The sequence below is a fragment of the Ictidomys tridecemlineatus genome, chromosome 9 (assembly GCF_052094955.1).
Source record: "Ictidomys tridecemlineatus isolate mIctTri1 chromosome 9, mIctTri1.hap1, whole genome shotgun sequence".
Taxonomy (NCBI): domain Eukaryota; kingdom Metazoa; phylum Chordata; class Mammalia; order Rodentia; family Sciuridae; genus Ictidomys; species Ictidomys tridecemlineatus.
Genome location: NC_135485.1, coordinates 103,777,122 through 103,849,210, shown reverse-complemented (window position 1 = coordinate 103,849,210; position 72,089 = coordinate 103,777,122). Strand labels below are relative to the sequence as shown.

The 72,089-nt window shown below is 34.9% G+C and overlaps 1 protein-coding gene and 1 pseudogene across 1 annotated transcript; both read right to left on the bottom strand.

Annotated features, from left to right (window-relative positions):
* Positions 1 to 14,440: 14,440 nt before the first annotated feature.
* Eif4e (eukaryotic translation initiation factor 4E) lies at positions 14,441 to 50,956 on the bottom strand. The gene is made up of 7 exons (XM_005325763.5): positions 50,798 to 50,956; positions 26,641 to 26,747; positions 21,645 to 21,740; positions 19,181 to 19,244; positions 18,373 to 18,486; positions 17,064 to 17,203; positions 14,441 to 14,801 (listed from the first exon to the last, which is right to left on the bottom strand). Exons 1-7 carry the CDS (start codon positions 50,813 to 50,815, stop codon positions 14,687 to 14,689), a joined length of 654 nt encoding a protein of 217 aa, XP_005325820.1. The 5' UTR covers positions 50,816 to 50,956; the 3' UTR covers positions 14,441 to 14,686.
* Positions 41,578 to 42,198, bottom strand: LOC106144902 (small ribosomal subunit protein uS8 pseudogene; annotated as a pseudogene).
* Positions 50,957 to 72,089: the final 21,133 nt, after the last annotated feature.

Sequence of the window (72,089 nt, the reverse complement as noted above, 5' to 3'; positions counted from 1 at the left end):
GAAGACACGATTTGGAGTCAACATAAAAAAAAAAAAGATATTGTGTCCACCTAAAACTAAAAAATAAAATTTAAAACAAAAAAGTAGACAGTACAAATTTACTTCCCTCCCCTTCCCAAAATCATAATGAAATAAAAATTAAAAGGAATAAGGACTTCTGATGTGAAACATCTGGGAATAAATCAGCATCTTTCTTTTTCTCCTCTGGAAACCAGACAAAACTATTGGGGAACAAGGATTTAACCCCATGATCTTTCTCAATGAAATATGAGAAAAGTATAAATCAGCCCAAAACATAGGTAGGTAAGTACAGATGCTCCTTAACTTACAATGGAATTGCCCTAATAAATTCATGATGAATTGAAAATATCTTAAGTGTTGAATATCTTACATACACACAGAGATGGGTGTTTTGTAGACATGATAGGATTCAAAAAACAAAACACAATATGCAAGACCCTGGCAACACAGTAACTGTAAATGATTAGTTGTTCACCTTACTGATCATTTGGCTGAGCTGAAGCTGTGGCTCACCCTGGTGCCCCATGTTGCAACAGAGTATCTTACTGTGTATCCCTGGTCCAGGACAAGATCCACATGGTTTCTATGGAATGAGTATCACTTTTGCCCCACGTTAAATTTAAAAAATCACAAGTTGAACCATTGTAGATTGGGGACTGTCTGTACTGCCAAAAGCACCTGAGATCATGCAGAAAAAAATGAAGAGACAATCCAGTGGCAAATGTCAGACAGCACCAACAAAAATATGTTTGCATTCTAAAATGCATGTGCAAGAATGAAGGTGAGCAGGGTACAAAGTACAAAGCTTAGACACCATCAGGAAGGTCTAACACCACAAATATTGAGAAATACAAGAAAAGCATACCTTGTGATTCAATAAATAATATTTTTAAATGGGCATATTAAGAATACTATCAGAAATAAAATGGAAAAGCAGCAAAACTTATCAATAGATGGGATATACTGCTCCAAGAACATGAAAAATTTATAGTTAAAAAAAAAAAAGAATGGTTATTTTCATTAGGCTCTTCTGTTAGCAGGCAATGGAAATCCAACTAAAGCCAAAAAAAAAAAATGCTTTTAAATAACAATAACAACAACAACAAAAAACTCTCAAGAGACAGGAAGAGAAATGGAATGTAGATGGAATGTAGAAATTATTGAATAAAAAGTAGGAAGAGGCCGGACATGGTGGGGCACACCTATAATCCCAGCAGCTCAGGAGGCTTGAGGCTGGAAGATCTCAAGTTCAAAGCCAGCCTCAGCAAAAGCAAGGCACTAAGCAATTCATTGGGACCTTGTTTCTAAATAAAATAGGATATGTGGTTCAGTGGTCAAGTGCCCCTGAGTTTGATACCTGGAACCCCTACCCCACCCCACCCTCAAAAAGAAAGTTGGAAGAAACTTGATATGGTAGTGCACACCTATACCTGTTATCCCAGATACTGGGCTGAGACAGGAAGATGGAACCTTCAAGGACAGCCTGGGCAACTAAGAAGTCTAATTCTGTTTCAAAATAAAATTTTAAAAGGGCTGGGGAAGTAGCTCAATAATAAAATGTTTACCTAACATGTGTGAGGCCCTGGGTTCAATCCCCAGCTGCCAAAAAAAAGTGGGGGGCTGAGGCTGTAGCTCAGTGGTAGAGTGCCTGCCTTATACAGGTGAGACACTGGGTTCGATCCTTAGCACCACATAAAAATAAAGATAGTGTGTCTGTCTACAACTAAAAAAAATGTTTTGTTTTTTTTTTTAAGTGGGAATAATAGGTAAATACCCGATTTTCAGGAACAATTGGATCTAGGGACTCCAAAATACCATGAAAATGGTTATTTTCATGCTTTTATTGATTTTGGGTAAACACACACACAGGAAAAGGACTGAAATTGTGGCCAAAGTAATGAAGTTTTTGTAAGAACAGAGCTGCTCCTACTAAGGCAGCTATTTTCAATCCTAGCTGCACATTTCATTACCAGTGCTTTTCTAGGCGAAAGGAGGACATTCAAAACTATCAAACAGGAAAAACTTAATAAAATGGGTAAAAACATGAACAATTGTAAACATAGACACACATGATCCTTAAAGAATATTTAATGTTTCCTAAAGTAGAAGAACATTAAAACTATACCAAAATACCTTTTCTCATTAGAAAAGATTGAAGACACCTGAAAATTCAGCATGGCAGCATGGTTTTAACGACATATATTGGAATGTATATAGTCATACATAAAGAGGTTAAATAAACTATGAGTATAGACAATGAAGTCCTACTTCTGTGAGTATAATCTCTAGGAATTTGATGTGGAACATTCACCAGTAGATACATCATCAAGGAAAGTTGAGAAAAGTGCAAGAGTATTTGTGGTGTATTACCCTTTGTAGAAGGAAGAGGAAATATGAAAATATAAAATATTTTGTGCAAAAGAAATAAAGGCAAGAAAACCTACGGACTAATGAATTTGATAACATTACAGGAGGCAAGTTAGAAGGGGATAGAAAGGACAGAAAGATTTAGAGAAGGCAGGATGTCATTTTTTTTAAGTATTTGTAAACCATTCTAATTTTGAACCATGTTAATGTATTACACATGAAAGGAAGAAAGAAAAGAAGGAGGAGGGCCAAGGGAGGGAAAGGAAGGGAAAGTAAAAAAGAAAGGGAAAAGAGAAAGTAGAGTGGAAGGGGGAAGAAGTGGGAAGACAAGGGAGGTAAAGAGGGGAGTAGGAGAAGGAAGGAGAGAAACAATGAGAGAATGTGCCCTAAAATGGAATACAAACAGAAACAAATAAACCCAATAACATTTCGAATTAATAACCACACCGATGGCAGGAATGAGTGGAAGGAGGACTAAAGTTTTGAACATAGTATTTGACTATGTGCCCTAAATCCAAAGACAATAGTTCTAACCATACAGGATTGAATTCTCTTTAGAAAACTTTGTCTTAGCAGTAGCCTAGCAATTCTTCAACTGTTTTCTGTGTATTATAGAACTGAAAATAAATCAATATGTTGGGGATGATGGCATCCTGTATTTCACAGTATGGTGAAGGGAGATATATGTATAGAAAGGGAGAATAGACAGACCTATGGGATATTGGGTTGGGATTAGAGATATCAAAGTGAACTCATGGATTTAAAGCGTGCATAAAAGGTTATAGTGATAGAGATGTGTGTGGCTGTGTACACATATATATTTCTATCTTCTAGTTCTGCTGTGAAAACAAGCAATGACACCTTGATAGACTAGCATGGCACATCAAAATTCCATGCTCCACTAAAGGCATCCAAGCTCCCTAAGAAATGCTGATTTTAGGGCACAGCAGGAAAAGTGCAAGATGGGCCAAAATGAACCTGGGAAATCCATGTGGACCCCAAATTAAATTCTACTCAAACATGATGTTGGATATGTCAAAAAGACATGGTGGCAGCTTGAAAGGGCTCACACTGGCCAAATATAGGACAATCTGAGCACGAAAGAAAATAATAGAAGCCAACTAAGATACATCAAGGGTGACAGAGGTAGAGAAATCACCATTGGGCAACACAACTGATTAAAGGAGAAACTGCAGCTCTCATTCATGTGGTCAAAGTTAGCATCAATGGGACAAACTAATATTGTATTCCCAAGTCTTATGCACTAAGAAAAACAGGACTTCTGCTGTACACCCACCAAAAGTACATTACCTGAACTACACTGTGAAGAAAATTTATTCAAACTCATATTAACTGGCATAGATTCTTCAAAAATTAAACACAAAGAACTGAGGACATAGCCATGCACGATGGTGCATGCCTATAATCCCAGCAACTCAATGAGACCCTAAGCAATTCAGGTAGAACTTTACATTTAAAAAGGAGGGGGAGGGGGCTGAGGGGGATGTGGCTCGGTGGTTAAATGCCAAGGGTTCAATCCCCAGTACCAAAAACAAACAGCAACAACAAAACCTGAGGACCTTTAATGCTCCACATTAAAGGAGTCTTAATATGTATGTATGAGACAAGTGAATGCAACATACAAACTTCTCACTTGTTATTAAGGTTTTTCTTTACTATCAAGGAAAAATTATGGGATAGATAGTAAAATCTGAATAAGAAGTAAATCATCATTACTAGTACATTGATGCTAATTTTATGATTTTGATAACTTTATGTAAGGAAATGTTCTTGCTTTTAGAAAATACAATGATTTATTTAGGGCTAAAGGAATATCATGTCAGCTTACTCTTGGATTGTTCAGGAAAAAATTTTGAAAAGAATAAATGTTGTAAAATGCCCCAACATTTGATCAGTATAGATGAAAGGTACATGGAGATTCCATGTATTATTCTTTTAATTTTTCTATAACAAACTGTGTCAAAACATAAAGTTAAAATATTTACTTGGGTTTTACAGAGAACTCTACTTACTAGTATGAAGTGAAACCTATCTACACTAACCTACACTAAAGCCAAGGACTCTATGGAGATTAAGCAGCAGCAGTAATTCTAGGGGGCATTTCAGGGCAGGTAACATTAGTGTTATCTACTGCAATGAAAAAATATTAGACATTTTCCTGATGAAACATACAATCAACAATGAAAATTATCTTTTAGCATTAAATAACTTTATACTGAGTTGTATAAGGCAAAAATTCCTAAAGGGAGAAACGAGTTTAAGTCCACTAGAACAAAAGTTTCATTAAAATTTCTATTCTATTACCTTAGAGTGGCTGGCATTCAGTGATCACTCAATTAAAAGATTTTGACCCACTTTTTTTTTAACACAGACCTACAGGTTATAATCATTATGAAGGGGAAACCATAGTTTCCCAATATCTATTCAACACATTAAACTAAATAAATGCTGAATGACTAAATAGTGGGATACTTTGATACTTGTGGAAAACTGAGTGATAAGAAACTTCTGTTGGTGGGTCAGAACTTGGTGTGGGGACTGGGGCTAGGGCTTGGTAGTACAGCACTTGCCTCCCCCGAATGAGGCACTGGGTTCGAATCTCAGCACCATATAAAAATAGATATTGTGTCCATCTACAACTAAAAAAATTTTGAAAAAAAAACTTGGTGTGGGATGAAAAAGGAATGTGCATATTTCCTCCACATTTTTTTTAATAAATTTGAAACCTAACTTGGACATTTGGTTAAAGTGGATATAAACTCTTCTGCTCCACAAAACAAAGTGCTCATGTTATTGCAGATAACAGATTGTCATGAATTGTGTGAACTTAAATAGGCAACTAGTCTTGCATTCTAATTATTGCTCCCACCTCCCTCACCATAAAAGAAAAGCTCAACTGAATAAACCAACAGTCCCCACCCCCACCAAAAAAAAAAAAAACCCCATAGGGAATCTATCCAAAACCAGCATCATCACTTTTGGCAGAAGGATGCTAAGTGGCAAGATACTAAGATATTATTATTCTTATATTAAAATATTATTATAATATAAAATACAATTATTTTATGTTAGAGTAAAAAACTAGAAATTAAATTAATCAAGTACAATGAAACAATGGAGGCTTTAGAAAGAAATATTTATTATCAAGGTGGCCAACTATTATTAAAAACTTTTGCTAATTCTTATAGGGCCTCGTTACCATGGCATTTTTTTAAAACTGCAGACTGTGACTGTCTAGATGCTGAGGACTGAGATGGAAGGAAAGAAGGAACAGGCAGGCATAGAAAATCTCAGAGCACACTGTATATGGTAACACTTGAGTATAGATTAATGAACCTTTTGTTTTGGTATATACGGGAATATATAAACTGACCCACAAAATAAAATTTTTTGATTGTAGGTTGCAATAAGAAAAGGGGCTTTGTGCTTTTCAGTAGAATTTAGACTCACCTATGTATAGATTTAGTGGCATTTCATTCAGGTACATTTCATTGTCAAACTCAACAACAACAAAAAATGACAATGTTATTCTAAGCTCTGCTTTTAGGCATGATTGCTCTTTAGATATTTCTCCAGAAGTAAAATTCACTGCCATTTGAAACATTAAAAGTTACTTGAGAAACAACATGCAATACAGCCACTCAATAACTTAGAAATGGTAGAAATATTCTTTATTTGCATTCTCTATAATAATAACCGCTAACCACATACACTGAGTACTTTAAAATGTGGCTGGTATGAATGAGAAACTGGTGAACTTTATTACACTTAAATAGCCACATGTGGATGGAAACCAATGTAGAGACGCATGCTTTATTACATCCCACAACGTGTAGCTAGATCACAGGGATCATTGTCTAAATCACTTGGGGGCTGACTTAGGCATGAGTCAGAATAGCTAGCCGACTCATGTGCTAACTAAAGGCATTGATCAAAAGGACTGGTTTTCAAAGCGCATATCACCACTGAGTTCTACCATACCAATGGAAATTTATGGAACACTTTGAAACAATCGCTGGTGGGTGTTTCTGGCATTATTGGGGATGAATATACAAACAAACCTAAAACTGGAAAGCTGGTGTCCCAAATGACATGCAAATAAATATCTCACCTGAAATTTATGTATTTTTAAAGAATTTATTTATTAACACTGAAAACTTGAGTCTCATTCCATTACCTAACATGAAGTATTTTTGCAAGTGTACTCTGAATGTTCCAAGAATATCACATGTAAATTGAGTAAAGATTTTTTCCTAGAGTAACTTATTTAATAGCCTTCATTTAAGAGTTGTCACATTGACACTGAAGTGTTAAGTCAAATTGTCCCACTATTATGTAGCTATGTTTAAAGTATTTTATTAAAAACCACTTCCCTGTTATTTCATTCTATCATTATTATCTCCATTCTCTAGGGATATTTTTTTTCCTTAAAAAAAAAAAAGTAGGTAATAAGTCACATTATTCCTGAATTTCACTTCAAAATATCAGCATGTGCTATACTGCTTATGTTTTTACCTATTAGGCGGATCTGAGACTTAACTAATTTTAAAGATTTATCCATCCACTGCCATTTCTGTAGATCAGGAAACCTTAATTTGAGAATACAAGGCTCCTCAGTCTTAGAATCAATTCATGAAGTGGCTTCAGATTTACAGAACTTGTAAAATAAAACAATTTGATACATGTATATCATTATCAATCATCAATCATGGTATAGCCACCCTTGGGGGAATAACTTTCATTTCACTAAAAACTATCATATTAAAAACCATACATCCCCCAAGACTGCATAAATTAGGCTGGATTATAAACTTTGACCTCAAAATGTGGTTGACTCCCCATCCTATTGCATTTATGAAAATGCAATTTGTATTATTTCTACCAATGCTGATAACTTTTAAGAAAACAATCTCATGCAAGTTAGATGTTACTACATTGTTTACACTATAGGTGTTATTTTATGGAAATTTATGGAAGAAGGCAAACACCCATTAAACAAATATTTGCTATGTAACAGGTACTAAGCTATTCTCTCTACATTCAGAACTCAAGTCTCACAACCGCCCTCTGATACAGGTATCACTCCTTATTTCACAGATGAGGAAACCAGCAGAACTCAACTACCTTAACTAAGTTTAGGTAGTTAAGCTAATAGATGTCAGAATTTGAACTTTGGCTAATTTGCCTCCAAAGTACATGTACAATTTTCTGGAACAAGTGGAGATTTTTTTTTACCCCCCCCCCTTTTTTTTAATCTTACTGTGAAATATCTACTGGATCTTGTCTTTCTTTGGCATAGCCAAAGCTTACTTAAGGCAAAAACTACTTAAGGCCATCCTACAAATGGCAGTTGTACAATTAACATCTTTGAGTGAACTGCTTCACCAAAGCAGGCTTCGTGGAATGCATTTTGCTTGATAACCTTAACTTTTTTCATTCTCCCCAGTTCTTTCATTCCTGCCCACCGCCTCCCTGCAATAAGGAACCAATAAATGCATACCACATGCTACTCTAGGTAATAAAGAAAATATATTAAAAAGACAGGCCTACAAAGTAAATACATCTTTGATGGATAATTCAGAAACCACTTGAAATCATTCTTATCATTAAAACACCAATTATTAACTATGATACCAAGCACATAAGCTTCAATATTTTCCACTTTGAGAAAACTCTTTATCTGCTTTCTAAGAGCACAATAAGAACACCTAACAAACATGTGCTCATAAACAGTGAGCACATTTAAGGGCACAGGGAATAGTGGGGAAATAGCTGGGATATCATTTAGGGTAAGAATCCAGTTAGGGATAATTAGAAATTTTTGAGAAACTGAAGTGGACTTGGAGACATCATCTCAGCAGAAGATAATATCGAGTAGGTAAGGATGCAAATCACACTCATTTAATAAAGCCCTTTTTGGTAGGAATGGGATCATAGGTTTAGTAGAAGTAAAAAGAAAATGGAAAGATAAAGAACATTCAAATTTTATTTCGTTTGAGTGCTAGGGACTGAACCCAGGGCTTCCAACCAGGTTAAATCCAGTCTTGGTTATTTGTGTTTTGCCAAAAACACAATTACTACAAAATATTTACAATTAATAAAGTTTTTTCTATAAGGAGCAAGAAAGCATCTTGGGCTTTGTGGCCAGTCTGCTATAATTAGCCAACTCTGCCACTGTAGGACAAGAACAGCCTATAGACACATATAAACGAGTGAGGCCATATTCAAATAAAACTTTATTTATGAAACAGACTTGGGCACTGACTGTAATTAGTAGACCCCTGAAGCAAAGATCCAGTAGGTAAGGAGAATCAGACCTATGAACAGGAGGAAGTTGATGGTTAAGGAAAGAGATTTGGAAATCACTGGCACAAGCAAAATGTCAGGATAAATAACACAAGGACAGCAGATTGGAAATATGAACATGTGAAGATAGAACCCTTATAAAAGCAACACTTCAAAAAGCATGAAGAGGAGGTAAAGAATTAGTGGTTTTCTGAAAGAAAAAAAAAGTGCACAAAATAACTGATATATCCTAAGTATCATTTTAGCTGCATTACAAAACTCTTACAAGTGCAGGACACCACAATATTTAGCCATGGTTAGTATCTAAAAGGCAGTGCTAAAAAACAATAGCCTCCAAGGTATACATAATATGCTTAACAGTTTGCCATAAAGAGATAATGCAAAGCTGAGACAAATTTCATGACTCATGTTTCATATGGAGAATCTTACACACCAAAACACAATGTCAGGCTCCATGCACAAACCATTCAAAACTGAGTCAAAGGGTGAAGACAAAAAATAAAATAGAAAAACAATGCCCCTAAAAACAAATGAAATGACAAGGGAAACTGCTTATGATAATAAAGGTATGTTTAGGTAACACTCTCAGTAAATTGTGAAGTTAAACTCACTATAAGGTTTAAAATAAAACTAGCTCCAATGTCCCTATTTTTGGTTCTAGCTTTTTCAACATTTACTAGTCTAAAATGAAAGTAGCTAGCTCATGGCTTATCGTTGAGAAACAATACAATCTAGCAAATAAACTATCTTACTTGTATTTATAACCATGTTGGCTCATTAGAAGAAAATAAAGAAATGATTATCCAATCAGAAAAATATCACAAGAAACAAAATTACAAAACTTACAAAGCTGCTTTGTAGAACACAATGACTAACAGATGATAGTCTGTGTATGTGGACTAGAATGGTCTGGGTGTCAAATGGGTAGAAAATAAGTGCCACTTAGTACTGCTAAAGAAAAACAAATTGTTTTTCATTAAGCTTAGTGTACAAAGATAGGATTACATCTTAACAATGAGGGTCTGTGAAGGCAAAAATACCAAAAGGAAGGAAAGGGAGAAGGAAGGGAGGAAGAAAGGAGTCAGTCCACCCATAAAGAATACATCCATATAATGGAACATGTGGAACAATAAAAATAATGCATTTTGCATGCACTATGACAAAAATGTCCAAAATTATTAAATGACAAAACAATGCTAGTGACTTTTGTGTCTAAAAAATCTATACATGTGTGCACATACACTCATCTGATATGCACAGAAAATCTCTATAGACATAAATTTATAAGAAATTTGAGTGGTACCTTGAAAAAGAAGAGTGAGATTGAAGGAGACAGGAATGTTTCACCTTCTACCCTTCTGTAGGGAAGAAAAATAAAATAGGCATGTGTTATGTTTGATCAAACATTAAAGAAAAAAATCACGGATCAGTATTTTGGGAAGGTGGCTGGATAAAGGACTGCTACCTCTAAAAAAAAAATCACACTAATGCAGACAAAATTACACAGAAAATACAACAATATGATCAAAAAAGTTAAGTTTAAACAAATGTTAAAATTTTTAAATGTCATCACATAATTTTTAAAAAACTTTACTTGGACAATCACCTAGTTTAGTCATAAAAAGTAGAAACTAGGTCTTGCAAAAGCAGTAATTTGCACACACAGGTTTGTTGGAATCCCATGGTGATCCATCTAGATTCAAGATTAGAGCTGAAAAGTCAGCTTCATTTTACATGTACCTCTAGATTACATAACCTCCAGGAATATAAATTCTACTACTATTTCAGGAACAAAAGCTATTTGTATAACTTTATAAAAGAAACACTCATTTTGAATCTGCTTTTAAATTTTCTTAGAGCAGGGACCCAGTCATTCTGTTCTACCTCTATGTTCAGCATCAAGAACAAAGTATTCTCTTCTCATATAAAACACATATATGTAATATACAAATGTGTAAAAAACAATTTTTTCTTTTTGCCAGAAAGAAGGCAGGGAAATAGCTTCTGTGCAAAACTATGAGGAATTACAAGGTCTAAAAAAATAAAGGGGAAAAATTAATGTGAAAAATTGGTTCCTCTGAATTTCATGTTACCATATGCCTATAATTTCATTCTTTGCTTCCACCAGTGGAAAAAATAATTACAAGAAAACAGGTCTAAAACTACTCTATGTAACAGGAAGGCTGTTTAATATCTACTTTGGAATTCACAATAAGCAACAGAATTAAGATGCTACTGAAGAGGCTCAAAATTTTGACAACTCCATTAACAATTACAAAGATACGAGGAGCACGACCTAACAGACATACTTGTTTCAGGGAAGAAAGGGCAAAAGAGCTGGCCTGGGCTACTGGGGAAAGCAAACAAGGAGTAGTAATTCTCAAATCCTTTGTGATAAAGGACCAGTCTTAAACTCTACACTGTCAAACATACTTCTGTAAAATGTTTTTTAAATTACAAGAAAAATGAGCACATACTTCCGCCCCCGCCCTGCCGCCACACACATACCTTCCCCATCCCTGCAGTGGTAGGGATCGAACCTTGGGGCCTCAAGTATAATAGGCATAGTGGTGGTCTACCACTGAGCTACACCTTTAGCCCTTTTTATTTTTAGATAGGGTCTGGTTAAGTTGCCCAGACTGTCCTCCAAGTTGTGATGGTCCTGCCTCAGCTCTCTAAATAGCTGGGATCATAAGTATGCAACAGGGTGCCCAGCATGAATACATATATTTAATGTTTTAAGGTTTCTAGATACTCAGAATTGCTATAGTAGTCCCCAGAGAAATGGTGAATAGTCTTGTTTTTCAATATCAGTCTGGCCTAAAATCTTGAATCTGTGTGGAGGGTCTGACGTCAATTGAGTAAATTGGTATTTTTCTTCTTCACTACTCACACTGAAGACAGTCTGGAAGAAACACAGATAAAAGGTAGCATGGAGCTTTGTCATTAACTTGTTTTAATTTTAAAATGCAAAACACTGCACTATCACAATGCCTCACTAAATTTACATTATCCTCTTGAATGTAACTTCAGCATTTAAAAATATCAACTATCAATTCAAACACTGTTCTTTATTTTGCCATTTATCTTAGAAGAATACAGACACATGAAACTATATGAAAATAGTTACTTAAAACATATTCCTCTAAACTCCTTTACCTTTGTATCCATGTTCTCAAAATAGTTTAGTTGGTTGGTAACAGAATTGAGTCTAGAAAACTTTCCCACCTATTATTAGTTTCACTAACAAAGGAAGTGACTATGAAGTGGCCTATGAAGTGACTACAATCTGATGTAATCTATAATCTATAAGCCCACACTACTGAAAAATACAATGTGATTTAGAGTTTTTAGAACCTAATTTCCAGGATTAAAACACACTTTGCACCTGACAAAAGCTATAAAGATCTCAATGCTTCTGTTTCTTGATTCATAAAATGAGGAATTATCAGTACCTACATATCCAAGAATTTCTGTGCAGGTTAATGTGCATATAAAGTGACGGGAGCACATAAGTTTTGTAATTATTTAATTCTTACATATTATGTACCAAATCCTTTTGTAGAATTGGTATAATTAAGATTAAATCCATTAAATGTCACATCCCACAATGAACTACTATTTATCTGTTAAAGATTACTTCCATTTTCTATTATGAAATGTATCTATCTAAAACCTCCTATTGGACAGGGTAATGTAGTAAAGTTATGAAAAGCTGCAAGTCACTGTGATATTTAAGTGGCAATTGGCCAAAGTGATTCATAATAGTTTATCATCCCTCCCTGTTCCTGGGAAAAGACTTAAAATAAAATTGTGATTCTAAAACAGTTATAACAATCAAATGCTACAATTTTTTTTAAAAACTTAGAACTGTGTGATGTATTCTTCTTCTGTGGGGAAAAGCTTTTACTTCTTAAAATTGTACTTCATTTTAGGATTAAGGAAATGAGAACATTAACTTCTAATAGATGCACTACTCCAATCCCACTCACTGCCAACATACTACCATCATGGCCACTTAACAAAGTTCTTGAAATGCTCACAACTACATATATCAACACAGACAATGTCAGCTAAACCAATCACCCAAGCTTAAATAGCAGACATTAGGAACAGAATGTGGAGATTAAACACACAACATTCAATATTTCTATAATATGGAATAAGGAGTGTTTGTGACATTTAGAGTAGTCAAATGGCAATCAGTGGTAGCCTTTAAAATCTATTTGAAAATTCTACAATGAAACCAATGCTATTAATTCCATTTTATTTTATAAGGGTCTTTGTCAAGTTTATCAGTTTGAAAACGATCCATTCATAATCACCACTTAAAGACAAAATCTCCTATAGACTAATGATTTCCATTCTGCTACCTACAGTTCACCTTCTTTGTTCTATGATAGCCACACTTCATTTCACAGGATCTGAACTATACAATTATGTATCAGAGACAAAATATTTTTCAAGTTTGCTTTCAAATGATACCTACAAAGAAGAAATGAAGTTTTCAAGTTTACAGAAAAACCATACTACAACAATTGACCAATATAAATATCTTAATACTTATTTATTCTGTTCTATTGATAAGAATACTAATGCAAATGCCCCCACCTGTACTTTCCCTATGCTATCATTCTGACACTTAAGAATATCTCAACTTGCAACCAAGATTTACAACCACTGTTCCTATCAATCAAATGGTGATGCACCAAAATCCCAATTCTCATGAATTTTTACATATTGAAATTACATTATTTACTTAAGACTAAAGAACTGGGCCTTACTTTATAAAAAAACAAAGATAGCCACATCAGTTTCATCCATATATATGATACTACCTATTCAATTTATTAAAAATTATAATAAACATAATCAAACTAGTGCTCCAAACTTATGCTGTTCAAGTGGAAGACACTACAAGAGAAGACACAATAGAGACTGCCTTGCAATAAGAAGTACAAATTCCTTCTATAGAAATGGGAGAAATAAAAGGACAAATCTAGTTGTCTAAAAGACAATTCACTGTACACATTTTATTTACAGTTTTGTACACTGTCTTAATATGAATGGGACCGCTTTTCTACTTGAGCCATTTTTAACCAAAGCAAAATAACCTAAGTAATACAAAGTGTTAAAATACAGCATAAAGATACAAAAACAGACATACTAATTCTAGTTAGGAATGTAATTATGATGTTACATTTTTTTATAATCCACAATTATGTTTAGGAAATCACACAAACATAGATCACTGATTTGAATGAAATGCATAAATTTGTAGCAAAGTTTTGTAGTTACAAAAAACAAAAAAATTACCAAAGAATGCACAAAATTAATGTTTATTCCACCTTTGTGTCATATTCCTGGATCCTTCACCAATGTTACATGAGGAAAAACAAAAGCAAAACAAATGGAAAACTGAAATCAGAATCACTAATGTTATCAAGTAGGGAAACAAATAAATTAAAATCTAGCAGCCATCAGCAAGAGTACAGCAAAGATAATGCTGTCAAAAGAAACAAAGAAAATTGCTAGAAAACTGTATGCATCATACTCTTTCAAACCAGCAAAATATGCCCCTGCATACAATGGAACATAAACTCAATTTTTTTCCTATTAAAGTATAGAAACGCAAGTTCTTTTGAATATTGTGGATGGGTAAAACTTGTTTGTAATGGTAATTCTACTAAGCTAATACAGAGTGGGCCAGGAACACATTTATGGATTCTGGGGATGATGTGGACTGTAATTCTTTGATTGGGATAGTGGACACTATAATAAAAATTAAAAAAAAAAAATGAACACAGAAGTACAAGACAAAGGCGAATGAGACTTCTCTTATATCTGAGTAACATTTAGATGGAATCAAATTTAAATGCAGTCCACTCTGCTTTTGAAGAGGCTTTGGTTCAGCTCCCAAATCTCGATTGCTTGACGCAGTCTCCTATGAGAATACTCAGAAGGTGTCTTCTTAAACAACAAACCTATTTTTAGTGGTGGAGCCGCTCTTAGTAGCTGTGTCTGCATGGGACTGATAACCAATCACTATCTTTGGAGGAAGTCCTAACCTTTCCTTGTATACTCTCCTAGAAGACAAAGAAGAAAGTGGCCATTTATTTTTATTCACCAAAACAAAATTAATTTTAAAAATTCATTATCAGTCTTAATATCTAAAAACACACTGAGTAAAATAGAAAAATTGCACACCTTTTTCCTTTTAGCTTGATTTACACTTTATATTTCCATAGCAATCTTAGTTAATCACTTAACAAATATCTAAGACCCAATCAGATATATATCAAGTACTGTAATAATTGTCACTAAACCAACAGTGAGCAAAGCAGGGTCAGTTCCTGGGCCCAAGGCATTTATAGTAGGTAGAGACAAGTAGGGAAAACACAATCAAATAATTATAAATACAAATGATGAAACTATTATCACAGGCATACTTAACTTTCATAAAACTAGGTAACATGCACATGTCTATTTCATTTTTTGACCTAAAATGTTACATTATACATATGAACACAGTTAATACTGTATACTACTATACCATTACATTTGCCATACCTAATACTGAAAAGATTAAAGAACAAAACTAAACATTTTGAGGGAAATTTATAATTTTCTCAGGATAAGTTAAAACATGCATAATTTCTGCCTTAAATATAACCCTAAAACCTTATTTTCAAGTAAGATGTTATTAGAGATGGGGTTATAGGCTCAGGGGTAGAAAACTTGACTTGCATGTAAAAGGTCCTGGATTCATCACTGGGGGAAGGTGGGGATATAAAAGAGGGACCTTGACCATTTGGTCCCAGAACATGTGACTACTGTAAAGAATAAAATGTGAATGAGTGCCAAATACCACTGTATCATACTGTATAAATCAGAGGATCTAATCTCATCTGCTATATTAAAGAAAGCTCCTTTTTAGAGTCATGAGAAAAAAAGAAAAAAAGGTGCACCTGAGGGCTGAGAACCAAAAATAAGGCTGTGCTGTTATGGATCACAAATGAATGTCAGGCTTGGCTAACAAAGACCCAGGGAAAGATCACAGAGAGTGTCATACATCAATATAGAAATCTAAACTTTTATTCTTAGAAAAAATAAAGCAAAAATATTTTAAAGAAGCAATAAAAATCAAATAAAAACAAGGGAATGTACACTTTTATGGAGCATCACCCAAAATGATACTTCACCATTCCGACTTTTTCATACTCCACCCCTGCTTCAGAAGCTTTTACTAACCTCCTCCAAATAGAGTATCTAAAAATACTTTTTTATAATAAGTGAAAATGACTACTAGATTAAAATTATGGCGTAATGCATTCCCTACAAATATAATTCCTCAATAAAAATGTCAAAACCCATAGTACTGACTCATACAAATTAGAAGGGTTAAAATATTTTTTCCTTAAAAAATTATCAAAATGTTTTAGATTTCAAAATTATTTAATGCTGACACAAATACAAAACTTTCATAAGAAAGAAACCTATATTTTTTAACTATTGTTTTCAAAGTAAAATGAAACTCCTAAACTGATGTTTTGATGCTGATGGAAAGATCTTAAATATGATAACAAATTGACGATAGAAGCAAGCCCCACATAGAATGAAACCTGAAAAAGGATTGGAAGGTATGTTCCTAGGAGAATTTATAATGTTTGAAAAATCACCAAATGAGCAATTCAAACATTTTGTGACCTATAACTACCTAGTACTTATTAACATAAAATTAAACCACAAATTTTACTAATTTAATACATTTACTAATGTAATTGTAATAAAAAAATCCTAACAATAATGTTTGAAAGTAAATGACAGACCATTTTTGCAAAAAACAAAATTTACCCCCCACCCCAAAAAAGAAAAATCTATACATGTGGATTTTAAATAGACAAAACTTAAAATGTTTATTTTCAAGTAAAATTCTATGTGGTGTACATATATGTGGAAATTTCACTATCATGTGCCAATACTCACTGAATTATGATGGTTTATACATTTGTAGTTTTCCAAGTAGCACTTTTATTCCAAATAGCACTTTCCAAATTTGAGAAAAATACATTTTCATTACTTAGTAAGTGAATAAAGTACTGCAAGCTAAAGTAGAGTGCTCTAAGAATTACATACTAGATAAGAAAAAGCAACTTTACAGGATTAGAAAAAAATATTATATAAGTAAGACAATGAGCACCAACAGGAGTTCAAAATTATAAAAATTGTCATTAAAATAATACAAGGAAAAATAATGGTTTACAAACCCAAGTATTTCTAAACCACAAGTAAAAAGGTTTCAGTTACCTTAATATTGTCAAAGTAGTAAGCAAAGAGCAAAACCTTACCCTATATGTGTAACAGCCTCTCTGTTTTCACATTCAGTAGTCCATATTGCTATCTTATCACCTTTAGCTCTAACATTAACAACAGCTCCACATACATCATCACTGTAGTCATCAAAAGATTCTCCAATAAGGCACAGCAGCTTCAAAAACAACAACAAATCCCAAATTACATCCAATAGATTATAAACCACTTAATTAGATGGCAAATGTTTCCTTCTGTATTTGTATACATACAAATAATAAAATCAGCTTTTAAATGTCTAAATTTTACATATGCATATGATTATTTGGCTTGACTGGTTAAATATTTCAGTTGTTTTAATTTTTTCATCAAATTGGGCAACTGATGTCAGGGAACAGATAGTGATGTTATGTTGTTAATATTCATTTGCCTTGCTGCTGGTTATACTTGTTGGCAAACAAATGATTAATGAGATAATGTGAAATAGCTATTCATGGTTAGATTGCCATGTTGCTTTTTCATAAGAACATGATGACTTTTTTTGGGGGGGGGAGATGATAAAACATAAAATTTATCATTTTAACCATTTTAAACACATAGTTCAGGGGCATTAAAAACATTTAACATTGGGCAACCATTATTACCATTCATCTCAAGAACTTTCTTCATTTTGCAAAACTGAAATGTCCTGACTTTTTAATAAGGAATTCTAAACTGTTATTTACTGATGACCTTTTCCAAAAGCAAAATCAACTCTATTCTTAAAAAACAAAACTAACAAACAAACAAAAAAAACTCATTCAAATATTTAAGTGCTAACTACAGGGGCTGGGGTTGTGGCTCAGCAGTAGAGCACTCGCTGAGCACTGGGTTCGATCCTCAGCACCACATAAAAAATAAATAAAATAAGGGTTTTTGTGCCCAACTATAACTAAAAAAACATTTAAAAAAAAAAAAAGAGGTTACTGAAACTTTTTTAGGTTGAATGGTATTAATAATCTGTTTACTTCTAAAAGAAAATGTAGCACACATACAGCAATGCTATAAATGGGTTGCAAATCCATTAAAAATCTTATAAATTCCAAAGTTAATGAAATGACCAGGGTAATCTTATTATGGAAGGTGGGATTTTAATTCCAATCATTTTAATTAGACTTAGTATGGCAGAATATTTCACCATACTAGCACATAAGGTATACAGGATTCATATGATAAAACAATTATTAACTTTTAAGATTTTCTAATGTGGGCATCATTATTTCCTCTTAAACTAAGTAAACCAAAACAAAATGTAATGTAATATAACAGTCAGTATTCTAAAACTGCCTTGTAATTTTAAAACCTTACTGTCTCTAGCCAAAAACGATCGAGGTCACTTCGTCTCTGCTGTTTGTTCAATGTAATGAGCCATCTTCCGCCCCGTTTGTTTTTCTCATCTTCCCACATAGGCTCAATACCATCCTACAGGGGAAGAAAACAACATTATTAAACAATATTGTGACCTGGACTTTGAGGGAGATAACCACTATAATCAGCAAGTAAAATACTGTCAACTTCTTAAACTTTATTATGAACTGCTATGGGTCGAGTTTTTATTTAAAAAAAAAAAAGCAAAAAGGACTTTAAAAATATCAGGGGTGTGACTTTGTCACCTATTAGTTATCAAACCTTGTGCTTTCCTTAATTTGGAAATGCTTAAACTTTCTGCCTAGGAGACACCTTTTATCAGTTAACTACGTATCCTTCAACACCTAGAAAACACATGCAAAACTTATGCAATTTCAGAATTAATTAATGCTGCATCCTCCAACCATCTGACAAAGTCCATTTATAAATATTTCAAGAAACCCTGCAACCCCTGACAAGCTCAGTCTACTTAAATACAAAAAGGAGGAACTGGACTGGAGGGAAGAAAATAAAAATCAGAGCTTTCATCAAAATCAATCTCAGTATGCCCTTAGAGTAATGTTCTTAATTTCTAATTTTTATACCATAAATAGAGCAAAATATGCTGATGTTAAAAGCCAAGTAACACCAATTTAATTATTAGCCTGTGCATCACAGTAGAAACTATTCTACTGTGGAAAGTTTTCTTAATGAATACCTGAATGGTCTAGTCCTATAATAAATACATGAAATCATTGATTAGGCATACCTTAAAAAGTGAGTAGTCACAGCCAGGCATTAAATTACTAGACAACTGGATATGGTTGTATAGACTAGGCAAAAGAAAAGAACAATTAAAAATATAATACGTAATGAAAGGTTATGTGCTTGCATTATACACACTTAGAAACACGAAAACTTAACACAAAAAAGTTCACATGTATTTGTTTTTCTATGAAGTCGATTTCTGAAATGGACAGACAAAACAGATCTTAATGATACGTTCAAGAAACAATTTATAATACAAACTATTTTTAATAATTTTGACAAAACATTTTGGTACACTGGTTAACTCATACAAATAATTACAAACAAATGTATATATTAAAAACTGAAAATAAAGGCATAAGGTTGCTTAAGTAAATGATAGAACATGAGGGTAATGAACAGTTTTGTTTGTTCTCAAACACTAAAAAACAAATCATCACTAGACATCCAGGCAATTCAGGAGTCTGAAACAGGAGGATCTCAGGCTCAAGGCCAGCCTGAAGAACTCAGTGAGACCCCTTCCTCAACAAATAAAACAGGCTAGGGGTATAATTTGGTGATAGAGTATCCCTGGATACTGGGGGGAAGGAAAGAGATCAAGAGAAAACATGAACCTGATCCTCAGGATTACATGACTTAAATAATCAACATCATTATCCTTAAAGTTTATCCAAAAGTAGAATGATTCCCCAAAACTATAAATTTTACTGGCTAGTTAGCAGAATGATTACTTGAAAACTTTTTTAAAAATATAATAGTTCTACGCTCTACCATCTGGAATTATAATCATTTACATATAGCAAGGAACTGATATTTCTAAACCATTTCCAAATACAAAGCTAGCAGAATAATATTTGCAATTGCTTAAACATTCACTTTCCTGATAGTAGATGGCTATATCATGTGATTCCTGTATTCTCTTACCGCAAAATTGTTTTTAAAAATTGGCAAAAGGGGGCCAGGATTGTGGCTCAGTGGTAGAGCGCTTGCCTAGCATGCATGAAGCATTGGGTTCGATCCCTGATACCACATAAAAAATAAAAAACAATAATAAATAAAATAAAGGACTGTGTCCATCTACAACTAAAAAAAAAATTTTTTTAAATTGGCAAGAGAATGCTTTGCCTATGTCAAACATTAGATGGCAGAAATTAATTAACCTCAGTCATATGCTACAGACTGTTATGCTTAGGTTCTCTTAGAACTAACTATTTAAACCTAGTATGGAAATATCTCAAAGAAGAGTTTTAAGAAAGAATTTGGCATCTTCTGATCAGATTACATAGGGTAAGACACCTATTATAATCCCAGTTTGGGTAAAAGAGCATGTTCCATAAGATTTGTGGGATCATTACCTAATGGTAACTTCCCAAACAATGTTATCAATGACAGCTTCAACTAGGCAACAAAAGAAACCTAATAATAACCATGATTCAGCATTAACACTACTAATTTCGTACAATAAGTGCTTAATATGAGAGCACATTTCTTCAATGGAATTTAAGGTGAAAAGCCTAGCTAATGCTATATTTGCCACTTCTTTTCTTATTCAGGTGCTCTAAGGTCTGTTTAGTTTATGAGAATTTATAATAGCACATTGAACAAAATATTGAGAATATACAGATTGAATCAAAACAAAAATACTCAAAGGTTGTTTTTAAGAAATTTATTAGAAAAAAGTAAGAAATTAAGAATTAATTTAGTCATTAAAGAAAGCTGAAGGATTCCTTCAAATTTCTAAATTATGGTATACAAATCCACTATGAAATGAAATTGCCTACACGTACTAAAACGTGTCAGGGCCTTGTGCTTGTATGACATGCACAAGGCCCTGACAATCCCTAGCCCCAAACAAAACAGAACAAAAAAATTGTTTAATATTAGAGAATCAGAATCCAAATTTTAAATTGTACTTTGGAGTTACGCACAAGTTTGATTCCAAATCAAAGCTTAACTAGAAACAAAATCTGAAAAACATTTCAATTTTTCTTAGTCTATCATAAATTATAATGAACTATCATCACAGATACTATCCTTTTCTTGACATTCCCTTGAATTTTTATCATTTCAGCCTGAGACTTCATAAGAAATTCCAGACATTATACTGAAAACAATTATAGAAATTGACACCAAACAGTGCTCTAGAGTCATGAGGGAGATTTATTTAGGCAACCACTAAAGGATACAAGTTTCAACTATTTGCCAAAAGTTTTGGGGCAATAAAGGATTTTGAAGGAAAGGATATTTCAGATCAAGGAATACAGAATATTCAGGCCTAGGATAATGGATAGAACCTTTCTAAAACTGATCAGGTATAATCACAAATTCAAACATTCATGAGGAGAAGACAAAAGTTCTTCAGACGAACGTTTGTTAACTTCACTCATCCCTCATCCTTCCTGTTGTGGATTCAACTTAAAAGAGAAAAAAAAATTACAAATATCCTAAAATAAATGTTTACTTACGCCCAAAAGTCTTCAACAGTATCAAACTTAGAGATCAGTCGAAGGTTTGCTTGCCAAGTTTTACTTTTATCATTTTTAAAAAACCAGAGTGCCCATCTAAAAATAAAAAGTCAGTGTCAAAAAACAGTCATCGTACACCCAAGTTGACATCAGGATTGTTCACAATAGTCAAAAGGTGAAAGCAACCTAAATGGCATCAACAGGTGAATGGATGAACAAAATGTTGTGCTGACATAAAATTATCATTAATGATATGATAAGGCAAATACTGTGATTCATCTTTAATGAAGTGCCTGGATTAGTCAAAATCAGAGACAGAGAATGGTGATTGTGATTGCCAGGGGCTACAGAAGTAGTAATAGAAAATTGTTGTTTAATGGGTCAGGGGTCAGCTATTATTTGTAAGATGATGATACTTCTGGAGATTAGTTATACAACAAGAATGTAAATGTATTTACCATTACTAAACTGTACCATATTAAGGCTAAATTTTATGTGTATTTTACCACAAATATTTTTAAAAATTGAATTGTAGTTGATATCCATTGGCAAATAATGAATACTTTTCTCTATTTTATTTAAAAAATATGCATTTTAGCTGGGGATGTAGTTCAGTAGTAGAGGATTGGCCTAGCATGTATGAAACCCAAGGTTCAATTCTGAACACCAGAGGGGGGAAAGGGGGCTTTTTTTTGGGGGGGGGTTGTACTATTTCAATAGATTCCCTGTAACATCTAAAGACCCTGAGGTTAATCTCTCAGGGGGATTTCATATAAATATGGCAGAGAAAATTACAGTGTGCAAAGAACTATATGGTAAGAGATAAATAAGCACAAGGAAAAAATAGACTAGACACATACTTAGCCATAAAGGAAGGTTAGAAACAAGAAGGCTGAATTTTGAGAGGAACAAACAGCTATCAGACAAAGAGGAAGAAATGGGAGTGTTAGGAATAGGAAAAACTATTAAATTTGATTCTACATTTATTGAAACATACAACTGGGAACACAAATGGATTAAGTAATACTGCAAAGATATGTTCAGAAACAATGTTAACCAGTTTCTATATAACTGTATATACTTCCATTTAAAAGTTTTATTCCTAAATAATTATAATAGTACACACACACCTAATATTACATATACTAATTTCTCCTATACTGATAATAAACACAGTAACATTACAATAAAATGTATCATCCCAAGATGATTCACCTTTAGAAGAACTGAATTTCAATATTCTCTGAAATGTAATACAGTAAGCCCTTGGTATCCAGGGTTCAGCATCCTCAGATAGAAAATACTCAGCTTAAAAAAAACTTTTGCCCATATTGAACATATAAAAAAATCATTCCCTAAGTACAGCACAACAACTATTAACATAATAGGTATTATAAATATAGGAGGCTGTGCAAAGGTCAAATGCAAACACTACACCATTTTATATTAACTTGAACATCATTTGGGGTTCCACAACCAGAGGGAGGACTGTAACAAAGGTAAGTAAAAGAGAAATTCCATGTTTTCATCAATATAAATGATATCTGAAGGGCTTTCCAAATTATATATTTTATAGTTCCATGATTGATGCCTAGTACCACAGTTAGACACAAAAATGAGATGCATATGAACATGTGCTTGAATAATTTGTATGTATTTGCCCATCACTATTAAAGGGGAAAAAAAGGCAGAACAACTATCACAAAATTTGCAAAATAAAGTACGATATTCTAAATTTAAAACAATAATATGGTCTCTTTTAAAAAGAAAACTGTGCTTAGCCTTTAAACATAAAGGTTTATAAAATAACTGGGAGCTGGGTCCCGTGGAGCATGCCTATTATCCCAGTGGCTTAGGAGGCAGGAGGATGGAAAGTTCAAAGCCAGTCTCAGCAAAAGCGAGGTGCTAAGCAACTCAGTGAGACCCTGTCTCTAAATAAAACAGAAAACAGGGCTGAGGATGTGGCTCAGTGGTCAAGTGCTCCTGATTTCAATCCCCCCCCCGTACCCGCACCCCCCAAAAAAGGAAAGAAAATAACTGGGTTACTAGACAAAAATGTTTGTACAAGAATGTTTTTAATTTTAAGACTGTTAAAGTGTGGTTTGCAGACCCCAGGGGACCCTTTTTCATATATAATTCTAAGACACTATTTATCATTCACTATTGACAATGTGCACTAATGGTACAAAAAGGATAAATCTGCTGAGGCCTTAGCAAGAGACAGAGACACCAAACTATACTAATAGTCCCTGTATCCTTTATCAATTCTGCCAGGTTCATTTAAAAATGTCTTTGACAAAACAATAAAAATTATGTTCTTGTTGAATTTTTATTTGTTTTCATATTATGCATGTAAAGTACTTCTACAAGGCACAACAAAATATGACACTTAGACAACTATTTGATTTGTGAGGGGAACTAGCCACTTATATCATATTTACTTGAACAAAATAACTGATAAGCCATGGTTATTGCTTAGGAAATGAATAGAGTCTGTGACTTAAAATTTGAGCTTGCAGGACAAAAATTTTAATTTTGGAAAGCTTTCATTTGACACTGTAAGCTGACAATTCCTAAAAATTAAAGACTTTTTTGATGAGCTCAGAGGTATGGTAATGAATTATTATTTCAAATTTCTACACAATGAAATGTGTTGACATTCACAGTATCTACTCGCTGAATCAATTATTTCCCAAATGATTAATGTATGATCACACATAGGTAAAATACCCACACCAAATGCAAGGAAGACCATGGATTTTTAACATAACATTGTAGGAAAAGTTCTTGAATATGGTTTCAGATTCTACACTGCAAGTAATCTATAATAAATCTAGTATTGGGGGAAATATCCATAATTATCTTAGAAGGCTACTTAAAATTCTTCTCCCTTTTCTAGCAAGGTAGTAGTGTGAGACCACATTTTCTTCTTATACTTACATTGAAACAACTAATCTTCACAGATCAAATGCAAAAGCAGCTATGAAAATCCAGCTGACTTCTAGTAAGTTATGTTTTTCATTAAATAGATTGCAAAATGCTACTTTTCCTTTGTGTTTTTGTTTCAAAAACAAGATATTTATAAGAAGTAAATAAAGAGAAAAACTACCAAAATTTAAACCATAAGGCATCATTTTTCTTAAAAATGATATCTGCTCTTTTACACAAAAAGTAGATTTTAGAGAAACTAAAATCTCCAGAGTCTTCATTTTTAGGATTTCATACATTTGTTTACTAGTAACACTTCAGGAATCTCAGAATTCTTTCAAGCTGGAGGAAATACGTACCTTGATTACTTCTTTTCACAATAACACTACTAAGAATTGTGCTAACAACTTGAATGAATATACAGAGATACCACTGAAAATAGTGAGAAAAAAAATTCTGGAGCTACTGTCACACTGAATTAAATGAAACTGCAGTTCAACTTATTACTTGGGCAGAATGCCTCCCTAAGAAAGGATTTTACCCTTCCAGAATTATTTGACTTTTGAAGTTTCACTATCTGATAATCCCCATTTTCTAGTAAAACTGATGTGTTCCTCACTGAAGGAGACACTGAACCACAGGTGTCCTGTGAGAACACTTCATAAAGTATGTTTGGATTATTGCTTTAAAAAGTTTCCCGTGATAATGAAAGACTAAAAAACATACAAAGACTATAAAGAGGTGCTGGGGCTGGGGCTCAGTGGTAGAGCACTTGCCTAGCACATATGTAGCACTGGGTTAAATTCTCAGCACCACATAAAAAAAATAATTAAATAAAGTCATTGTGTATCCATTTACAACTAAAAGAAAATATTTTAAAAAGACTGTAGGGGCTGGGATTGTGGATCAGCGGTAGAACGCTCGCCTAGCGTGCACGGGACCCGGGTTCGATCCTCAGCACCACATAAAAATAAAGGCATTGTGTTGTGTCCATCTACACCTAAAAAAATAAATATTTAAAAAATAAAATAAAAAAGAATGTAAAGGGAAAATATTCTTTTAGCTAAAGGAAACTTAATTATAATAGGCCTCTTTCAAGTAATCATAATAAGATCTGCCCCCCAAAAAATAAGAAAAAATAAAAACAACAGGAATTGAAATAAAACTTTTAAGATCCTCAATTAATCCCACCCAACTTTTCCTCTAGGTTCTTAAGTTGCCACCATTTCTGAGTTGCCACCATCAGCGAAATCAAGTTAATTTTCATTACACAATCCAGAAAAACAATCAGAAAAACAGAAACAGTATTAGTGAGAAGGAGTGGGTAGTTGTGGAAAACTACACATAATGAACGTTGACTTCCTACTATACTGTTAACTATGAAAACATCCTCATCTCCCCCCTTCTCCTTTCCTAACTTGTCTCTTAAATACAACCAACTCTAGTCTGTCTACACCTTGTACCTCTCCTTTTTCATTCCAACTTTGAGTTACCTGTGCTTGCTTTACATATTTGTATATGCCTTATTCACTCTTCAAACTGCCCCAATTTGTATCATCTACACTGTAAAAAAAAAAAAAAACTTTCCCCCTTTAAAAAAAAATGACTTATTTATTCATTTTTTTAATAATAGCTATGTGAACCTTTCTTTATTTGACCTTTTAGGTACATATGGTATCCTAAAAACAAACTATTTTGTTTCCATGATCCTCCACTCCCACAGTCTAGTCTACATCCTTCACAGGAACTGTCCCTCAACACAAACCCTCTATTTGTTGATATCTCAGACATTTATCTTGAGTCAAGTTCACTTCTCCTTAAGAGAATTAATTACTATTATAGCTTCAATTACAACCAATACAGATGAATTTCAAACCAAACTCTAATCTAGTTCTGAGCTCAAGATTCACACACAAAACTGCCTGATGTTCATGAGTCATCCAAATGAAAACAAAAGCCTCAACCTGAGCATACAAAAACTAGTCTCATCTAATTTTCCCCTTCAAACCTAACCTCTTCACCATTTTCCTTACTAAGTCAGAAAACCTAGGTGTGTGAGAAAGCTTACCTGTTCTGTAGAGGATGTTTTATATAGTGTTCTGGGTTAGCAACCTCCTGATTAGATTCTGTTTTCTCCTCTTCTGTAGGCGGGGGATTAGGAGTAGGGGTGGTTTCCTAATGGAAACAATATAAAACATTATTCTAATTAAACTTGAGCCAATGATGTCATTTTTAAGGAGAAGGAATCAGAAAAAATAATTTCATAGAACAGATCAAAAACCAACCTCTAATAACCAGACTCTTCTTCCTTCCAGTCTCTTCATTAAGCGAAAGTTTCTCAAATTTTAAACTATAATTTTTATGAAATACGCAGTATCCACCTACTTGTCCATTTTTTAAATATCAAGATTAAGCAACAAAATTAGGAGAATCAACTATTTTCTTAACATGTCATATTATTGTATATGTTATTATTATTGGGGGTAGACGAAGGACTAAAACTAAGTTTTGGAGAGTATAACAACTATAAAGCAATGGCAAAAAAAGGCTTTGTAAAGTGATCCAGCCAATGATACAGAGGTCCTTGCCTTTACGTCATACTGTTTACCTACTCTGTAACTTCAAAGTTTAGCAACTTGACATTTTCAATAATCAATATGCAAAAAAAGAAAGTGGCTTCTTTTAGGTTAGACAAAATGAATACTGTCACCTAAAAATATCAGAAAGAAAAGGAACCTGAGGACAACTTAAGTATTCACCACATTCCTCCTATTATTATTGATGCTAGTGTAAACTGATCAAGAAAACATAAAGGAAAGACACCAGAAGCTGAAACAAAGACACCAGAAGCTGAAACAAAAGTTGCAGAGTACAGAGATAGGGCTACAACAGTGTTTGGGTATCAGATTTTGAGTTGTTTTGGTGATTCCGGACATCAAACCCAGGGCCTTGTGCATGCTAGGCAAGCTGCTCTGAGTTTTTACTGTTAGGGTGGGTATCAGATTTAAACTGAACTAACAAAACAAAGTCAGAGCAGATATGCTCTAAAAGATCTCAAACCAGATAGGTGCTTAATACTTGTTTTAAAGAATGCATTTTTTTCTTATCAACTTAGGATATGTACAGCAACTTCATTCTACTACCCTGTAAAGTTACTCAGATCATGGGCTATGTCTTGATTTTGCTCATAATTATATTGTTAATGACCACAGTGTTCAAACTCAACAGGAACTATGAGCTCTTAAAACTGAATAAATTCAAGCCAGGCGCAGTGACTCACACCTGTAATCCCAGTGGCTCAGAAGGCTAAGGCAGGAGAATCACAATTTCAAAGCCAGCCTCAGCAAAAGCAACTAAGTGAGACCCTGTCTCTAAAACAAACAAACAAACAACAACAAAAAAAAAACAAATAGGGGGCTGGGGATGTGGCTCAAGCAGTAGCGTGCTGGCCTGGCATGCGTGCGGCCTGGGTTTGATCCTCAGCTCTACATACAAACAAAGATGTTGTGTCCGCCGAAAACTAAAAAATAAATATTAAAAAAAAAAAATAGGGCTGGAGATGTGGCTCAGTGGTCCAGCGCCCATGTTCAATCCCTGGTTACCCACCTCCACCAAAAAAAGAGAAAAAAAGGAATTAAAATATTTACATAAAAAGATTCAAAATTTACATGCCATTAGGAGTGCAGTTTAAGCTTTATTAATAAGTATCTAGTAATCAGCCAGACATTACTAGACAAAGAATTTTTAAAAGACAACTAAAGATCATCCCTAAAAGACATCCAAAGATGACATCCACAGAGACTTAGTAACGACGATTAATATGGTAAAACAGAAGATGGGGGATGGGGATGAAATTAAGAGTTATTTGAAAAGGGAATTGAATCTATTTTTTAAAAGAATCAAGAGTTGTGGCTCGAGTTGTGGCTCAGTGGCAGAGCACTTGCTTAGCATGTGTGAGGCACTGGGTTTGATCCTCAGCATCACATAAAAGTAAACAAAATAAAGGTATGCTGTCCATCTACAATTACAAATTTTTTTTTTAATGAAGACATCAAAACATAGTTTTGAACAGACAAGACTCTACCACATCCTCTCACCCACCCACTCAATGGGCCACTCCCAATGGATTCCAAGTGAAATGAATATCAAAGGCAGTCTTCAGCCTATAAGCAATAGGATCCCAGATGGAATTTTGGAGATGTCAAAAAGAATAACATATCAAAAAAGGTTAAGTATTTGGGTAAATGCAGGAAGGATCACCAGTGTAAAAGAGCAATAATACTGTCACGTGGGTTTAAAACAATGATGAAAACAATGATGATCCCACCAAAGGGTTTGTAAGGTTGGGTATGCCAGCAAAATATATCCTTCTTCCAAAAGTACAGTACAGATTGAATAAGTAGCCTTTATCCAAAATGCCTGGGACCAGGAGTGTTTCAGATTTAAATTTTTTTCAGAATGAGATGTCTTAGGGATGGGACCTCAATCTTAACTGGGAAATTTGTTTCAAACATACCATATAAACACAATTTGAAGGTAATTTTATATAACATTTTAAATAATTTGTACAATAAATTTTTATATTGAAGTTGAAGGAGTTGGAACAGAATTTCTTCCCTTGGTGACATTGAAGAAATCAAGAGTTGTGCACCTGTGTTTTAATGGCAACCTGTCACATAAGGGCAGGTTTTTCCTCTTGGGCTCAAAAATTTTCAGATTTTGGAGGCTCAACCCGTAGTTGTATCCTCATTATAAGCCACATTTTCACAACTTTTATTTAAACCTTTTACCTCAGCAGCATTAAAAAATGAAGCAAATGAGGAATTACAAGTTTCACAGAGTCCAAAATATCATCTTCTAACTCATTTAATGCTTTCCTTCCATTATTCTTCTTTTCACTATTAGAATAATGGAAGACTAAGATAATAATCAAATCTATGAATATATAGAAAGAAAAACTAAGTAATCAGGAGAAAATATGCTCATTTCCTAGAATTTAGAAAGTGTTCTTTTAATTTTAAAAGTCTTGCTTTAAATAATTGACGTAGTTTTTTTTAATCCATTTGATGCAGCTTTGAAGAACATAAAAAATTTGTACCTTTCCTAAGTTAACTATAGTAAAATTAGCTACCCACTTTTAAGTACGTGTGGAAATATGAAACAATAAATATACTAATTTAAAATCTTCTGATCATCACTTTTAATAGCAATTATCTTAATATGTAATATTAAAATAATTGTCTTGGGGCTGGGGTTGTGGCTCAGTGGTAGAGCGCTCGCCTAGCATGCGTGAAGCACTGGGTTCAATCCTTAGCATCACATTAAAAGATATAAATAAAAAATAAAGATATTGTCTCCATCTACAACTAAAAATATATTTAAAAAAATAATTCTTAATTTAATAAGACAATATAGCTTAACATGCAATGTTAAGCTAAATGCTTTGAAAAACCATAAAATATTTTTTCTTATTATAAAAACTTTTAATTTTGAATCAAATAACAAAGCTGTTTTTCCTTTCTTAAAATATTTAACTTCGAGGGGCTGGGATTGTGGCTCAGCAGTAGAGTGCTTTCCTAGCATGGGCGGGACCCAGGTTCAATCCTCAGCACTACATAAAAATAAAGGCATTATGTTGTGTCCATCTACACCTAAAAAATAAATTTAAATAAATAAATGTTTTTTTAAAAAAATATTTACGTTAGATAAAAATAAAACAAAATATCCATATTAGATATTTAAAACTTTCAGTCTGATTCTATGGGGATGGTTCAAATTCTATGAGGAAGTCTTATACTGTTTCAATTTTTGTCATTAGAAATTAATAAATGATATCCAAAACAATGTCACTCTGTATTAAATTCTTTATTCAAAAAATGGTTAACAATTATGGAAATATGCCTAATCAGAACAAAGATATGTATTTTGTTTTTAAAAGAATCAGAACAAAAAATGCTTTTAGGTCATTCCTCAGTTAAACATAAATATTAATCAAATGTAACAAATCCTCCAATTTGTTCATTATTTATTTTAATTTGTTAAGCACATTTAATATAAACTGTATATAAAAATAAAATTTAGATATTTTGAAGTTAGACCTCCTATTAAGATTCTCTAATTAATTCAAATGAGGCATGGGATTTTGGATAAATGGTAAACTAAGTAGCCAGGTTATAGGACAAGTGTACCACACCAAGGAAATTCTCTCTGAAACTTTGTAAGGTTTCATGGGATGAATTTTTAAAACTGTTCCAATCACTTTAAAAAAAAAAAAAAAAATCTGCTCGCCGCCATCCCCAGAATTGGGGAATGAACACAGGGGACCCACCACTGAGTTATGTCTCCACCCTATTTTATTTGAGATCATCTTGCTAAATTTCCCTTCAACTCAGCAATCCTCCTACCTGGGATTACAGGCATGTACCAGTTCAATCATATATTTTTTAAATATTGAAGACAGGAAGTACAGATGATCACGTGGGTATGTATGGAAACTAAGAAACACTTCAAAGAACAATTCTCTAAGAGATACAAACTTGTTTTCAAGGTTGCTTCCTATATAGCACAAATAGTAAAATAGTTTTAAATTTACATTCAATTTTAAAACAAAACTCTCTAATGAAAAGTCTCACCACATCCCTCTCCCTATTATTTAAGGCTGGTGGTATACCAATTAGAAAATTTCATGAGAAATTTTGTCTTAACATCCATATTTTCAAATGACCTGGACAAAAAGTAAAGGTTAATTTAATAATTGACTACTTTCAAAGTAATCAATCACATTTTTAACTTGAAAGACAACCTCCCCTTGAAAAGCCATTGTATAATGGGTAGAATAGGGAGCAAGTGGTGCTATGTTTATCTAGAAGATGGTAACCAGTATACCTCAAAGACAGGGTTCGTGAAACCAAAGATATAGCTAGAATGGTAAGTTGGAGTGAGATTTTGATAGGCGCCTCAAAGGTCAGGCAGTATAAGTCATTAACTGGAAGGTAAAAGAGATTTAATATAGATGGCAAGTAAGGAAATAGAAAAAGACAACCAGTTTATATACAAAGTATTAAGACTGATTTTAGATTTGCTGCATTTGTTGAGGTTCAAATAAAAATGTTCAGTATTATAATTTAGCAACTTCAGCTCAGTAGGTGGTCTTAGCAACAGAAGTTGACAGGGGAAGAAAAAAAATCAAGCAAGAGTAGGGACAAGTCACAAAGGATCCAAGGGAGCATTTTAGTACATTCAGCAAAAATTAGTACATATTATCATATTAGCCCTATAGAATGATCCTAATATAAGAAAGCTAAATATTTCCCAAATCTAGTGCTATTACTCTGCTTTCTCTCATAAATCTGACTTAATTTTAAATTCTCAATATGTTCAAATCTATTTCCTCCAACTACAAAACATGCTTTTTCATTGCTTTGAATATTCAAATTTCTCACCAACTCTTAATCTAAATATACATATAACTACCTCTTCTAGAAATAATGATGAGCTCTCCTCCCTCAAGATACCCGTTTACGTCCTCCATTACCTTCATACAACAAATATTTATTCCTAAGAACTTCCAGATTCTCCTCCCCAACATTAGGAGACACAGCCCAATCCTTAATTTGAAGTATATAAAAGCCAATGGTTTGCTGAATAGTCCCTACGCACTAAAATTGACCTGAAGCAGTAATTCAAAGTGTGGTCCATAGTACTGGTGGCTCACCAACTGGTTATAGTTTTCAGGGACGTTAAGGCATAAAAATGGAAGGTAAATACTTTATAACAATTTGGTAGTAATTATATATGTGTGATGAAACTTTTCAAATCCAAGAATACATTTTTGTATGCATTTTTTCATCTTTATAATTTTACAAACCTAACAGCTTTATAATTATTTTACAAAAAACAAAAGCAGGTCAGGTATACTGATGCACACCTGTAATTCCAGCTACTCGGAAGACTAACGCAGGATCACAAGTTTGAGGCCAGCTTGGACACTTAATGAGACCTTGTCTCAAAAAATAAAAAGGACTGGGGATGTGGCTCAATACTTTCCTAGCATGTGCAAGGCCCTAGGTTCAATCCTTTGTACCACAAAAACGAGAAAACACAACAAAAACAAAACAGTTTTTCACCAGAGTAAGAGATACACTGGGGTCAGACCCTACCTAAGGTAGAATTCCATCTCTGCCATTTGCAGCTATAAATTATTGAGCATTTAACAAATTTTCCTATGCCTCAGTTTCCTCATCTTAAAATGGGCACTGTATGTAACCAACCCCTGTAGGATTATTGTGGAGATTACAAGTGAAAACCATTTAAATGGTCTGTGACACAGACCTTAGCACCACATAAATGTAAAATATATTGTGTCCACCTAAAATTTAAGAATAAATATTTTTTAAAAATAAATAAATAAATCATAAATTAGGTTCATTTATTTTCCCAATACCATTCCCTATGGTTCCAAACAATACTGCAACCAACAGTCTTTGCAAATGAGACTCTTAACTTCACTACTTGTTTTCCTACAGCAAATGCAATCCCAGATTTATTAATCACTTATCTATTTGGAAGCAATACTGGAAAGTGGTCAAAAGCCGGTGTGTGTGTGTGTGTGTGTGTGTGTGTGTGTGTGTGTGTGTGTGTGTAGTACTGAGGATTAAAACCTGGGCCTTGCACATGCTAGGCAACCGTTCTACCACTAAGCTACATTCCAGACCTTTTCAAATTTTGAGAAAGGGCTTGAATTGTCCTTGAACTTGCAACCCTCCCAAGTAGCAGGGATTACAGGTATGTGCCACCACACCTGGCTTGATCAATTCTTTGAATTTCAAGTATAATAGAGGGAATTTTTGAAAAATAGGGATTTAAGTGAATTTGGATGGGACCTAAAAATCTGTGTAAGCATCACTTTCTTCATTTGTAAATAGCTGTAAGAGTTGTTAGTGATAACATGAGACACTGGCACTTAAGTGACCAATACTATCAGATACCATTAATAATCAGTACTATCAGATGCTATTAAACTTGGAAAGGTTAAGAAAGGATGAGTAAATGAATCAGATTTCCAAACTGTGCAAACATCTGGTTAATCTTTTCAATTTCACCATTAGGAAAAACTTGTGAAAGTTCAATCACCAACTTTATATCTAAGTTACACTGGATAGGGAGTGGTAATTAAACCACCTGGGACATGTTGCTAAATTAGTCCTTGACTCGGTGACTTCTGCCTACCACCCTCAATTACACCAGATCTTCCTCATCTCCCCTCCCCTAACCCTACATAAAGAATAAGTATGAATTCAGGAAGAGAAAGAAACAGCTGATGAACTGTTTGGAAATAGCTACATAACCATAACACCCAAATGATTTTTTTTTTTTAAAGTGAGAGTGAGAGAGAGAGGGGGACAGAGAGAGAGAGAGAATTTTAACATTTATTTATTTTTTTTCTTAGTTCTCGGCAGACACAACATCTTCGTTTGTATGTGGTGCTGAGGATCGAACCCGGGGCCGCAAGCACACTAGGCGAGCGCGCTACCGCTTGAGCCACATCCCCAGCCCCACACCCAAATGATTTTAAGACCAACGAGGACCTTTCTCAATGACACAAAATAAATGTGCAAGTTCAATGCCACAGAACTAATAATGAGTAACAACAAGACTATAGTAAAGCACCTCCAGGAGAACTTCCCTTTATTTCTACTTTGCTTCACTCTTTAGTTGAATTGGAAAGATCATGAGTGGCTGAGTAAGAAATGTAAATGCTATGATGGCCAAGAAAGCTATCCAATTACTTCAACAATTTACTAACCCAACATTTCAGTGCATTGAAGGCAATTCGTTAAGGTATAAGACAAACACCAAAAGTATAGGTAGAGAACAAAAGGATAGCACTTTATAATTTCAAAATGGTAACATCAATCCTCAAACCTCTTCCAAAATATGAGTTTTAACTTGACAGGTAACATTTACTAAGTTGCTACCATCAAACAATATGCTATACGTATGTCAATATATTCTGTTTTCACAAAATTGTGAAATCACTATTCTCTCCACTCTTTAGATAAAACTTAATTCTCTGGAAAAATTAAACATGTCCAAGCTATAACCTACATTAAAACCCGGGATTATGGCTAAGGGATTATGGCTAAGAATACCATGTGTACTAGCATTACTTATTGTTTTAGTGTAATTATTACTAGAACTTCATTCACTCTTAAACAAGCCCAGGACTGGATAATAAATGGTTACCAAGGTATTCTTCTAGATAGCATAACCCTACAGTATATATTATGTTCTGCTCCACAGCCTCAGGTTCAACACCTTCACTCACCTTGACAAGTACATGCCACTGCCAATAAATTAGTTAAAAAAAAAAAAGAGCATGAATGATATATATACTTCACCCCCCCACACACACACACACAGATACAAAATCTCACTACTAGGGAAAAAAGCAAGTAAATACTAAGAACCAATTATAGTGAGTATACTTTATCAGGCAGAACAGCATACTAATGCCTACTGATCAAATATCTTACACATACAGGTAATTATGAACAAGAATTCTCTTTTACAGATATAAATAACTAATTTTAACAAGGAAACTGTTATGTAAAAATATATAAATAGACTCTTCTAGTATCCAAATAGATTCTCAGGTATCTTTTTACCATGCACATCCCTCAGTACTTCCCAGGTATAAATTAGCATAATTAACTAGTGTGCAAAAAACAAGTAGCGCCTCAATATCCGTCTTGTAAAAGATGAAAAAAAATCTAGGTGAAAATGCTAAGACTTTGCCACATTAAATTAATTCTTTTGTGTCTTAAAAATATAGGTATATAAATTCATATAAAATAAAAGAAACCAACTATCTGGCATCACTCATAGTGTGACTGTAGATTTTGCAGGTCTTGTTCCTTGTCTGTAAAGTATCAAAACCACAATGTTCATACTCCTACTCTAAGTATTATGATTTGTTGGATTGAATCTAAAAATATTTCAAAAATTCACAAATGCTTAATCAATTTAAGGAATAATATAATTACCTGCTCAAAATTAATGACTAGTATTAGACTACTAAATAAAAAGACAAATTTGTTGGGGTTTAACAAAGGTTTATATATCTGCATAATCAGAATATGTAACTACCTTTTATTTTTTTAAAAATCCCTATAGCCCACACTTAAACTGCAAATTTTCTAATATATAATTTTAAAACTTGGATGCATTCTTAACAACTAGAAAGATATGTGAGCATCTTGTTACATTTTAAAATAAACTAATTCCTAAGGAGCAATACTATCTATTGACTAAATTACTGTGCAAATCTCAGAGCCTACAAATTCAGATGGGAGGATGTGATGACAGAAATAAAAGAAATAGATATGTGAACTAGAACAATAACAAGGATAATAATAAAATTTAAATGTCACTACTATTTAAACCCAAGATTACCAGAACATTCATATTTAAAAATAACTATAGAAAGATTGACACATGCTAAATATTATCAAAACTAAAAAATGTCTCAAAATATATCAATTTTTGGCTGGTTCGAAGGTAGTTAGTTATCTCAACTGAATAATCACTATCAATTACAGATCTAACTCCTTGTTGTACTCTTTGCCAAGTGTGGTGGTGGACACCTGTAATTCCAGCCCCTTGGGAAGCAGATGAAGGAGACGGCACTCTCGGGGTCAGCCGCAACAACTTAGTGATATCTCTCAAAATAAAAAAGGGCTAAGGATGTAGCTCAATAGTAAATGGCTGGGTTCAATCCCCAGTTCCCCCAATCAGAACAAGTGTTTATACTACAGAAAACAATACTAGTTACATTAACATGATTAATTATTAATATTGCAATTATTCTTTAAAATTTGTCAATAGGGCTGGGGGTTATAGCTTATTATGTATAAGGCCCTCAGTTCAATCCTCAGTACTGTGAGAATAAACACAAAAACACCTCACTGATAAAAATTCAAAAGGCAAACACTTTAAAGAAGATACTTTTAAAAATGACAAGCATAACTAAAATGTTAATTTAAAATTTAAATCAGTCTTTACATGTCACCATGAAACAAATGAGCAGTTAAATGCTGTAAATTTTGTGTTCACTTTTAACAATTTTTTCAATGATGGTCAATTATGCTAAAGGTTAAAAAATGTCAATGTAAACTATAGTTTTAACAAGGATATTATTAGTATATACCAAGAATTATCTTTCAAGAGAAAATATATTTTGAAGAAACATATTTCTTCAAATAAATTACAAAAACAAGTTTAGTCAGTGTTTCATGTGCCCCCAGGTTTGGTGTTGGTTACATATCCTTCTACTTATTATGATTAAGTTAATGAACTATCAAGTTTCTGAATATAGAAAGATATTCTTTTTTTTTTTTTTTTTAATTTTTAATGTTTAGTTCTCGGCAGACACAACATCTTTGTTGGTATGTGGTGCTGAGGATCGAACCCGGGCAGCACGCATGTCAGGCGAGTGCACTACCGCTTGAGCCACATCCCCAGCCCTAGAAAGATATTCTTTAACCTAGTAATTAGATTTAACCTAGTAATTAGATTTCTGAGATTTCTTTCAGGGAACTGACAGGACAATGACAGTTTCATATATTTTATATTAATAAAGACTATATATTAGATATATATAAAACCAAATAGTAACAAATCATGATGATCATGATGCAGGCACTGCACTATTTTTAAAAAATATTTTAAAACATTAGTATACCAGACACAGTGGTGCACAGTTACAATCCAACCTACTAGGGAAGCTGAGGAAGGATCACAAGCTCCAGATCACTCTGGACAAATTAGGAAGACCCTGCCTCAAAATGAAAATTAAAAAGGGCTGGGAATTAGCTCAGTGACAGAGTTCCACCCAATCCCCACCCCAGGTTTAATTCCTAGTATTAAAAAAAATAAAATCCTACTTACACAAAAGTAGGGGGAAACAGTACACAATCATATGAACAATGAGTCCTTTTACTTTTTTTTTTTAGCTCTATATTTCAGTCCTAAATAAATTATAGTGCATCAAAAAGAAATGAACTGGGCTGGGGATGTGGCTCAAGCGGTAGCGCGCTCGCCTGGCATGAGTGCGGCCTGGGTTCGATCCTCAGCAACACATATAAACAAAAATGTTGTGTCAGCCAAATACTAAAAAATAAATATTGAAAAAAAATTCTCTCTCTCTCTCACTCTCTCTTTAAAAAAATGAACTATCAAGACATGAAGATGTGAAGGAAACTTAAACGAATATTACTAAATCAAAGGTTACATATATAGGAGTCCAACTACAACTACACTCTAGAAAGGAAAAAAGGCATGGGGAGTAGAGACAGGCAGAGCAGAAAGGATTTTGGAAGAGTGTGACTATTCTGTATATTACAATAATGGTGGATATTAGTTACTACACATTTCACCAAACCCACAAAAGGTACAACACCAAGAATGAAATCTAATGATGAGTTAATGAAGGACCCATCAGTTGCAACAAATGTACTTCTCTGATGCCGGATGTTGACAGTGGGAAAGCTGTGCATGTGTGGGGGAAAAGAGCATATTTAGAACTCTTTGTACTTCCTACTCAATTTTGTTTTGAAACTAAAACTGCTCCTTAAAAAGTACTTAAAAGAGGAAAAAAGAAAGTAAAAAGGCATAAATAGGTATATGGTGAATTAGCATTTACACACAAGTTAACCAAAATATTACTAGAGAACACCTACTTATTAGGATTATAGGTTTTCTTCAGTGATCTCATGTTCCAAAGTTGTTTTACCAATATTATATTGAAGTCCAAATATATACCTGAATCTACTTCTAGTTGTTCTAGTACTCTGCCAATCCCCTCTTGCACCAATATCACATCACATTTTTTTATTTTTATTTTTTAGCTGTAGATGGACACAATATATTTCTTTTTATTTATTTATTTTATATGGTGCTGAGGATCAAACCCAGTGCCTCACACAATTGAGGCAAGTGCTCTATCACTGAGCTACAACCCCAGCCTCCAATATCACATTTTTAAGTTGCCTTTGTTTAATAATTTTTTTCCCTTGTGGCAGGGCAAGTTTCCCATTCCCCCTTTCTCTTCCTTTTAAAAATTTATTGGGCTGGAGATGCAGCTCTGTGGTATACTGCTTGCCTAGCATGTGTGAGGCCCCAAATTCGATACCCAGCACCACCAAAAAAAAGAGAGAGAGAAATTTACTAATGATTTTCATTTGTTTATATAACCTCCAAACAAACTTTACACAATCATTTATAAAGCATGTGTTGGCAAACTTTCTATAAAAGGCCAATGAACATTTTAGGACAGTAATCTATCACTTTAAAAAAATTTTTTCAAAACTTTTTAAAACGTAGAAGACTATGATATTTATGTAATTGTATATAATATATATAATTATGTTGATATATATTACATTTATATAATTACAGCAGGCCACAGTATGCAGAATTAAGCGTGAAATATCATACCTACCTTGCCTACAAAGATTTTGATATTGTGATTCAGTTTATACAGAGTTTAGTAGTATTTTATTCAATAATTAACATCTCTCCACTATTAAATCTTTTTCAAAAACAAACCTAGGATTCTTCATTTATTAAAGTTCTCCTTTGTATTCCTCAGTAGAGTCGCATAGTTACTATAAAACTGTGCTACTGTTATGTCATCAGAATGCAACTTACTGTTATAACTTACATTTAAAGTGTAAATGATAACTCTATTTGGGGGGAGCAATAATGGAAATTGAACCCAGGGTGGCAAGCATTCTATCCCTGAGCTATGTCCCCAACCTTTTAAAAAAAATTTATTTTATTTCATACCAGAATTGAGCTCAGCAACACTCAACCACTGAGCCACATCCCCAGCTCTATTTTATATTTTATTTAGAGACAGGGCCTCACTGAGTTAGTTAGCACCTCGCTTTTGCTGAGGCTGGCTTTGAACTCACGATCCTCCTGCGTCAGCATCCTCAGCTGCTGAGATTACAGGCATAAGCCACCATGCCCAGCAAAATTTTTATTTTGAGATAGGATCTCACTATATTATACAAACTGGCCTCAAACTTGCGGTCCTCCTGCCTCAGCCTCACAAATTGCTGGATTATAGGCATCTATCTGCCACCACTTCCAGCTCATTTATTTATTTTTCTTAAATATAAATGCATTTTTTTCCTATTCAGTAATTCATTAATATAAAGTGAAGGAAAGAGCTGGGTTCAATACCAAAGCCTGGCACATAAGCACTCAAATGTTTGAATAAATGGATGATTCTAATATTACTTCCCAAAATCTCACAAACTACAGCACAGATTTAAGAAACTAAACACTCTCTCACATATGGAAAGAACAAAAGGAAATAAAGTGGGGCTGGGGATGTGGCTCAAGTGGTAGTGCGCTCGCCTAGCATGCATGAGGCACTGGATTCAATTCTCAGCACCACATAAAAGTAAAATAAAGATGTCGTGTCACCTAAAACTAAAAAATAAATATTTTTTTTTTAAAAAGAAGGAAATAAAGTGGGTGGGACTGGAATGCAGACAGACAAGTGGTAACCGGATCAATGTATGCAACAAGAGCCTTAAAGGCTGGCAGTATCATTAAAACTGGGAGTGAAGGGAGGTAAAAGAGAATTCAGTAAAAGCTGATTAGAGAGTAGCTAGGTCCCTCAATCCCCTCTGCTACTCCAAGCTACTCGGACTGCTGCCAGAAGACTTCAAAAAGAAAAAGAAAATAAGCATCTTAGGGACAGAGGTAGGGAAAGGAATATGCTTTAAATGTGTGTATATCCTAAAAAGCATAACTTATGATTTTTGTACGCATATAGAATTACAGAAAGTTATAAAAGTCAACATTCAGAAGACAAAACAAGAGGGAGGGAATGAACAGGAGAAGGAAAAGTGAGAGACAATACCTGGGAATTTAAATAAGACATACAAGACTGCAAAATACATGAAATTTCCCACAGAACTAGTCTTAAAAAATCCAAAATCTGAATGTTTCAAAAAGAATAAAAAGATGAGACGATAGGCTGGGGTTGTAGCTCAGTGGAAGAGTGCTTGCCTAGCATGTGTGAAGTACTGGGTTCAATTCTCAGCACCACATATAAATAAATAAAATAAAGGTCCATCGACAATGAAAAAATATTTAAAAAAAAAAAGACAGGAGAGGGAAAACACAAATAAATCTGTCAGATGTGATAGATATGAATTGCCATATTTAAAAAGTCCTGCCTTTTGGCTTTCAACTCAGGAGGCCAAAGCACAACTTTCTTCAGTTGTCCTGAATCCAGGTTCTTCTGACATCAGCAACCTTCACAATGCTGCCCAGCTTGAACTCCAAGATCAAAGTCATATGCCTGAGGTGCACTGGGTGGAAAGGTTATTACTGTATCTTCTATGAGAGGTCTACCTCCAAAAGAAAAAAAGGTTGGTCATGACATCCCCAAGGCAACCAGTAAATGTAAGGGTCTTAGGACAGTGAAACGGACCATTCCAAACCAAGAAGGTGAGTCTGAAGTGGTATCTTCTACCTTTGCCCTCATTATCAAAGCCTCAAAGAACCAAGAGACAAAAATAAACAGAAAAAAAAAATTTAAACACAGTGGAAATATCACTTTCAATGAAACTGTCAACATTGTTCCAGAGAATTTTTTGGAACCACTGAAAAGATCCTGTGGACTGCCCTGCCCAGCCCAGTCTGCGAGCTGCAATGTTGATGGCAGCCACCCTCTATATGACATCAACAGAGGTACAGTGGAATACCCAAAAGAAAGAAGTACAAGGGAAAATATTAAATAAAGGATTGACAACCAGAAATAAAGTTTAAAAAAGTAAGAAGTTAATACACTGTATGTCAATGTGAAATGGGACAAGAACCTACAAATTTCTAAGCAATGGGGATATGAAAGGAATAAGTCATATTTAAAAGAAAAAAATCATCAGAATCATTTTAGACTTATCAACAGAACTACAGAACAATTATCTTGAAAATTCCAAAGAATTCTATGCCCAGGCAAACCACCAGAACAATACTGCTTAATATTCAAAGTCTCAAAAAGTTCTTTAACTAGCATATATCTTCATTTTTTTCTTTTACTTTTTTGTCCACTGAGGCATTTTATTGTTATGTACGTTTTATATCCCCAGAAAAAGAATCCCATGATTTTTCCTCCTGTGTTTTCGTCCTGCTTCTTCATAGTCTATGATTCCAGCTGAAGTTGTCAGTACAATGCAACCAAACTGATGGGATGGGAACAAATTATTCTGACATTTTTCTAGATCTCTGAGCTGCACATAAAACCTGGGGCTGATCATTCCACACTTGTTTAACCTGCTTGTGAGGGTGACAACAATTTTCCCAGCTCTGTGATCATCCATGATTTCAAATTCGCCAATGTAACCATGCTTCATCATCACAGAAAACAGACAATGACTTTGGAGTACGGCCTAATAAGAACCTGGTGTTTGCCTCTCTTTTTAGCACCATTGATGTTCTTGAGATCATCAGCCAGGACAGTCATGCACACTATTATGGCAGCACGAAAATATCTTTTCTTAAAAAAAAAAATTACTAAAGATGTGATCCACCAAAGTGACACAAGAAATCAAGTAAGAGGAAGGCAATGGACACAGGCAACAGAGGGGTGCAACAGAGAAGCAAAATGAGAGGGAATCAGAAACACAGTAAAAGGAGATCAAGTGAAGACGAATGTGCAACAAATATAGAGTTAATAGTTCAGACTGGAGTAATGTGATTCAGGTGAATGTGAGTAGAGAAATATGATTTGATGGCTATTATGAGCAAGACACATTTCCTAAAAAAACAAGAGGATGGGGCCCAGTGGTAGAGCACTTGCCTAGCATGCACAAGGCCCTGGGTTCATCCCTAGCACTGTAATAAAGAAAAAATGAAAACCACTAAATACTATGGGTTCTGGCCCAGGTTAAATCCATACTTAACTCAGTTTGATCATGTATATGATAATGAAGTTCTTTTTCCCTCCTTTGTGTTCAGCCCCCTTATTGGACCCAAAAGAGTATTGCTTTAATCTAATCTTAAAATAAGATAATAGAGTGGCCTATTCCCACAAACTGCTCTCCTACTGCATGTTCTTGCCTGGCCCACAACACAACCCTGCCAGATAATAACTGCAGATTCCTCTGTTTCCAAGAACCTGAACAAGGTTTCCCCAGGAAGAGCTTTAGTAGACATTATAGAAGCTGAAGCCAAACTAGGAACAAGAAATTGTATTCAAATTATTTTCTCTCGGGAACTTTTGTAAACTAAACAACATGTTAACTGAAAGATACACACAATGAAGATTACTACAAAAAATGGAATTATTAACAGGAAATTCAAGATAGAAAGTAGGAAGGAGACAAAGAAATAATCATGATAAAGAGAGTATTTAAAAAAATGAGGTACTGATGATCTCTTAGGTTATGGATACACAGATATCCAGTTTCTTTCTCTAAAACTTACGAATGTTTTATACTTTGTTTCCCTACATAAGCAGTTCACTCATTGAGGAAAAAGACCTAAGAATTAATTAACTTGACAGCCAACTAAACTTGAACAATTATTTTATTTGACCAGTACTGTTTTTAACTTCAATTTGTTGTCAAAATACCTACCTTATAGATATGCTACCCCCTGCATGAAAGGATATAAGTAAAAGGTTATACTGGTCGTCAATATAGAAATAATTGTTAAACCACACTATGTAATACATTCTATCAAAAAAAAAGTGAGTGCTTTACATATTGATATATAATGCTCTAAAATAAATATTGAGCAAAAATGCAATGTACCAGAATACTGTGGAAGATGGCTATTATTTATATATTTTTTTAAATCACATTTACTTGTATATACAAAATGTCTATTAAAAAAAGAAAACACATGGATATGCTGATTGCTTCAAATGATGATCTCTCTAAACAGGAATCAGCTTGAGACGATTTCACTGTAGATTCCTGCACAAATCCCAAGTTTTGAACAGTATTAAGACTACCTAGTCACACAGTTGAAAAAAAAAAAAAGCAATAAAATTAAGCCATAGAATAATTTTAACTTTATACAAGACCAAATAAATAGCTTTGGAAGTTTAAAATATACTGAAAAGGTTTTCTAGGATAAAATTAAATCATTTAATCCAACCAAATTGAACATATCCAGTTTTACTTTACAAAATCAAATGAAATATATATTCATATATTTGTACATACTACAATGTGTCTAGAGTCCCAAGTAGTAATGTACAATTTGAAAGTCACTATCTACATGGCTAATTAAAGTTATCAAAGTTAAATAATGTTTAAAATTCATTTCCTTGATTGATCTAGGCACATTTTCAAGTTTGTAACTGACATGTTAAATTAGTGGCTAATGCAATAGACAGCATACTACAGTATTTCCTTTATCACAGAAAGTTCTCCTGAATGGCCTTTTTATAGTAGGATCCTCAAAAAACTAAAGAACATGAGTTCTTTGGAAAGGGAAACTCAGTGGTTGGGGATAGGGAACAGATAAATTTTTCACATTAAAAGGATTAGTCTATGCCAGGCCATGTGCTTGATATATTTCATGTTAACTCAATCCCTACTGCAATCTGGTTTCCTGTGTAATTCTATGCATTTATTTAAAGCACTTAAAAACATTCTGAAATGTGTTTGATTCCTACTGCAAAAAAAGAAAAAAATCTTATAACTTCACCAGACTACTAAAGAGAACAATTCAAATTTTGGACCACAAGTATGTATTATTAAACCAAGGGAAAAAGATTATAAAAATACAGTAAATGCTAAATACCATTAACATGGCAAAACTCAAAGTTCAAATGAAATATCTGAACAAAATTCACTCCTAAAAACAAAATTAAAAAAAAAAAATCACTCCTATTCCCACAATCGAAACAATATGATATAATCCTTTCAGAGAAATTATTTTATATTTGACCTTTTTTCCCTTCTTTTTTTGGTACTGGATATTGAACCCAGGGGCACTTAACTACTGAGCCACATCTCCAGCCCTTTTTTTATATTTTATTTAGAGACAGGGTTTCGCTGAGTTGCTTAGGCTGATTTTGAACTCATCCTCCTGCCTCAGCCTCCCAAGGCACTGGGATTACAGGCCTGTGCACCACGCCTGGCTATATTTAACTTTTTACATTCATAAAATTATTAAATATATTACACCATATTAACATTTACATTAATATACAAACATATTGGTATATATTGATCATATATTTATATATTTTATATTTGTGTATAATGATGATGTATGTATCAATTTTATAATGATGATTTATGCATCAATTTTCTTTATTAAAAGAAAAGAATTGGAGGGTTTATTTAGGTTGAATTTTACTTTGATTTTTTTTCTTGAACAGGACAATAATAAAGCTTGAGACCTGGGTCTGAATTCTGGCTCTCATTTAGGAACTATGTGACAGAAAAAAAAATTTACCTGAAACATGAACTCCCTACCCATTCATTTCATTCAGTAAAAAAAAACACAAGAAAAAATGTTCATTTTATCTCTCCATTAAGATGTCAGATTTTCTTAATTAATACTTGAAATTATCCATGTTGATACACAGGCTACTGCCCTATAAGAATTTTTATAGCAATATTAACATATTCATGTAAAAATGAAAATTTTATTGACTCATTATAATCAACAGCAAAGAAAGAATATTTTAACTAATTTCTGTATAGTACTTTGTTGTAACAAGCTTAAAATACATAATGAACATGTGTGTTTTAGCTGAAACTTTTTCAAAACAATTTTTCAACTCTGAGAAACCTTTCACCAAAATTAGTAAAAGTACTAAAAATTCTAGACCCATTATATTAAATACAATTAGTATACAGTCCACCTTCTATATCTGCAGGCTTGTTATTGGCAGATTCAATCAACCTCAGATGGAATATTCTGGAAAAAAACATAGTGTCTATACCAAACATATACAATTTTTTCTTGTCACTATTCCTAAACAATATAGAACAAATTACATAGCACTAATGTTGTAATATGTATTATAATTAACTTAGAGATGACTTCAAGTATACAGGAGGCTGTGTATAGGTTATATGCAAACATTACACCATTTTATAGAAAAAACTCTCCCCACATTTTTTTATTTTATAGCTGTAGCAAAATGCCTGATAAGTTTATCAAAATAAATTTCCTTTTCTGAAGTCACCCAAAGAAAGCACATTGCATGCTTACTGGAAAGCAGATGTCACCATTGTGAAAGTACAACTCTGGAATGTGGTTATTTTGTTTAAATAACACCCCAGTTGTGTGATCTTGGGGAAAGTTAGTCACACAAATTTAACCTTGGTGCCTTGGTTTCCTCATCTGTGAAATAATAATACTACCTACTTTACAGGATTGCTATAAGGATGGTATGAATATATGTAAAGGAATTAGTGTGGTACCTGACTTACATTAAGTGCTATGTTAGCAACTACTAAAAAATAAAGTTCTGTTTACATTAAAAAATAGCTGTTACACACAGGTCATTTTTAAAAGGCCATTTTTTTGTTGTTGTTTATTTTGTTTGTCATTTCTGGAGTTTGTTGTTTAGAACTCTGAATCCATACACATGAAATACAATACTGCTTGGGTCTGTCATGATCCACTGGAAACTAACAGTGTGATTCAACTTCAGCTTTCCATTATTTCTATGGAATAACATTTTTAAAATTTACACTTCTAACTACATTCTCAGGTATTTTAGAGCAGAAATGGTTCTTTTCCCTTCCAGACACAACAACAGACTTATGAAGAAACATTTGATTTTTTTATGTATATTTTTTACATAATACCTTTGGACATAATACCTTTTATTTTATTTATTTATTTATATGTGGTGCTGAGGATCAAACCCAGAGCCTCACACATGCCAGACAAGAGCTCTACCACTCAGCCACAACCCCAGTGCCCCCACTCCCCCTGAACATTTGGATATATCAAAAATTTTTAGCAGTGGGAAGAGTATCTTAGGGTGGGAGACCATAGGCTTTGCATTTCTTGCTAATGGCCAAGGATTGATAATCAAAAGGCTGCAGAATTTCCTAGCAGAGGAAAAAGATGTGTGCTTGGAACGCATTGATAGAGTATTAACCTCATCTGGTCCTTCGTAACTGACAAATTCTCATCTTTGAATACTGCATTTAAAAATCAAAATTACCTTAACATGCCTTATTCCCAATTTTTCAACTAAACTTAGAAATTTCAATGTTTCTAGTAACAGATATTAAAATGAGACTATAACCCATGCTCATTTTCACTGATCAAGACTGTACAACTCATACGCAACAGATGTTAAAGGAAATTTCTAGTGGGAGCAGGGAAGAAAAAGGAGAAATTACCATTGATAGAAAAGTTACTTCATAGGTCTCTTATTAAGTCGAGGACTGCTGGTACTTCCAAAATAATCTAAATCTTATATAAATTAAACAGAACATTTTATAAAAGTGTTATTTGCCCACAATTTTCTATTCAAGTTAGATTAAGCTTACATAATTCACTTTATGTATGATTCTCTGCAATTTCAGTGAGTAAACTGTTTATCTACACTAAATGTATTGAAGCCAAATAACTATTCATATTAGGTCAGAGTATAAAGTGAAATGAAGTTTGTGACACAAATGCTAGAACCAAATTTATTTGGCTTATCAATCATCCTTGATATATTGGGTTCTTCAATTAAAACAAAAACACCTATACTAATTTATAAAGTATACCAATCAACAAAACAGTGTTTCACTGACACACACACTGAATTTTACAACACAACACTTATTTGTAAATATGTATTTAAGCCTTATTTAAACTCTCTGCCAATTCAAAGCATGTTTCTAAAGTATAAAAAAAGAAACATTAAATCTTCTGGCTGTCCAAGTTGATTCACTGAAGAAATTAATGTAGAGTTCAAATAGTTCAAGTTACAATGTAAAAACAAGTAAAATTACATGCCTTCAGTTAACTGAAGAAATCAAAATTTATCTTACCTTAAAAACAAATACAAGGTGAAAAAGGAGGGGGATAATAAAGAATGCAGAATGAAGATAAAGCTACAAAGAAAGATGAGCCACTGGAAATAAGATGGCCTGGGGACACTGCTTTACCATCTTAAGTAATACCAAGTCTAATTTTGACCTAGCCACAATTCAAATGCCCATAGGATTGACAGAAGAGTACTGTTTGTCCAATATTAAAAATTCTGTCACATCACCTGTAAAAAAGTAAAATGCTTCCTTTAATTTTCTCTTTTACGTTTCTTGTCACTTTAATACTTATAAACCCTACCTTAATGTAACTAAACCCATACACACAATTAAAACCTTACAAGGACTTAAAATGACTAATATTGTATGTAATTTCCACTGACAAAAACTACCAAATGTCTATGAAAGGTGAGATAAGGAGGAAAAGCCCATGGCTCTCTCTAAATGCTTATTATGCAGTTAAAAAAAAAAAGCATTAATGACACAAGTTAGCTGGAGTACCAATGAAATATGATTTTTTGGTCAGCAATATTACCCTCAACTGCAACACAGTATTAATCAGTTGCTTAAAAAAAAAAAAATCCAGGTTGGGGTTGTAGCTCAGTGGTAGAACTCTTGCCTAGCGTATGTGAGGCACAGAGTTGGCTCCTCAGCACTACATTAAAAAAATACTGTGTCCAGCTACAACTAAAAAAGGAGGTAAGATGGCCTGGGGACACTGCCTCACCTAAAAAAAAATATTAAAAAAAAAAATCCAAGACCAGGGGTACAGATCATTGGTAGAGTGTATGACTATCATCATGCAGGAGGCCCTGGGTTCAAGCTCTGGTGCCAAAAATAAATAAATAATGAAACTGTCAAAAGAAATACTACATCATTAGCCTGTGGACAAGGGTACATAAAAAGTAGTAAAAATTTGTATTTCTCACTAAAAATGCACACTTCCATACTATTTTACATATAACCCCAAACTACTATAGTTTCAATCTAGGTTTCTACATTTTAAGTTCTTGGGTTGTTTGTCTCCCTAATTTTTTTTTTAATTCCTCTTTCTAAATTTAAACACACTATCCAAATCTTCCTGGGCCAGGACTAGAACACTGTATCAGTGATCATAACACTGGGAATTAAGCTTAAGAGTTTAAAATGAACAAGGTATAGAATCACATTTTGTATTAACTTTGTATCCTTTGGTACACAACCCTAAACATACCAGGGACTATAAACATTTACTAACTCAAAATCGTCCTTCACCACTTGAGTTAATAGTTTGTGCTGAAACAAACCTGAACAGCTTCACAAAATCTGAAGGACCTAAAAGTTACTGATGAAACTTTACGAACACATTACTGTTTTATCATTTAAAGATTTTTAAAGCTTGCCTCCATTACTACTGTAACCTTTCTTCCCCAACACTAGAATAGTGGCTTGGAGCAGATCCTGTCAAAAGTGGACATCAGAATCTCTTAAAGGCGTTTTAAATTTTACACATTTATACTTCGTTGTTATATAAGTTTAATGCTCTAAAGTCAGCTAATTTTATTAGCTACTTAAGAGAGGTTTGCAGTCAATTAATTCCCAGAAACATAAATGAAAACTGGTTCCAATAAATAACAAGCAAAGAAACAGAAAAACTGCCTTAAATTCTGGCAACAAACAAGGACAGTTTGCATCAATGTAATATAAAAAAAAAAAAGCTACTGGTCTATGGGATAATTTTTTCAAAGTTTTTTAAATAAGTCTTTTATTTTAAAGTCAAAGCATATTGGTAGACTATTACCAAAATCACAAATTATCATGTACAGATTCACAAAAATACCTGGCAAGGAAAATCTGCAACAGGTTCCATAACGTCAAATGTTTTCTGGTTGCTAATATACTGCATTATGCACCTGAGACATTGTCACATATGTGTGACAATCCGTAAAAGGCAAGAGAGGCCCAGAAGTCTCAGTGAGCCAGTGTCAACAAACTCAAACTATGACAAAAATACCCTCTGCCTTAGGGTTAACTACCAACTTTCTGGCCTGAGATTAACTTGCTTTAAGAAAGTTTAAAATGGTGCCTATATGGAGAGGAAAGCTTGTAGCATGAAAAGAAAAAAATCAAATGGAAAAGCACTCTTAAAAGTTAAGTTCTACTTCCAATAAACCGTGTCTCGGAAATCTTCCAGGCGATGAAGACACGGAAGAACAGATGGATCTAGACGCGATCGCATTCTCTGAGGCGTGCGCACTGCGCGGAAAGGATGAATGAATGGAAGACAGGCGCGTGTGAAATGCAGCAGGTCCGGCCGGCAAGCCGACCGGCGGCAGCGCTCAGTGGCAGCGATCAGTAGGCCTCGCTCCTCCCCCTTCCCTCCTCCATGACAGCCCAGTCCCAAGCATGGAGGGGCGAGGACAATGTGATCCCCCTTCTCACCACCACCACCACCCTCATTCTACTCGAGAGAGCTTAACCACGCGACACTGGGGTTTCCTCCCCATCCCAAACCTTTTTCGCCTCCCCAGCCGCCAACCCCGGCAACTCTCTGATGCGCTGGAGTAACATGCGCTCGACCCTCTCGTCTCCCCTCGGCGAGATCGAAGCTTCTCCGCGCGTGCCGCGGCTCCACTCCCGCCTATCCCACCCTCTCGCGCCGCGCGCCCACCGGCTTCCCAGCCCACCGGTCTAAAGAAGACCCTCGCGCGCCCGGCACCCGAGCCCCTGGACTGGCGCGCTGGAAGGAGGGAGGGAGATGGAAAAGCTGCCCCGAGGATCCCTCCTCCATCTCATTCCAGATCGGCTCGCCGCCCACCCTCCTTGCGGATCACAGTGCCCGCTCCGAGCCGGCCCCGCGCCCTTCTATCACGAAGACAATCCCACACACCTAGCCCCGAGCCTCCGTCATCCTACACCCCGGTGGACAACGCGCGGCTCCGCAGGAGGCGCCACGCCGCCCCTCCCCCACCAGCTCCCCCAGTTCTCGGGCCCCCACCAGAACGTGTGCGCTACACGCCGCCTCGGTCAGCCTCCAGGGCACCCCCAGTTGCCCGCGGAAGGTCAGGCCCAAGAAGAGGGGGAGGGGGCGGCAAGGGATAGCGTGCGCGCCGGGAACGCAGTCCCGCGGGGTCCCTCAGTCCGGAGGGAGACCGAGCGCGGGGACCCGTGGGGGTGGGGGCCAAAGGCAATACTCACCGGTTCCACAGTCGCCATCTTAGATCGATCTGATCGCACAACCGCTCCTGAAGGGGGGGTGAGAGGAAAAAAAATGAGATTCAAACCGGATTGGCCAGTTACTGTCCACGTGACGGACGTGTCCGTTTGGCCCTGGCGGCGCCTGCGCAAGACTGCGGCTGCGTGTGTAACAAGAGGCTTCTGGGAAGTGGAGTCTCTGTCTCTCTCTCTCTCTCTCTCGCTCGCTCGCTTTTTTTTTTAGGCAGACTTTTTTTTTTTTTTTTTAAAAAGGGACTGATCACGTGGTCGTTCAGCGGGTTCGGCACTCGCGTGCTGTGGAGTGATTTTCAGTCCTCTGCTCTTCCGCCTGGATAGTTGCCGTCGTACTTACTGCTTGGCATGCCTAATGTACCCTTTGTCGCCCCATCCTCCCATCTTCCCCAGGAGGTTGGGAACTGCAGGCTCAGCACACACAATTAGGCTTCATTTGCTTAGTTGAGGTCCTAGGACAAGTTGCTTGTGCGTTTATTTAGTTTTCTTTTGACCTCCCACCATTTTCTTTTTAGTTTCAAAAAGAGGCGGCGATGGAGAGTCGTTTAAGCAATCATCCGTCCCCCGGCTCCGCTAGCGCTGGTGACCACTTGTTGCCATCACTGCGAAAAGGGATCGGCGGAACCGCCCGCAGTGTCCACTCGCCGCTGCTGGGGGGAGGGGGGGTGCACCCGACAGTTTTTTCTGTTCCAAATCCTGAGATTAAGATCTCAGGGATAAATCTTCTGGAAGTAAAGATTATTTGGAAGTTCTGTCCAGCCGGTTCCAATATTCTGATTTAACGTGAACAGAAATAGCCTAAGTCCAGGTGCCAGCCAGGGAAGCCACTCTGGGCTCCGCTGACTAAGCCCTGGACTGACCGTCAGGAGTCGTTAAGCCGGGTCAACTATGACTCTTGACGTTGACTCATTCTCCTTAGGGAGTGACTTAATCATTCTGTACTTCTTTTCATTTATGAACCGAAGGTGATAATACACTTACCTCACAAGGGTATGCTGTGGTAATGACTGTAACCAGCTTTGAAAATGCATCGGACTCTGTAAATACTTCATAATAAGCAACCGACTGCCTTCCTAAAGATCAGCTGCTTTTCTCTGCTATTGTTTTTTAAACAATGTTTTTTTGTTGTTGTTTACTTTGTTACATTATGATGTGCAGTAGTGCAATTTTTAAAGTTTCAAGTTCATTTTTTCTCTTTACGACTGTAGCTAACCTCAATAGGTGCTTTAATATTCAGGAAATTCACAAGAATCACTGGCAATTAAAAGTCTGTCCCTGGTCTGGCATGCTACATTTTCCTTCCTTCTAAGATACAGTGCTGTCATTTCTCAAGGCAGCGTTATTCTGAAGTCTGATTATTAATACAACAAAGGTGAAGAAATCTAGTAGACTACTACTATAAGGTTCGAATGAGGAAGACACGACCTCATTGCTGTCTCCCACGCTTCTTAAGAATGTTAACACCAGGAAAAGAAGTATAAACAGGCTGCCTGTGTCTGACTCCTTATGGTGCTGCTGATGTCCAGAGCTGTGTCATACCTATTATTGAGTACATAATGGGTGCTTGGGATGACTAACACATAATTGAGGCTATATAAGAACTCGAAGTCATGGCCAGCTCATATGTTTTAGTTTACCTGGTTGGCATAGGTGATTAATGAAAGCTGTTGTCTAGGCATCTTAGCTCCAGTAGGTTCTAAAGGAGATAAGATTATTAAAAAAATTAACCAATAAATAAGAAATTATTACTTATACCATCCAAAGTAATCACAGTTAATCCTATTAATATTTTCTGCTGGTCAAAAGTTATTGGTTAACTTTTTTGAAGAGGCAGCATAGATGTACTATTTTCATGTAGCTACTAGATAGCAGAGCAAAAAGTAAACCAGATTGACAAGGAAATACCCACATAGGACTGAAAGCCATGATGTTCTTAAAACTTTTTTTTAAAAAAAATAGTTTCCTTTTTTTGTTGTTGTTGTTTTTCTTTTGATCAGAAACTCCCTACTCTAGTCAATGAAGACTCATACTTAATGATATTTACGTATGCATCCATTATTTACAGATTAATTTGTCTCCATTTTGTATATGCTTTTGTTGCATGTCTTGTCGCACATTAATATTTATACCACATGTTTTTGCCTAATACTGATATTGAAACCCAACTGTGTCAAAGATTAGATGATTAGATTTTTTTTTTTAGAGAGAGAGAGAATTTTAATATTTATTTTTTAGTTTTCGGAGGACACAACATCTTTATTTGTACCTGGTGCTGAGGATCCAACCCGGGCGGCACACATGCCAGGCGAGCGCTCTACTGCTTGAGCCACATCCCCAGCCCCAGATGAATAGATTTTTATGTAAGTTGTATGTGGTTGATTAGTTTCATTTCTGCTTTTTGTCTTGTTTTGTTTTTGTTTGTGAGTAGGGTATCATTATGTTTCCCAGGCTGGTCTCACACTCCTGGGCTCAAGTGATCCTCTTGCCTCATTCTGCAAGATAACTGGGACTATAAGTGTGCCACATAGTCCATGTTAATCTATGGATTAATATGCTCCATGTTAAACTTAAATATACATAGATAAACTTTATATTTTATTTCTCTATTAATTCCCAAAAATACATGTATTAGTACCACATTCATGCTTAGGCATTTAAAGAAAAAAAAACATTGAATTAAAATATTAGATTTGTAAAATGAGATATGGTATGTGATTGAGTTATTTTCTTTACACATATGGCCCAACCTAGCCTTACCATAACTACTATTTATAAGCCTGAAATAATTGGATATTGTTAAGTATTTGTAAATAATGATCTTTCCTCATGATCTTTTCTCTGTATAATGTATTCCTCAAGCTGCTATGTTACTTGTCTTTATAGATTTAACTCAGGGCAAAAGATTTAAATAATTAGAACACATCATTTGCTTTTGTTATATAATTAACTATTATTGGAATTTTATTCAGTTTTCTAGGTAACCAAAATCGTAGTTTTGCTGGGCTTTCAACTGTGGTTGAAACTGATCATTTCTGCCATGATCTATCCAAAGTTACTACTGATTAGGTAATTTTTAAAATCTCTAATCAATACAAAGCAACCATTTTTTCTTAAATAAGTAATTTTTGAGACAAAAGATGTGAAATTGCATAATAAAATAATCATTTTTATATTGTAATGTTGGGTGCTAACTTTAGATAATGTCTAAACTAGCTCCTGGTTAACATGTTTCAATCTTACTTTTTAAAACTGGGTTATACCTGTACTTTAATTTATACTCTTTTTTAATTGTTAATGTCATTTTCTATAATGATTTTTCTTTAGGAAAAGCTTAAGATAATGACTTCTAAGAGCATAAATAGTCTTGTGTAGTTGAAAATACGAGCACTAGTGTCAAACTATCTTGATCACAACTCTACTACTCATTGTATAACCATAAGCAGATTATTATAGCCTTCTTGTGCCTCATCTTTCTCATTAGTAAGATGGGAAAACTGATATTTTTTATCTTGTATGGGTAGGGCAAGAAATTGAGTTAATTCATGTGGCATGCTTAAAATAGTTCTTAGAATACAGAAAGCACTCAATGTTACCTATCATTAGCATGATGAAATATTGTATTTACTAAATTTCTTATTTCTGTTACCCAAGCCTATTATCTTTAAGGATATTCCAAGCTTCCATACTCAAAACTTGACTAACATTGATTTTCTATAATATTCCAAGTGTTTTTCATACTGATTACTTCATTTGACTATTTCAACAATTTATGAATTAATACTACTATTTCCATTTCACAGATAGGTAAATAGATTCAGTAATTAATGTTAAGAGACAGACTTCAAGTCCATACAAGAAACTGGTGAGCTGGAATCCAAACCCAATTTTCTTAATTCCAAGATTTGTTCTTTCACCACGCTGCAGCTGCTTTCTTCATATGGTATGCTTTCTTCCAATGCCTGTTTCTTTTCAAAATACATCTCATTCCAGGTTCCCTTACATCCAAGAAGTACTCATTGAAGGATATTTAAAGGACACAGGAAGCATAGGCACTTCCTTCCTGGATTGTAAAATCCGGTTGGTATACTAAGTCATAGAAATAAAAATAGTTCTGCAGCCATATAAAGAAGTGTGACTAAGAACCCAAAGGATGCAGCTAATAAGCCCCATGAGGAGCACTCATGCACGTAATGAATGACACAGTCACATAATTCCTTCCCTCATTTCTTTCAGGTCTGTGTGTCATCTCTAGAGGGTCATGTCTTCCTTGACCACCCTGTCTAAATTAGCATCCCCTTACTCTGCTTCATTTTTCTTTAATCCATTTCATAACTCTCACTCTAAACTTGATATTATAGTAAACATTATTTAACTGTTGATTGCATCTACTACTAAAATAGTAGCTCCTTGATGATTTCTAGGTAGATTGGTAACAAATATTTGAGGAAAACAAAAAGTAATTTTTCCCCCAAAAGTCTAGCTTCACCACCAATAAAATGACCAATAGGAAAATTACTATGGTATATACTAGGTGCTATGTTAAGTATGGACTTACAGTGCCTTGTTTATCTTAAACAACATTCTGTAGTAGATATATCTGAGTTTTCAGATAAGGAAGAGTTCTAAACCAATCTATAATATTGACTAGATTGTAATTCGACCACTAATAAAAAAGATCATTCTCTGAAATAATGCAAAGGAAATAATCTGCAGAGAGTATGTGAAAATTCATGTTAAATGCTATGTTGGACCAAAATGAACTTAATTTACCTTTGTAAGATTAAAATCTGGAAAAAAATTAAAACGTATGAAATAAAACCAATAACCTTTGGAAACACCTGTCAAAGGACAAAAATTACAACAATTTAGTTTAAAGGACTTAATTGGCCATATTTTCAATTCTAGAATCAGGCAATACTTGAATTTACGAAGTAGAACAAGGAGATTGGTTTCATAGAGAAGAACTAAAGAAAGCAGAAACAAAAAAAGCGATCAGTCATTTCAAAGTTGCTTTCCTGGGCTGCTTATGTAGCTTAGTTGGTAGAATTCTTGTCTTGCAAGCACTAAGGCCCTGGGTCACAATATCACAAATACAGAGTTGCTTTCATTCTGAGACAGGAAAATAACTAGTTGGTATCAGTATATTTTAGGATTCTTTTAGTATAAGAATGAAGGTAGAGGGAATTTAATTATCATATCAATTAAAACTGGTCTTTTGGAAAATTTGGGTGTTATCTCTTTAATCTTTATTTCTCCAAAGGTCAAATAAACTGCTTAATTTTTTCTTGGTAGTGTGGAACTTTAGCATGAGTGACTCCATTTTGATTTTAGTTGTTGGGGCTCAGTGTAGGAGCCTTATCCAAATCAATAACCTCTGTAATTTTTATTTAAACACCCAAAATTTAATCAGAGATTTGAGTGAAACTCCAGAGAGGCCCATATGGATTTTCACTGTTACATACATGAGTAAGTGTCTGCACCACACTTGTCTAAAGAAAGAAATGTGTTAATAGTTGGAGTCAGAGACCAGAGAAGTACCACATGTTTATTATTACAGCTACCTGGGAGGCTCAGGCAGGAGGATCACAAATTCAAGGCTAATTCCTGGCAACTTATGGAAACTGTCTCAAAATAAAAAGGGGTGGAGATGTAGTTCAGTGATAGTGTGTCCCTCGGTTCAATCCCCAGACCAATACTATTACTATTAGTACTACTAATACTAATACTAATATACTTGCATTTGAATTGACCTGGAAAAGTTACTGATTAAATTGTTATATATGAATAAATGGGAAAATATATAATAATATAATGTCATAAAACTTTGAGTACATATATTAAGCTGAATTTGCAAATCAAAGTGAAAGATTTTAAGTTGCAATGTGATATATCTGGCAACTTAAACTGTAATTTCCATATTATTTTTCTAAACTATTATATGAAGAATTCATATGTTTGGGGCTGGGGATGTGGCTCAGGCGGTAGCGCGCTCGCCTGGCATGCGTGCGGCCCGGGTTGGATCCTCAGCACCACATACCAACAAAGATGTTGTGTCCGCCGAGAACTAAAAAAAAATAAATAAATATTAAAAAAATTCTCTCTCTCTCTCTCTCTCTCTCTCTCTCTTTAAAAAAAAAAAAGAATTCATATGTCATAACCTAAAGACTTGTTTTATAATTTTATTTTCATTTTATTATTTTATTTTTGAGACTGGGTTGCCCAGACTGGTCTTTAATTTGGTGGGCTCAAACGATTTTCCTGCCTTAGCCTCCCAGGTAGTTAGAACTATAGACCTGTGGCACCACACACTGCAAAATTTGTTCTTACATAGTTTTTTTTTTTTTGTTGTTGTTGTTGTTGTTTTTATGTTTGTTTGTTTTAGTAGTGTTGGAGCTGAAACATATGGCCTTATGCCAAGCAAGTGCTTGCCCACTGAACCATACCCTCAGACCCTTAAAAGGCTTATTTTTTTCTATTTGCAATAATGTAATTTTGTTAAATGTCATTATAGTTAGAGATAGCTTACTCATTTCTATGTTTGGAAATGTTAAAATCTTGACATTATACTTTTATGTATTTATAATGTTCCTGCTACTTTTGCTTGGATTGAAACAGGTAAAAAAAAAAAATCAGAAGAATTGACCCTATTATCTTCTGTCCCCATTCTATCCCCTGTGACACCAGAATATGCATCTAAAAATAATATCTGGGGTTTCACCAGTTTAACATACTTATTCATCCTTCTCTAATGTCAACCAGATGTTTTATTTTCAAAAAAAAAAAAAAAGTGTACAGATATTGTGGCAACTCCTTTTATAGATTATATTTCCCTCTAATTCTTCCCCATAGTCCTAAGGAATCCTTCCTAACAATGAATCTTTAAAAATCATTTTACATTTTATTGGTCAAATATAACTTAGAAGGGTTAGCAATCTTCTCTGATTTAAAATGATTGTTATTTGCCACTTCAGGAATTTTTTTCAAGAAATTAATATTGAGATACCTTGTCAAAACTTTCCATACAATAAATGAAATAAATGACATATAACTCATTCAGATATTATAAACAGAATTGATGAAGATATGCTTTAATTTGAAAATTTAACAATCGTATAAGATGGAATGTGTTTGTGTGACTCTTACTTAGTGTTGATAATTTCTAGAACAAAGCACATAATATAGTCCTGATTGTGAATCTGTTCCCTACATATTGCCAAATATACACTATGTATTGTCCTTGTTTCCTTGGTAACAAGGAAAAAGTATTGGTAGTCTAATCCAACTGATTCTTCATGGCACTCCCTAAGAAATAACATCCTGTATTTATAATTTTTGAGGATCCAGTTAAACAAAAATAAAGTTCAGAACAATCTGTGTAACTTTAATGACTTATTGCAAAATTTTTTGTCCCACCCAAACAAAGTAATATTTCAGAGATGGGAGGAATGAAATAGAGCCTCCTTAAACTAAAGATGATATGTTATTTAAGAACCTAACATAAGCAAAAAGAGGGGAATTACTCTTGAGTTTCTTAATTAGAACTTGAGAAAGACGAGAGAACTAGGTCTCAGGAACAAAGAATGACCCCAAAACTTCTCTCTTATCTGTGTTCTGCATGTCTGTTTCATTCTTTCACACTGGAAACTGGTTTTCCTCAATGCTTAGGAAACATGGTCACCAAAAACTAACAGGAGATGAACTCTTAAGAGTAGTTTTGATTTGCATTTCTATAATTGCTAAAGATAGTGAATACTTTTTCATATATTTGTTGATCAATTAATTGTATTTCTTCTTCTTTGAAGTGTCTGTTCAGTTCCTTAGCCCATTTATTGAGATGTTTGTGTTTTTGGTGTTTTTTGAGTTCTTTATATATCCTTAATGCTTTATTGGAGGTGCATGTGGTAAAGATTTTCTCCCAATCTATAGGCTCTCTCCTATTGTATTGTTTCCTTTGCTGAAAAGAAGCTTTTTAATTTGAATTCATCCCATTTTCAGAATGGCAATCATCAAGAATACAGGCAACAATAAATGTTGGCAAGGATGTGGTGAGAAAGGTCCACTCATATATTGCTGGTGGAACTGCAAAGTGGTGCAACCACTGTGGAAAGCAGTATGGAGTTTCCTCAGAAAATTAGAAATGGAACCACCATTTGACCCAGCTATCCCACTCCTTGGTTTATACCCAAAGTACTTAAAATCAGTATACTATAGTAATTCAGCCACTTCAATATTTATAGCAGCTTAATTCACAATAGCTAGGCTATGGAACCAACCTAGGTGTCCCTCAATATATGAATGGATAAAGAATATATGGTATATATACTCAATGAAATATTACTCAGCTTTAAAGGAGAGGGAAATTATGGCATTTGTCAGTAAATGGTTGGAGTTGAAGAGTATTATGCTAAGCAAAATAAGCCAATCGCACAAAATCAAAGGTCACATGTTTTCTCTACTATGTTGATGCTAATTCAGGGGCACTAGGGAAGAATAGATTAGGTAGGGGCAAGTGATGGGAGGAGACTGGAGGGAATGTAGGGATAGAAAAGATAGTAGAATGAAACAGACATTTTTACTTTATGTATATATGTGACTACTTGACCAATATGATTCTGCAACATGTACACTCAGAAAAATGAGAAATTATATTCTATCTATGTATGATATATCAAATTGCATAAATGCTTTCTACTGTTATGTATAACCAATTAAAACAAAAATTAAAAAAAAAACAACTCTGAACTTCACTGACATCTTAAAGGCTTTGGCACCATAATAGTATTGATTCACATGGACCATGGTTCCATGTCAAAGGAATCCCAGGGAAAAAAAAAGTTCTAGCTTAGGTGCTGACATTCCAGTCCAATTAACGAAGTGCATCAGGGATGGGCTGTTATGATTGGGCAAACTTGGATTATATGTTCCTTAATTGTAAGGACCATTCTACTATGCCTGGGGGTGAGAGAAGACATTTGTACAATTTAAAACCTTCTGCATGAGTCAGAGAGTTGAAAGAGAAGGAGGAGCAGGTTATAAGAAAAGGAAGGAGTGATATGCTGCCAAGAAAAGAGTGTTTATTACAGAAGAAAAACTGGGTCAAGAGCTTAAGATCATACACAAATGAGTAATTATCCAGATAGACCAGCTTCGATAGTATAAGATTAATAAGTTCAAACAAGAATAGCATTAAAAATTAAAGCACATTTTCAAAGAGCCATAATATGAAGACATCCAGAAGGATACATACCAATGACGGTGATCTATGGGGTAATGTAAGGGTGGACAAATAAATTTTTGCTTTTTATGCTTCTGTGTGCTTGAAAATTTTACAAATATATGTGTCTACATGTATATATATGATACTAAGAATCTAAGATTTTATGCATAGATATATGCTTTGAAGTAACATCAAAGCAAATAAACATAGAAGACCCAAAATCCTTGAAAGTCTCATAAGCAACAGTTATAGAGGAATTTTATATACTGGCAAATGAACAGATGTGTCATATACTACTGAGGGCCATTGCAAAGTAGGAATGACGCATCGAAATTTCCTTGCCAGTGTACCCCATGTTAAATGGAAATTTGATGTAACATTGCATGTGTCTTTGAGAAAGGTGACCCTGCTCAAGGACCAGGGTGGATCCAGGTTTAAGGTGTATCCTGCAGGTTTTAGGAAGTATCCCGGTTTAAGATAATTTGGGTTTAGGGAAGTTCCAGGTTTAAGGTTATTGCTGCTGGGTATAGGGCGTTCCTGCTGCCTGAGTTCCCGTTGAGTTCTCCTGGAATACAGAAAGTATTTTGGGACGTGAATGCATGGCAGAACTTGGATTTCCCCAGAACGTGTGTAGAGGCCGGTGTGAGTTGGGGAATAAAGAATTGCTGTTTGAATCTACAAGGTGTGTGGTGGCTCGTGATTCAGTGCCCAGCCAAGACATTGGCAATATACAATGATAAATACACCATAATCTATAGAATGTAATAGCCACTCTATAGATTTGAAATAAAGAATAAATGTTCTTCTCTCTGGAAGAGGAGCACCTGCAAAAGAAATAACATCCAAGTTGATGAAATTGCTAAGGTACTAATATGAGATCACAAAGTACATTCAAATTCTAGATAAAAAAGAAAAACTGATTAGAACACTCTGAGGTCAAGGGAAGACTGATTAGAGATAGTTCATTTATTTTTAAGGCTCATGTTGTTCAGATAGGCCTGTAGCAAATAATTCAAGTAATAATCACAAAAATAGGGAGGGTTAAATTTACATAGTTCACAGAGCTAAATGCAACACATGATCCAAAATGAGAATGGAATGAATAAGTGTAAATTGGCTGGTGAGGTGAAAATTGATATTTGTTTTAAAGTTTTTTAAACTGTCAGATGCAATTCCAAATAGAAACAGAATTTCACTTTAGAGCAGACTCCCTGGGCCCCCACCCCCACTAAGTAGAATCACTTGGGTGACTGCTTTTTATAATGTAAATGTAAGAACCTAGGGACCCTTTGTTTTTTATTTTGTATCTGGCAAAGTCTACCTTCTTAGGAAGCCTCCCCCCCCCCCCATCCTAGTACCTCTTGATATGTACATTTTCACAAAAAGCAAGGAACCTCTTAGTGGAAAGGAGCCAAGCAAGACCTTGACCTTATCTTTTGTGATATTGAAATGTATTAGAATCTGTCTAATTAGATGACTCAACTGATGTTCTTGGGTGGAAAAGAACACTAAAGCCATCAGGAGTTAATCCTGAGGAAAGGGTGGCATCTGGAGAGGAGTGGCCCAGCCAGAAGTTGCATAGCACATGGTTGACAAAAAGCTTTTCACCTCTATCTCATATCTTATCTTGGAGAACATGTCCTCAAATATAAGTTAAAATACTATAGTATTTTGGTTTGGGGTCCAAAATTGGGATGACCTATAATTCTTTTGGATCAGGCTATCATGGCTGCAGTAGACAAAAACAATGACCCTAGGCTAGAGCTGCTAGTGGGATGGTCTACTTCTCTACTTCTCTATTCAACAACTAAATAACCTGGAATTAAACAGACTCCTTTGGACTGCTAAGTTTCTAGGCTTTTTAATAATTCAATGGGAAATGCTAAAATAGAGATGATTCCCTCAATAATAAGTAGAAATCATTAAAATTCAATAAAGATAACTTAATTACAATTTTAGGGAAGCACAATTGAATTATGATTTTAATTAAGAAAGTTAAAACTAGGTGGATGTAAGTCAAGGTTACTGTAATGGTCATGGTGGACGACTTCCCAAAATGAGTTCCTCACCAAATGATTAGTGTGTGCCAAAAAGCTGGTGTACTATTAACATGTGGGGTCAGATAATTCTTGGTTGTAGGGGCTGTTCTGTGCATCATAGGACATTTATCAGTATCCCTACTTCCTAGTCATTATACGTCAGTACCACACTTAATTTCTTCCTTCCTTCCTTTCCTTTTGGTACTAGGGATTGATCCTAGGGAGCTTTACACTGAGCTACATTCCAGCTCTTTTGATTTTTTATTTTGTGACAGAGTTTCTCTAAGTTTCTTAGGGCCTTAGTAGATTGCTGAGACTAGCCTCAAACTTGCAATCCTCCCACCTCTCCTGAGTCACTGGGATTGCAGGCATTACTATTATACCACACTTACTCTAGGTTGTGACAACTAAAAATATCTCCCAATATTTCCAAATACCCTCTGAAGGGAAAAATCACTCCAGGTTGAGAATCACTGTTCTAAGTTACCTGTGGTAACCCCTTCATTTTTCCAGTGGTAGGTTTAGGACTGGATGGGTTTCCCAAAATTTGCCAATGTGGCATTAAGGGGATGTCCACTAGAGGGCTTCTGGGAAGATTTCCTCACACTTAAGAAAGTGAACCTGAAGTGAGACAGAAAGACTGATACTGCAGAAGTTTTGTCTGTATGTGACTACTTAAACCACTACAGCCATTTTGTGATCATTAGGGAGAAAGCTTTAGGATAAAGGCAAATATGGAGGGAGAAATGGAGAAATATAGGAATGTAAGGTAGGAAATAGAAGACATTAATATCCCTATGTATCAAGTTGATGATTTCCCTGAATGTACCTACAGCAATTTCATCTCTGCCCTACTGTTTGTTTTATCTATACATCTAATCAAATATGTATATATAAATATACATAAATATATACATATATATGTACACTCAAAAAATAAACATGTGCCTAAATGTAAGTATATGATGTATACTCTTAGATATATTTCGTTTTGTAATCTGCAACTTTTTTTATTTTTTACTTTTTTCTCTTTCCACATTTTTACTTTTTATTAATGCATTGTAGTTATACATAACGATGGGATTTTTTGATGCGTATTTGTACATGCACACAATATAACAATAATTTGGCCATATCACTCCCTTGCACTTTCCCCTCCCCCCGCCTCCCATCCCTATATTACTTTTTTTTTATAATGTTTGCAGGAGATGTATATATAAAAAATGTAGAGACCTGCCTTCTCCTTTGCATTAACTATAAATGATTCCATTTTATAGAAGAAGAAATAGTTTCTTTAACCACTCTCTTGAATTCCTCTGTGTGTGTGTGTGCGCGCCCGTGTGTCTTTCTTTTTAAAATGTATTCATTTTTATTTTGTGGTAATAGGGATTGAACCTAGGTGTGCTCTACCACTTAGCCACATCCCCAGCCCTTTTCTATTTTTTTTGTTTTGAGATGGGGTCTAGTTGCTGAGGCTGGCCTTGAACTTGAGATCCTTGTGCTTCAGTCTCCTGAGACACTGGAATTTCCAAACTGTGCCAAGCTGAACTGAAATAAAACAAAACACATACAGCCCAGCATGGTGTTGCACATGGTGGCTCAGTGGTAGAGCACCCCTAGATTCAATTCCTAGTACTAGGAAGAAAAAAAAAGGAGGGGAGGGAGAGAGACAGAGAGACAGGGCTGGAGGGAGGAGAAGAAGAGGAGGAGGAGGGGAGAGTGAGAGACAGGATAGAAGGAAAGGGAGACTTCAAAAGAGAAATTGTTAGGTGAAAGTGCATGTGTGTATGTGATAATGTAAAATGTCCAGAGCAAAGACAACAAATTAACACCATAATTAGCAACATATGGCAGTGCCTACTATCCCATGGTCTGACAATGTGAGTTATCAAAATTTTTATCCTTTAGTAATTTCATGAAATTTAGTATTATAATGTCATTTTAGTTTTATATGTATTTTTTGTTAAATAATTCTTCCTATGTTTAAGAACCATATGTAATTTCTTGTTTTATAATTTGTTTATTTTATCTTTGCCCATTTTTCTATTGAGTTATTACATCATTTTATTAACTTTAGAAGCTCTTCATCAATTAAGAAAGTTATCTCTTTGTGCCATGAATTGCAAATATTTTTTTACAATCATTGCTTGTTATTTTTCTTAACTTTTAATGGTTTTCTCGTGCAAAAAAAATTAAACATTACATGTGATTCATTTTGTTGGTCTTTTATAACTTCTAGTTTTATTTCATATCTAGAAACTAAACTAGAAGTCTGACTCCTTGTATTTTTTTTTGAACTCTCTTCTGTGTGAGTTCATATTGCTATATCAAATTTTAAACCATTGGATTATTTAAAAATATTTTTGGTATAATATGTTTTTTCTGTTATATGATTGTAACTTCTAGTTTATATATTTATTTATTAAGGTAGATTTTTTCTATGATTGCATCTATGATCAAATCTAGAAAAATTTATTTTTTTGCCCACAAAATACTGTTAGTGAATTCTACTTGATTGCCCATTCTCTTTGACTAGAAGCTATAAACTGTTCCATAAGATATGCATGGGTACCTTTCGTTGTCATAATAACCACTACACCATACAGTGATCTGCAGAGTGTCTGAACCCAGCTTCTTGAAACCAGAATGTCTGGTTGCATCTGTTGCTTAGTTGTGTGCCCTTGGGCTTCTTAACTCCTCTGTGGCTCAGTTTTCTTATCTGTAAAATGAAACTATTGTTAGGATTAAATAAGTTAATGCTTATAATGGGCATAAAATTGTGCTTGGCACATAGCCAACCCCTGCAAGAGGGGCTATTATTATGATTACCCTCCCAAGTTTGGGAGAGAGAAAAAGAGAGCTGAGGCTTGAAAGTTTTGTGGGTCTTGGCATTTGATTTAGAAATGATCTCGGAGAATCTTGCTTGGAGATTGTGTGTGTGTGTCTGTGTGTGTGTGTGTGTGTGTGTGTGTGTGTGTGTGTGTGTGTGTTTAACATGGCAGTGATCCAAAAAAATGTTAGAAATAGTTATCTGTCCTTAGTGCTCTATATAGATTTGCTCTTTCAGTCCTGACAACAACCCTAGAGATTGTGTTCTTAACCCCTTATGTTTTTGCCTACTTTTTCTTCAATTAGTCCAAATTATACTCTATTTGGGAAATACTTTATAAAGTTAAAATACTAATTTTTTAATGTGGAAAATTCCAAAAATCATACAAAAGTCATAAAAATAATAGTAGTCCTCATTTACCCATAATCCAGCTGTACCTGTTGTATCCTTATGGGCTTTGAAATTCTTGGTATGCGTGAGGTTGAACAGTTTCCCCTGTTTCCACATAGATAATGGCCATCCCTGGAAGCTCTATGAGTCTGTATCTATCCTGCCTCTTTCCTGTATATCTTAAACCCAATACTTAAGTCATCCTGATTTAGCTACTTTTTTATTGCAACTATAACAGCCTGTTATGTCTATCTCATCCTGTTTATTTCCACTCTAATTACCATACTTTGGACCTTCGTTGCTTTTCATCTAAATTATCTCAACAGCAGCCTAATTGGCCTTCCTGTATTCAGACATCTACATTCAGTCCTTGCTTCACCCTGTTGGAAGTGTATTCTTCTTACATTGCTAGCCTAATTATGGCACTCTGTTCAGAAGCCTAACAGTTATTCTCAGTTGCTTATAGAGTAAAACTCAAATTGCCTTTTCCCTACAGAATCTGAGGTGGGCTTTTTCAGCCCTGTATTAGAGTATCTTTTACTACATACTATATTTCTTCAATTCAAAGATGCCATTGACCATAAGACATAGCACTGATTTAATAACAGCTTTTGGATCAGGGACCAAGCGGGTAGAGTAGAACCTACACATCACCAGTAAGATACATTGTGATTTCACAAGTCTTAAAATGTAAAAGTGGGACTGGGGTTGTGGCTCAGTGGTAGAGCGCTCGCCTGGCATGTGTGAGGCCTGGGGTTGATCCTCAGCACCACATATAAATAAACAAATAAAGTAAAAACTCCATTGGCAACTAGAAAATATATATATATTTTTAAATGTAAAGGTATGTTAAATGATTCTATAATCACTGATACAGTGTTAGGGTAATAGCAAGAAATTGATGGCATATTACACTGCGTAGATAAAGAAGATTTTCCTAAGGGCACTATTGACAAGAAATGGGCAAAGCTTGGGGAGCAAATAGGACACAGAGCTGCAACCCAAGGCTAGCTTTAGGATGGATAGAGATATATTACAACTTCTATGTCCAAAGGGATGAAGAGAGAAACATTATTAGACACTATGAAGAGGAATGTATTAAAGAGACTCTAGATAGGTGCAGTGGCCTTCAGTAAAGGGGCTAAGCTATGGAAACTTGGCAGTGAGGGGACCTGGGGAGTAGATGATCCTACTCCACTCTCCCCCAACTCTCCTATCTACAACTTAGCTTCAAAAGCCAAAGGATGACCAATGCAGGTCAATTCCCAGGGCACAGAGCACAAAGGAACAAGAATACATCACAATGAAGAGGGGATCCAAAGGGCCACACCAACTTCTCTGGCACATTTTCTATTTCTGTTTATTTTCCATCTTGAATCATAGACTAACTCTCCAAGTATCCATATATTTACTCTTTTGCCATTTATTTAGCCTTCAAGCCCTGCTTAATTCCCATCTTCTCAATGAGGCCATCTCTGACTTTTTAAATCTATTTGTCCTCCAATGTGTCTCCATGAAATTCTACTCAAAATATTTAAATTTTATACTTTCTTAAGAGCTGTCTATATATTTTCACTGATATAAACCCTTGGGTGGCAAGGAATGTTTTACAATCCTTTGTATCTTCACCCTGAAGACACACAAATCCACCTGTCATAGTACTAAGAATCAAGCCATTTCAGAGCTAGAAAATGTTCCAGAAACATCTAATTCTACTGTCTCACTTTATAGTTGAAGAAACTGGGTCCTAAGTCAATGTTGGTAAATGCCCAACAATTACTAATTGATGTGAAAGTAAAAATTTAGCCAAAAAAGGGCAATGAGTAGCTTCAAGAGGACTTGGAAAAAAAAGTAGGGGGAAAAATCACCTGTAATCCCAGGGACTCAGGAGGCTAAGGCAGGAGGATCACCAGTTCAAAGCCAATCTCAGCAACTTAGCGAGCCCTTGTCTAAAAATAAAAATAAAAAGGGCTGGAAATGTGGCTTAGTGGTTAAGTGCCTCTAGGTTCAATCTGTGTTATAAAATAAAATCACCTTCTTGTGGGAAACCTAGAATGTGTTGTCATCTAGAGTATGTTTTATGATTTGGTTTTCACTTGGCTTTGCTGCTATTTTTTATAAGAACAAACTAATGCATGTAAAGTATCTTAGAGGAGGGCCTGGCACACGGTAAACATAAACCATGGGTAGTTGCTTTGGATGGATTATGTTAAGATACGGAACTGGTTTTGGACTTTTCAGTATTCAGAATATGAAAAACAAATTATTTTTATTTACACATTACCCAATTTCAGGTATTTTGTCTCTACAAGATAGGTCATAGAAACGCTAATCTTTCCACCTGTGTTGTAGTTGGTCATAAAGAAAGTCTCTGACCTGCTTTTCTTTTTTTTTTTTTTTTACATTTTTTTAGTTATACATGGGCACAATATCTTTAATTTATTTATTTTTATGTGGTGCTGAGGATCGAACCCAGTGCCTCACATGTGCGAGGCAAGCACTCTGCCACTGAGCCACAATCTTAGCCCCTCTTTTTTAATATTTTTTCTTTTAGTTGTAGTTTGACACAACACTTTTATTTATTTATTTATTTATTTATTTATTTATTTATTTATATGTGGTGCTGAGGATCGAACCCAGGGCCTCACATGTACTAGGCAAACACTCTGCCACTGAGCCACAACCCCAGCCCCTCTGACCTACTTTGATATTAATTGATAAGACCTCCATTTCAGAAGGGGTCCTGCCCCATACCTGCAAGGAAGGACAGACCCTGCTGCATTTCCCCACTAAGTCTAATGTTAATACATTAGATCTTATGCTTTTTGTCCAATCATATATTTGCCCATGCTTCAATCCCACTCAAATGCCAAAAACACTCAAGAAACTAAGAAATTGCAAAAGGGTTCTGGAGTCCTATATTATGTGAGTGATGCCATCAGCTGGTGACTAATGAATTATTTCACTTAATGAGATCTTATTTGTATCCATGAGCTACAAGAAGCTGGTATGAAGGTGTATGCAATGAAATATTTATAAACCTCTTAAAAGGTCAGGGTTCAGAGAATTTCCAGATAACTGAGCACATGAAGGTTTCCAGGGTGATGTGCCCAGAGACCATAAAGCTCCATGTCCTTTTTGCCATATCTCCTCCTGTGTATCTCTCTTCATCTGTATCCTTTGTAATATCCTACATAGTAAATCAATAAATGTTAGGTTAATATTAAGTTTTCTCCTGATGTTGCAAGATGTTTGAGCAAACTAATTGAATCTGAGGAGGGTGTTGAAGGAACCCCAATTTATAGCCCTTTGGTCAGAAGCACAGGTCAAACAGCCTGAGGCTTGTGGTTGGTATTCGAAGATGCCAAATAGAAATGGGTATTTTCTCATCTTTGCCATGTTTTTTGTCACCATATTATCACTTACTAATGTCCATAGGGATGCTTTGTTTCTGTTTTAGTGATGGAAAGAGCACATGTTTTGTATATCATTTCTTTTTAATTTTTATGTTTACTTTTATTAACGCAACATTTCTTATAGTTCTCCTAATCTGCCAGATAGAACTAGGAAAGAACCATATGCCAAATAATATCTAAGCATGGCAGGGAATCCCAATTTAAGCTGGCTGAATTTGAGATGTGAGCAGGAATGCCTGGCAAACTACTAGGGTGAGAATCAGGAACCATTTGTATGAGGACAAAATTGCCACTTGGAAGAAATCACCTTTAAAAGAAACCAAGTCAGAAACAATAAACTTGAATTGGTAAGAGAGTCTATGTAAGTGGAGAATAGACTTTATAAGCAACCTGGTGGCTACCCTTCAGCTCATCTCATTTACAAATCCCCTGAGTGGGTGTCTGAGACCTAGGAGGGAATAGACTATAGTTTTAAAATTAAAACTGTTTTGTTTCATTGAAGGTGTTTGAATTCCTCCTGTCTGAATCCAAGAAGGAGAGAAGCATCCTCATTAGGACCTTTGAACTGATGCTTGGATGGTGGGGAAGGCACTGCTGAAAGAGAAACCAGGCAAAGCAGCAACTGAGGTTACCAGCATCTGTCATGTCTGGTGGAGCAGAAGCAGAAGCTGATGCCCAGTCCCTGCAACAGCTGTAGGGAGCTTCCTATCTGCAATGCCCGTCAGTAATCCAGAGGCCTCCCTCAACATCAGTGAAATCCAGCATATATTGCCATGTAAACAAAGCAGGACCAGATACTCTAGGGAAGCATGGTGCTGGTGAAAGAGCTATATATATTTCTAGAGAATGAGGTGGTACCTGATAAGTGGTTGAGAAATGAGAGAGTGGGAACATATGTAAAATACCCACTGAAATGCCTAAAACACTCAAGAAACTATGAAATTGCCAAAGGGTTCTAGAGTCCTATATTATGTGAGTGAAGCCATCAGCTGATGACTAATGAATTATTCCACTTAATGAGACCTTATTTGTATCCATGAGCTACAAGAAGCTGGGGAAATAGATATATAAAATAATCTGGAGAACATCTTCAAAATAGTTGGGAGAATTTAGGGGGGCACTTGGGAACTTGTGTCATAATAATTTAGATATAAATAGAAAGTATGATTTCATTTTGTAGTCATCGTTTACAATGCTGTATAAATTCTTATGTAAGACTAAATCAACTGGATTTTAATAATGTACCAATTTAGACTTCAAGACTTGTCTCATAGAGGTCATAGGACCAAACCATGTCTTTATTAGTCTGGGTAGAATTTTGTTTCTAAAGGGAAAAGATATATTAAGATTCTAAGATAAATATTTACCCTATTTATCTTACTTTAAAAAGCAATACTGAGCCTGGTATGGTGGAGCATAGCTGTAATCCCAGCTGCTCAGGAGGCTGAGGCAGGAGGATTGCAAGTCCAAGGTCAGGCTGGGCAACTTAGTGAGATCCTGTTTCAAAATAAAATTTAAAAAAGAGGCTGGGAATGTAGCTCAATGGTAGAGCAGTATCAAACAAGAAATAGCTGAACAAGCTGAGCCTTACGATATCTGTCTGCTCACAGACCTTTCTAACAACAGTTCATCCCCCATGGTCCTCTTCTAGAGCATTACTTTGTATATAATTTTCTTCTTGCATAAAGTGACCCAATCATCTTAACTAAAATTGATATGAACAAGAACAATTATCTGATCCAACCCATTACTTAATCAGTAACCTACAAAGCTATCATGAAACTCTGGGGATAATTGAACTTAATTAGATCAAGGTAACTTCTTTGGAAGGTGTTTGCTGGTAGCACAGATGAAAATGGAAAGATGAAGATAGAAAAGAGAGAAGTTAAAATAGCAGATGCCAGTATGTTGAGTGAAAAAAGAGTCAGTTTTTCAGTGGCATCTAGAGCAGAATAATCAGAGAATAGTTAAGTCTCCATTAAGGTAGAGCATACAATAGAGTCAGGGGAAGCTTACTCAACTGCAAGAACTGTTGGACATTATGAAACTTCCAGTTCTCTAGTCATACTCTATTCCCTTGATTTCTGACAGTATGTGTAATCTCCAGTTTTGTAGCATATAGATTCCCTCCATACTGTTGCAATGAGTTGCTACACCTCCAGCCCTACTTTATATTTATTTCTCTCTTTCCTTTCCTCTGATATGAGTAGGTAAGTGTTTGCTTTCTTCTTCAAGGTGAAGTCTGTAGTAAGGATGGATATTGAAGTTGTCTGGAGAACTTCCTGGCTTTTATTCCAAAAGATATGCCTCAACAAATATGAGAGTATGCAGGTAGTGACAAATGCCAAACAGAAAGTTGAAGTGAAAGGAGTTCACTCAGTTTAGGGGAAAAAAAAAAGAAGATTCTATAGGCTCAATGAAGGCCAGAGAAACTTGGGTTTGGACATGGGGAATTGAATCATGCTTTCTCACAGTTAACAAGACTGACCCCAGGGGCTGAGGGTGGTGAAGCTCAGTGGTAAAGTGCTTGCCTAGCATGTATAAGGTCCCTGGTTTGATCCCTGGCACTGGGAAAAAATAGAAAAGAAGGAAAGAAAAGCTGATCACAGAAATGAATGGCTACAGGTTACATGAGATTCTAAGCACAGAATTCTCAGCCTTGGCAATATCTGTGCAAAAAATCTCATAAAGAAACAACTAAAAGCCACTGAAAGGATAATGCAAACAGACCATGTTCAAGGCTCTGAAGAGATGACCAAGGACCAGCAGGGCTGCCTCTGATTATTCTGCTCTAGATGCCTCTTCTCTGTATCTTTGTTGCCCTGGTAGCCCATAGGATTTCAGAACCATGAAGAACCCTTGTTGAAGCTCCAAGAATAAACAAGTTCCGATTTCCATATACCTGGTAGAATTGCTGGATGTGTGGTACCAAGAATCAGGATATAGAACATTTTTTTCTGCATCTATATGAGATTCACATCCATTATTATATTTGCATTATCAGAAAAAGAGAAAAGAATCAACCTTGCTTCTGAGTTTCAAATGAATCACAGTGGCTGCAATGACAGGCTCTTTTAAGTCACAAACAAAAAAAGAAGACAAATATGTGGATTATAGCCTGTCCCACTCTCCACTAAAATGAATCTGGAAGACCATTTGGGAAATTAACAGTTCTTACCATTGTCATCTCTTGCTGCTGTGGATCCCTATTGCCATCCTATACCTTTCTGGTGACTCAGCCACTCTCTACTCTGCAGCTGTTGTTCCTGCTACTGAGCAATGAACTGACTTCTCTCCATTGTCTTCCTTAGCTTTTGCCATTCATAGTTTCTGACTACTCTTGATTTTTATTGTCTCATAGCTTCTGATC

What these genes read in the sequence shown, in the direction of transcription:
- Eif4e (XM_005325763.5), bottom strand. An exon ending in ATCGTTTTTGGCTAGAGACA is followed by an intron (nt 17,204 to 18,372) that starts GTAAGGTTTTAA and finishes TTGTTTTTGAAG; the next exon opens with CTGCTGTGCCTTATTGGAGA. An exon ending in GAGGCTGTTACACATATAGG is followed by an intron (nt 14,802 to 17,063) that starts GTAAGGTTTTGC and finishes TTTGTCTTCTAG; the next exon opens with GAGAGTATACAAGGAAAGGT.